The 65,064-nt window shown below is 44.7% G+C and overlaps 4 protein-coding genes across 11 annotated transcripts in view; 3 read left to right on the forward strand and 1 right to left on the reverse strand.

Annotated features, from left to right (window-relative positions):
• Positions 1-6,789, reverse strand: part of LOC134075238 (uncharacterized) — an 11,208-nt gene extending 4,419 nt beyond the window's left edge. The window contains exons 1-9 of one of the 8 annotated variants that reach the window (XM_062530801.1): positions 6,657-6,789; positions 6,397-6,563; positions 2,111-2,416; positions 1,041-1,295; positions 845-952; positions 743-765; positions 502-531; positions 269-343; positions 147-194 (exon numbers count right to left, since the gene is read on the reverse strand). In XM_062530801.1, the coding sequence (XP_062386785.1) occupies positions 192-194; positions 269-343; positions 502-531; positions 743-765; positions 845-952; positions 1,041-1,295; positions 2,111-2,416; positions 6,397-6,563; positions 6,657-6,667 (978 nt within the window). In that variant the 5' untranslated portion in view covers positions 6,668-6,789 and the 3' untranslated portion in view covers positions 147-191. Of the gene's footprint in view, positions 1-125; positions 344-501; positions 532-742; positions 766-844; positions 953-1,040; positions 1,296-2,110; positions 2,417-6,396; positions 6,564-6,656 lie in introns of all 8 variants that reach the window. The other 7 variants (XR_009938032.1, XR_009938034.1, XR_009938033.1 and 4 more) reach the window with 7 other exon arrangements.
• A 22,721-nt stretch (positions 6,790-29,510) lies between these two features.
• Positions 29,511-37,810, forward strand: LOC134099902 (NACHT, LRR and PYD domains-containing protein 1 homolog). The gene is made up of 5 exons (XM_062552935.1): positions 29,511-31,225; positions 31,962-32,045; positions 36,533-36,682; positions 37,437-37,590; positions 37,736-37,810. Exons 1-5 carry the CDS (start codon positions 29,511-29,513, stop codon positions 37,808-37,810), a joined length of 2,178 nt encoding a protein of 725 aa, XP_062408919.1.
• A 14,662-nt stretch (positions 37,811-52,472) lies between these two features.
• Positions 52,473-53,294, forward strand: LOC134099911 (GTPase IMAP family member 7-like). The gene has a single exon (XM_062552948.1). It carries the CDS (start codon positions 52,473-52,475, stop codon positions 53,292-53,294), a length of 822 nt encoding a protein of 273 aa, XP_062408932.1.
• An 11,129-nt stretch (positions 53,295-64,423) lies between these two features.
• LOC134099921 (ATP-dependent 6-phosphofructokinase, platelet type-like) overlaps positions 64,424-65,064 on the forward strand; it is a 41,520-nt gene continuing 40,879 nt past the window's right edge. The window contains exon 1 of the mRNA XM_062552958.1: positions 64,424-64,598. Within this exon, the coding sequence (XP_062408942.1) occupies positions 64,514-64,598 (85 nt within the window). The 5' untranslated portion in view covers positions 64,424-64,513. The remainder of the gene's footprint in view (positions 64,599-65,064) is intronic.

Genomic DNA, 65,064 nt, shown 5'->3' on the forward strand with positions numbered 1-65,064 from the left:
ATACTCTGACTTTATTTAACATAAATAGAGTGAGAGAGTATAGTGGGAGATTATGATGTTACATGTGAATTACCTCAGGATGTAATAAGTTAGCATAATATCATAATACTAAAATAGGGTCTTACAGGAAACATATGTGTTATCACCTTACGCATTATTCATGCTGTTCACTGGAGACTCTTGTTCAAATATCACTGTAGGATTAGACATAAGTAATTACCCACTGAAAGAAATGAATGGCTTTAAGTAATCTAAATCTATATTAGACCTTAGTTTGGCTCAGTGGCTCAGCATATGTGTTTTCTCCTGGACTTTCAACTTCCCCTGACTGCTGATGACAAACCTACACAGAGAAAGAGAGAGATGTACAGTAATCAATAGTTATACAGACTCACAAGTACTGTAGATATTGATCAAGCAGACAAAGTTAAGTTACGTGTAGAAAACTAATGTTTGGGTAAAAAGGTGGAAAAGCTGACAGGTTAGAAATGATGTCTTTACCATTGGCTGACCGCTCCCCAGGTCATTACGCTACATGGTGTGGACAGAAGCAGCCCAGCGAGGGTCATCAGCAGCACAGAGACAGGAGCACCCAGACATAATAATAATAATTATAATACATTTTATTTGGGGCGACTTTCATGGCACTCAAGGACATGACATACCGTTTAATACAACACTGCACTGAAGCTTATGATGGCCTACTTTACTGTGATGTTTATTTTCATTTAACAGCTCTTACCTGGCTGTTCTCTTGTGCTCCATCTGAAATGTACAAAAATATGTCAAGTCATCTGTGAATGTTATTGTTGAATACATTACACAAAAAATGCACTTCCCTTACCTCTTTTTATCTTTAATGTAGCACCCGCCACTACCACTGCTAGTACTAATACTGCAGATACACTAATAGGCACTGCAATGTGGAGGCTACCAGCAGGCTGCGGTTTTTCTGTAGAAACACATGAATGGTTATCTGAGAGTGTAACACTTGAACACCTAAACTGACATTTTTGGAAGTGTGCTCATATTTCTTTTACCTGGGTTATTACGACACAATGACTCAAAGTCTTTGGTGCTCTGACTCCAGCTAACTTTGTTGCCATGGTTACAGAGGACATGGGTGGTGTTGAAAGAGATGAAGAGAAATGTGTCTCCTCCCTCCTGAGAGCAGAAGGTGCCGTTACAGCTGGAGATCAGAGACACGTTGAGTCCTGTGCAGTTCAGAGTCACATTACAGGAGTCACTGCTGGACCAGTTAGACACCACAGTCAGAGTGGGGGCTGCTGCAGGCTCTGGAACACAGAGAGAGAGAGAGAGAACTTGTTTGAACACTATAGACCCATGCTTAGACTTAAGTAACACAACTTGAAGTTTTGTTGCCATAATCTCAAACACATGTACCTATACCTTAAACAAAAGTGCTGCTTTGCACTCTAGTTGCAATTCGGCAACACACTTACTCCTTTATGCAACACACTTGGTCCGCATATGGTGCATACCATACATACTACTCTCTAGTCTATGTCATACATAACACACTTCCTTCAAAAATGAAATCTCAGAGTACCATTTGTTTAACACATATATCCAAAATACAAAACACATCAGGTAATTGCAACCTCTCAAATACACACCTGAACACACTTACTTGCAAAACTGAACACCAATCAGCCATCTACAAAAAGCCCTCAGTTTTGCCATTGGAAATGGTGATGTGAATGGTATATTTCCCAGTGTTGTGTCATGTTTACGTGTGTTTAGAGTTTGAGCGAAGTTTTGTAAAAGGTATTCAAGCAAATATGTTTTATATAAAGTAGACTAGTGTGTTCCTCCTGATCTGAAAGTGTATACATATGATGCAAGTGTGTTTCATTTTGTCACCAGAGTTAAATTTTGACAAGGGATTGTTAGGTTTTGATAGAGTTTCAGTTTGACATACTGTACAGTAGATGTGAAAGGTATATGTCCTAGTGTTGTGTTATGTTTACTTGTGTGTAGAGTTTTGGCACAGTGAGCAAAGTTTTGCAAAATGTGTTCAAGCAACGGGCAAAAACTGTAATAAAAAAACAGTGTTGACTGCATGTTTTTTTTTTTTTGATGCACTCACCCAGGACAGAAAGTTCATAGTCTGCAACATCCTCTATTTCCCCAGTATCCCTCTGTGCTGTGTAGAGCCCAGAGTCACTCCTCTGCAAGTTCTTCAGCAGCAGAGAGAAGGTGCTCACATCAAACTCTGCTCGGCCTTTGAAGGGATCTCTAACATCTGCATCATTGAATTTATGGGTGTACACAGCAACAGGTCTCTTGTGAAACTTCCATGTTATGAAATTTAAGCCGGTCTTGTCTTCATGTCCTGTCACATTCAGAGTGACTGATCCTCCCTCCAGCACAAACACTGGCACAGCTGCAGACACTGCAGAGACACAGAGACAACGAATGACACATCATGTGTGAGACAGTGAGGTTTTGATTGGTTTGACATTAAAGCAGTGATGTAGAAAGTCATTTTAGTTTTTGTTTTGTTGTATTCTGACTGAATCTCCTTCCAGCATATACTGTAAACCGTATTAGCAGACATTGTATACGTAAGCCAGTATATTCAGGATGTCCATGTTTTATCACTCCAAGCCTGCAGTCATGTGAGCAGTGACAGTCAACCTCTAGCAGGCACTGAGTGATATCACATGAACATCCCAATGGCAGCAATGGACAGGCCCTTCTCCCCATTACAGCTCAAACATCAGATGCAGCAGATGTTTTTACGTAGTCCTTCATATTACAGTAATGTAGAACTACTGCAATGCTCATTCATCCTTTCTTGGAAATAAATGTAATGTTTTGGTCTCCGTGTAAATGGGAGAAGACTTGAGTTTAACTTTGGAATGGACTTTAGGCCACAGGAAGCCACTGAGGGAAACAGAAGTAGGCCTGCTTGCACAAACATTACATTTATACTGTTATGTCAGGTCAATTTATATCAGTGGTGCTGTGTAAACATTACATTACATACAAAGTATTATATATTACCATTGATATGTTTATTAATTAGTAATTAGTAATTATTAATACTAACCATCATGACTCACAGTAATGTTAACCCACTCTATATCTCTCTTTCTTCCCCCATACCTCACCTGTGAGGTAAACCTTTACCATCAGCCATCCTTGTGCCTGGCCCTCATCACACCTGAAGTCCCATCCCTATGACTGCCCAACCATCGCCTGTTGTGGTCCCCTTGCCCGGATTCCTGGCCCCGAATCCTAGCGACCCATACTTTCCCTAAGAAAATTGCTAATCCCTATGGACAATTTATTCCCTACACTGGACTATTTGAACTTTCTGACACTAAAATGACCTTACTTTACTGTGACCCTAGGCAGATGGGTTGGGCCCTTGAGTCGTGGATCAACAGTGTTCCAGCCAATAGAGCTCTGAAGTTCACCTACACAAATGGTTCAAAGCTGCCATCCTTGCCCATTTAAGGAGATCCGGGTGTAACTGAAACTAACTAGCCTACTACTGTAAGTTAGTAACGACAAAGTTGCATTGCAAGCTGCAAGTTAGCTCTATGTAAGCCATGTTAACATATCGAAGATCACAGGGGCCACTTGAAGGCACACCTTAAAATATGTCCCTGTTAATTTACAGTAACTACTGGCAGCTACAGTTCCCAGCGTGATACTGTCAACAGTTCATAGCTGTAAAAATGTGACAGTATCATACTGCTACATTTACATTCTGTACTGTACACTACCGTAATATTTATTACAGTTATAAACTGTACGGTACACTCAGAAAAAAAATGCTCCCAGAATGCAACAGCCCAGTCAACATATTCTCAAAGGTATCACATATAAAGCCTTCGGAATTTTAATCTTCAAATAAAATATAACAAATAAATGACAATGGCACTAAAGGCTAAACAGTTGTTGTCATGTAATTGTTCATTGGTGCCACAAACCATCAAGTAGATGACCATCCATAACACACTAAGTCTGTGCTCTAGTATGGCGTCTAATTGCCTTAAAGGAAAGTAATGTTTTTGCTCTAGTGCAGTGAGGTCAGTGTGAATATAATGTAATCTTCCTTTTTTACATCTATCAGTCCAATTTTTATAACATCACCATGGGGGGTTTAATTCTATGGGCCCAGCACTGACAGTGGGCCTTAGAGAGCCCCCTCCCCAATAATACTATTAATAGGTGACCCAGAAATACTGTCAGTCATAGGGGGTAACACTTTATTTTAAGACACACATATTCACCATTAATTAGCCGCTTACTAACATGTCTATTGGTAGCATACTAATCATTAAAAGTCACTAATTAATACCTTATTCTGCAAGACCTTATTCTACCCTTACTAGACTCTTAATTAAGAATTTCCCTTATGTAAGCTCCTAATTACCCTTTATTCATAGTTATTAAATAAGTTGTTGCATATGAATTATGACTTAAATATACATGGCTCAGTATGGGACTTGTAAGGTGGTAGTACCACAAGAACAGTTATTCACCCCTAATAATACTTATCAAATATGGTCTATTCAAATTCAACTAGACACTAAACCACAAGTGCTAATAGTGTGCAAATAACTAATAATTAAGTCTTTGTGATGCCAAATATGTTCCCTATTCTAAAGTTTGATATCTTACAATGACTCACAAATGGCTAGTATGCTACTAATATACATGTTAGTAAGCAGCTAATTAATGGTGAATATGTGTGTCTTAAAATAAAGTGTTACCCAACATTTTTACACTTTCAGCTAGCACCCAGGCTAATGATTTGCAGTGTAATTACAGTAGGTGTTTTCTTTGGCCAGAGCATGAAGTTCACAAAAGTAGCAAATACAGTGCCTATAGAAAGTCATCATACCCCTTTGAAATAGTTACTTTTTTGGTCTTATGGCCTGAAATCAAAACCCTTTTTTAAAAAAATATTTTTCCAGTTAAATTTACAAACATCAAAATAACGAAAAAAATAACGAACAAAAAGACAACAGTTCTGAAAATTAATAACAAAACATTTTTTCATCCCCCTGATTTAATACTTCTGCATTCATTAGAACCATCAATCTGGCAGTGAAGGCTCTGCTTTTTCCTTCATTTACTTGACGGTGAGTGAATTGCACTGCTTATGGGGTGTGTCAGGGGTGGCCCTTCCTAAATTTGTGTATATGAAGAACGTATATGGAACGCCCCATGGCTATGTTCGCCTTGGGCCCCAAAATAGCTAAATCCGCCCCTGATTACTGTAAGCAAAAAACTTACAGTGCAGTAAGTCACCATGCACTCCAAATGAAAACAAATAAATAAATAAATAACTTCAGTGTCAGTTTTTCATTGTTTTAGTACCCTTTGGGTTTTGTAAACATAACAAAATACTTTTCCAACAAGTCATTAGACTGCAATTAAAGTGTAACTGCACCCCATAACTCCACCCACTTCACATTTCTGAAAAAGGTTTTCAAAATGGGCAGGACGTTCTGACATTTGGAAGAGAGTGCAGCACCGCTGCAGCCAATCAACCATGGTGATTTCGTGTCAATCTGGGAATGAGTGCTGCAGACATGGCTTATCACAGGTAGGCTAATCAGGGCAGCAGGTGTTGTTTCTAATTTGCAACGACCCGGTGACATAGATTCGCCAGAGAAGTGCAGGACTACGTCAGCATTCCAATAGCATTTTGGACCAAAATGCCATGGCATGTTTCAACCTGTAGAGGGCGCGGAGAGCTATATCTCTGATACAAAATCATACGAAATGTTACTTTTCTCGGGATACACGATTTTTGTCAATATCAACCCTGGTAATAGTGTAGTTCACCACTTATGACTAATTTCAATCAATCAACAGCTGAAATATATTATACTATACTACTATTATATATTATACTATCTGATCATGTAAGAATATACATGTATGTTTGAGAAACGATCATTCTGTTTTCATGTGTATCTATGTATCTTTATTCATCATTGTTTTATATAATATTCATCTGAGGCCAATTCTTATCAACTGCTGTGACAAGGCAATAAAGTGTATAGTCTACACTAATAAACAAGGAAGATTGCGGAAACATTATTTCTAAAAAAAAATAAACCTGCCCTTAGAGTGTAGCACTGTAGCCTGCTGGCTGCACTAATGATTTATTTTGGGGGTTTTAGTACTTATTTTAGTAGATTTTGAGAAACAAAGATCTCCTTTAACCAACTGTTCTGTTTCTATTTTGAATCAGAGTTAGTTTGAATGAAACAATAGAATCTTGTTTACAAAGAGTTATTTTACATTGTCAATGCACTGGTGACACAGAAATCATTTTAACTTAGCAAAGCATTTAAGTTGCTTTGTATTTTGTCTTTTAGTGAAAGATTCCAGTTGAGTCATTACCTGTGTGAAGCTGTAAAAGATGTAAATGAAGTATGAATAGTCCCAGCAGTGTAGAGAGATGTGTTTCCATGCTGTATGCACACTGAAAGTGGCCGACTTCCGCATAGCAGAAATATTTCACCATCACCCACCCACATTCAGTCACGACACACGAAACAAAAAAAAATCTATAGAAATTAATGGATGAATAAACATATAAATAAATGTGTCATAAATTGAAGTCATAATCTAAAATGATCCAAGATAACAGTAACACACACCTTTGTAACATGAGTGAAGCCCACAAGTTCTATGCCACTCTTACTAACAAACAGTAGAGGACTGAATGCATCTAAGGCATGAAACTAGCTCCTGAGGACCCATGGGACTGGATGTCTCCTCCATCAGTGAATGTGTGAGACTCTCCTGATTCGCCGGTGGCCAGAGAGCACAACAGTTGGATGAGGGGCTGTATGCTATTGTCTGCCTGTCATTTATTCCCCTGTCCACAGAGAACAGGTCATGTGTTCCCCTGTCCACAGACGTCATGTCCATTCTCTTGCCCCATTGCTGTTGGTTCTCTTCATCAGCTTCCCTTTTACTGCTGATCAGTTACAGTTCTAGGGTTGTACACCGCACTCTCCAAAGCCAAGGTGCCAGAAAAACGTCTGTAAGATATAGGAAAAAAGTCTCTGCACACTTGGATCCATGCAAAAAAGTGTATTTTACTTATACCAAGCTTTCGGTCCTAAGACCTTCATCAGGGCATTGCACACCACATACAGAGCAGTACATTTAATAGCCTAACAAGGGTTCAACTGCTGATCAGTTACAGACAGTAAAGAGGGATTTCCTGAACGTACTAACTGAACTCTCTTAACCACTTCCTCCCCAAACCTCAAAGGGCAGAAGGGCCCCCAATGCTCTAGTCCTGTATTCACTCACTCACCATCACACACACTCACACAGACACACCAACTTACTCAATCATCATCACACACACACTCACACAGACACACCAACCCACTCACTCACCATCACACACACTCACACAGACACACTCACTCACTCACCAAGTCACACACTCACTAACCCAACCACTCACTCACTAACTCACACACTCACTCACTCACCCACACACTAACTAATTCACTCACTCACTCTCTCTCGGAAACACACACACACACATACATGCACACACGGACACACACACACGCACACACACACACACATACACATGCATGTGTGCACACTAATCACGTATGGAAGACTATTAGTCACGTCTCACACATCCTCTCATCTCACTTCTCTCTCTCTGGTAACCCACACATCTATAACTGTCTCATGTTCCGTTTGAGAGGCCCAAGGGTGGGTGCACTCAGCTCCTCCACCGCTTCTCTCTCCACATCAGCACAGGCCAGGGGCCTTCCTGTCTTCATGCCTGTGTTCATACTTTTCATTCCACATCTGCATGATGATAATGAACATTTACACAAGTCTGAATCTTTGAATTACTGCATTGAAGCCACAAAGAAACTGGTGGTATTGAGTTGGACCTGAAGTCCTGCCTCCGCCATTGGCTATTTCATGAACCAGAACATGGTCAATGATTATTGCTCGAATTTCATCATTTACAGTATTGCAACTTTTGGGACTTTTTGTCTTTCTCTTCATCCTCTTCCTCCTACCTGCACCCTCCTCTTCCTTGTATCCCACCTCCACTGTAACACACACTTGTCCCCTGCGTCTCTGGATTCTGTCCATTGTTGATATGAAACTCCAACCAAAGATCCTTAAGGCGGAGCAAGATAATTTGTCGTAGTCCATGTCTATGGGCGCAAAATGGGGATCACTTCCTCTGCATAAGGAGGCGTGTCATTGCATACAATTAAGCACTCGATTATCAATACAATTGCTATCAGTTGCTTGATGATGCTCCAAAATAATCTTGCTGCTCTTTCAAGCCTTCTACATTTATTAACTAGAAAATGTAATTCCATGGAAGGAATTACCATTGCATGTAAATGCAAAAAGGTTGCTGACCGTGTAAAACATTGTATTAGGCCTATAGTTAAAAAGACAACTAGGCTACACAGAGGAATAGATAAATAACAATAACCAAATTACAATTCCACTGAAATTCCTTGGAAAGTCACATTTAAAAAGTGATTTATGAAAATGCATCAAAATTAGGCTATTATGGAAAATATCTCTTCATTTATTAGAATTTAAAAGACTGAAATGAAGTTGCCAACTTCACACGAGTTTCAAGAGCTGACACTTTAGTAGCCTACAGTGAAACGACTGGTAGGATAGCTTATAGCCTTCATATCTATATTACATCGCTGGCATCGACTAAAAATAAGGACACCGGTGTTCGAAAAGTTCGTGTTTATTCCACTGCATCACACGTCTGAACATACAATGTGCTTTCCTCACACTTCCTCTTGTTCTACTAGCACTCCCATTTACATACTGCTGAACGCTCTACTGCCACCAACTGGACAAACATTATCGCTGTAACAGACTGACATACTGCATACTAGTATACAGGTCTTACAATCCTCCCCCACAAAATTAATGTTGTCCCCAACATATGCATATTTTTGTTTGTACACATTCAAGCTAACATTCTAACATGTAACAATAACAAAGGTTTTCCTGTTCACTGGAACAACATTTACCCTTGGTCATAAACCATTCTCTTCCAGATGAAAACATGCATTTTCCACAGGCAACTGATTTCACATTGGTTCTACAACCAGGTTGATCATTACTTTAATCATCACCTGAACACATCAGTCTTGAACTACTGCATAACATGTCCCATGTATTTCATTAACGCATTCACCCATATTTCCAAAGGACATCACCACAGATACATTTCCTTGAATAATTGCTCCTGTCGTGGCTTATAATTTGCTTTCTATGTCTTAGTGTGGCGATGCATGGCTTGTCTCTCAACTCACCCAGTGCACGCGGGTCTGATGGCAAGGTTTGTTGATCAGCATGGTGGTGGGACTTAACTGCAGAAGAGGCCATGACCCGTCCCTCAGTCACAACCTCCGGCTGTTTTCCGACCTCCTCCGGCTGTTGTCCAGTCTGCATCCCCTGGACCAGTGAGAGTCACTGCCACACTTGAAACAATGGTTACAGTCTGGTGCTTCCTCCTGCTGACACTTGTTGCACTGTCTTTTGGGTCTACCACTCACTGATGTGGCTGGTCTGGTAGAAGGCCTATCACCAGTCCCTCTCTCACGTTGGACAGTCTGGACTAATGATGCTACTTGACAGGTAAGCTCCCTGATAGCAGAATTGCTCTCCTCCAACTTAGAAAACAAGGGGTTCTCTCTGGCCTGTTTAGCAGCTCGGACTGGGGCCACATTAGACACATCTGCATTGTCAGTCATTTCTACTGAGTTTACACTAACCTTGAGAGATGCTCTGGCGGCTGTTTTCGTTTTCTGAACACGCTCACTTTCGTTGTACTGTGCAATCTGCATTTTCTCTAGCAACAGTTCGTCACTGATATTTACATCTTGCAGGTGACTTCTCATTTCTGCTCTTATGTTATCATTTGACAAGCCTGTCACCATGGATTGAAAACACTGGCATTGCACTAACTCACAGTTGTATTTCAGGCCTGATGGAGCTCGCTCTGATGCGTTCAATACTCTCTGATGCAGGTCCAGTACTCGAACAATAAAATCCAGGGCTGTTTCACATGGACCCTGCACAGCTGTAGTTAATTGCTGGTACAAATCAGTGGCATCTTTTTCAGCATAGTGAGCACGTAATATATGTCTGAGAGTCTGCAAAGTTAAGTCTGTTTTGCCTTCTAAATAGCTCCTCAGTTTCACTCCAGGACTCACTGCACGGATTACTGCCTCCACTATTTCCACATCAGGATACCCTTTTCTTACATCATTTTCAATTTGATGTTCAAGGCTGGAAAAGGTCAATTTATCTTTCTGGTTTGCCTCACCAATTTGTCCGCTGATTTTGAAGTCCTTTCTGTAGCCATTCCATGACACACTGTGGCTCCCGATCGACTCTCTGCCCATCTCAGGTACATTGTTCCTCCCTCTTGGCATGGTCTCAGCCTCCCGCGCTTGGACTGACTGCACGGCTTTTCCCTTGGATTCCGCGGTAGGATCTGTGTGCCCCTCAGGCTCCGTAACAGGTTTTGGTACACCTCCCTGACGTATGTTGCTCACATAGTCCATCAATTCCAAAAGCACGGACATGCCTGTATCCTCTGACTCCACTAAATCCTCATGGTCACAGAACTGCATCACATGTTTAACCATTGCACATCGACTTTTCCTATTACTGTAATTCAACAAATGTATTTTGGCATTTGAGAATTTGATTCAGAGAATGGGGCTTAGCGTTTTGAGCAGCTGTGAAAAACTGTAAGAGTCAAATAAAATTAACATATTCTATGTATCACAAATACAACACGTGTGTGTATGTGTGTGTGTGTGTGTGTGTGTGTGAGAGAGAGAGAGAATGATACTTTTCAGGCATTGCACATTTATTGTGTGGGATTCAGGCAGCATCGTTTCAGCGGGATTTTGTTGATCATTTTACAACCTTAGTTTTAATCTTATATTTAGAGTGTTTTTTTTGCCATATTACACTGTACATGAACTCATATAACCTCCTTTGACTTCATACTGGGAATACCAACTTGTTTTCATTCTAACAGAAACCAATAGAATCTTTGGGCTAAGCAAAGAGGAAGAAATAGCCATGAAAACAAATATATTCTGATCTGTATGATAATACAACAAGTGTGTGTGTGTGTGTGTGTGTGTGTGTGTGTGTGTGTGTGTGTGAGAGAGAGAGAGAGAGAGGATTAACTGTAAAACACTTGCAAAGTCCAAAGTCAAGTTTTCTTTTGGCCAAACTTGGCCAACATTCAGTGGTGTGTGAACATGACTTCTGTTTTAAGACCACATCCTCTCCGTGTCTCATGTGTTTGGGCGTTAACCCTCTCTGTGTCTTGTGTCGGTGTTAGGAGCTAAGGGACCAAGCCCAGCTCAGTGTTCGGCCGTTAACCTTTTTGATGTGGTGAGCTGAGGCTGACAGGTGACAGGAGGGGGCTGTGGGTGGAGGCTTGATTCAAATCAGCACCTTCACAAGTGAACAACCCAAAGAAACACAAGTCCTACATAACCATCATGAGTCCTACACACATAATCATGAGTCCCACATACATTATCATGAGTCCTACAGTACAGTACATACATAGTCATGAGTCCTACATACATTATCATGAGTCCTACATAATCATCATGAGTCCTACATAATCATAATGAGTCATACATACGAACTGTAATTATGATGATTCAAATCAGTACCTTCATACAGTATGTGCTCGGAGGAGTGGAAAAGCGGATTATCAATGTGCTATTTACCATTTACTAAGGCATTGTCATCAGATATCTTGTCATAATGTGAAATAATGTGTGCTGTCCTTATTAGTATATAAATGAAAATACTGCAGAATATCCCCCAAGCTAAGGCAAGGGCTAAGAATGTGTATCTGAAAAGGGGTGTGCTTTCTGAAAGTGTACTGGTAACAGCCATAAGCAAGAGAGAGTTAGAGAGTGTGTGAGAGAGAGAGAGAGAGAGAGGGAGAGAGAGGGAGAGAGAGAGAGAGAGTTTAAAATGGAGGCACCCCAGATGAACTCTCTACCACTGGTCTTCAGCACAGTGCCCCGCTGCAGCAGAAATAAGTTCATCAAAATGCAATAGGGATGCATCAGGGTACAACAATATATCCTGCAATAGGGATGCATGAGGTACAACAATATATCCTGCATCAGGGTACAACATTACATTCTGCAATAGGGATGCATCAGGGTACAACAATACAGTATATTCTGCAATAGGGATGCATCAGGGTACAACAATATATCCTGCAATAGAGGGATGCATCAGGGTACAACAATACAGTATATTCTGCAATAGGGATGCATCAGGGTACAACAATATATCCTGCAATAGAGGGATGCATCAGGGTACAACAATACAGTATATTCTGCAATAGGGATGCATCAGGGTACAACAATATATCCTGCAATAGAGGGATGCATCAGGGTACAACAATATATCCTGCAATAGGGATGCATCAGGGTACAACAATACATTCTGCAATAGAGATGCATCAGGTACAACAATACATTCTGCAATAGAGGGATGCATCAGGGTACAACAATACATTCTGCAATAGGGATGCATCAGGGTACAACAATACATTCTGCAATAGAGATGCATCAGGTACAACAATACATTCTGCAATAGAGATGCATCAGGTACAACAATACATTCTGCAATAGAGATGCATCAGGTACAACAATACATTCTGCAATAGGGATGCATCAGGGTTGGCACTGTGTGATCTGAGCGCAGAAGATCTATATATATCTGAGTGTCTCTATCACTGATTCTGTGAAATGAGGAACTGCTGAAAATGAAGAGAAGCTGCTGGTTATCTTCCTCTTTTAGGGGAAACGAGACAAAACAGGAAGAATTTATGATGACACTGAATTCATCTGAAATAAAACAGGGTGTTGACGTCCCTGCTTGTCGAGGGATCCTCTGGCTTCTCACCGTGTGCCCGAAGAGAAGCCATGGAAACCCCTCTTTTCAGGCGTCACTGAGTATCAGTGAGAGAAAAAGTCCCAGGACACTCCGATGACCACATCACCATCCACTTCATCAACATCACGTGTTGTAACAGCGTCTGCTGCAATGCTCGAGTTCTTCTCCCAGAACTGACTGCTTCACAAGAGTCACCAACCAGCTCACTGTGGTCACTGAATCAAGCATTACAGGAAGAGAATAAAACATCCTGTTAGTTTAGACAGGCCTCTACAGATGCCCCTCTAAACATCTGCTACGGGGCAAATCATCTGCTACGGGGCAAATCATCTGCTACGGGACAAATCATCTGCTACGGGGCAAATCATCTGCTACGGGGCAACTCAAGCAACTCCCACTAACTGTGATGAAAACATCTGCTACGGGGCAAATCACAAAGCAGCTCGCACTAACTGTGATGAAAACATCTGCTACGGGGCAAATCACAAAGCAACTCGCACTAACTGTGTGATGAAAACATCTGCTACGGGGCAAATCACAAAGCAGCTCACACTGTGTGATGAAAACATCTGCGACGGGGCAAATCACCAAGCAGCTCGCACTAACTGTGTGATGAAAACATCTGCTACGGGGCAAATCACAAAGCAGCTCACACTGTGTGATGAAAACATCTGCTACGGGGCAAATCACCAAGCAGCTCGCACTAACTGTGATGAAAACATCTGCTACGGGGCAAATCACCAAGCAGCTCGCACTAACTGTGATGAAAACATCTGCTACGGGGCAAATCACCAAGCAGCTCGCACTAACTGTGATGAAAACATCTGCTACGGGGCAAATCACCAAGCAGCTCGCACTAACTGTGATGAAAACATCTGCTACGGGGCAAATCACCAAGCAGCTCGCACTAACTGTGATGAAAACATCTGCTACGGGGCAAATCACCAAGCAGCTCGCACTAACTGTGTGATGAAAACATCTGCGACGGGGCAAATCACCAAGCAGCTCGCATTAACTGTGATGAAAACATCTGCGACGGGGCAAATCACCAAGCAGCTCGCACTAACTGTGATGAAAACATCTGCTACGGGGCAAATCACCAAGCAGCTCGCACTAACTGTGATGAAAACATCTGCTACGGGGCAAATCACCAAGCAGCTCGCACTAACTGTGATGAAAACATCTGCTACGGGGCAAATCACCAAGCAGCTCGCACTAACTGTGATGAAAACATCTGCTACGGGGCAAATCACCAAGCAGCTCGCACTAACTGTGATGAAAACATCTGCTACGGGGCAAATCACAAAGCAGCTCGCACTAACTGTGATGAAAACATCTGCTACGGGGCAAATCACAAAGCAACTCCCACTAACTGTGATGAAAACATCTGCTACGGGGCAAATCACAAAGCAGCTCGCACTAACTGTGATGAAAACATCTGCTACGGGGCAAATCACAAAGCAGCTCGCACTAACTGTGATGAAAACATCGGCTACGGGGCAAATCACCAAGCAGCTCACACTAACTGTGATGTAAACATCTGCTACGGGGCAAATCACCAAGCAACTCACACTAACTGTGTGATGAAAACATCTGCTACGGGGCAAATCACAAAGCAACTCACACTAACTGTGATGAAAACATCTGTTACGGGGCAAATCACAAAGCAACTCACACTAACTGTGATGAAAACATCGGCTACGGGGCAAATCACCAAGCAGCTCACACTAACTGTGATGAAAACATCTGCTACGGGGCAAATCACCAAGCAGCTCACACTAACTGTGATGAAAACATCTGCTACGGGGCAAATCACCAAGCAACTCACACTAACTGTGATGAAAACATCTGCTACGGGGCAAATCACCAAGCAACTCACACTAACTGTGTGATGAAAACATCTGCTACGGGGCAAATCACCAAGCAACTCACACTAACTGTGTGATGAAAACATCTGCTACGGGGCAAATCACCAAGCAACTCACACTAACTGTGATGAAAACATCTGCTACGGGGCAAATCACCAAGCAACTCACACTAACTGTGATGAGAACTTGGAGCGCCACATGGAGAGCCCCTATCACTTGATGACTATTGGTCACAGAATTGGGTTTGTGTTCACTTGATGACTAATTAGTCACAGAACTTATATGTGTATACTTGATGACTATTGGTCACAGAATTGGGTTTGTGTTCACTTGATGACTAATTAGTCACAGAACTTATATGTGTATAATTGGTGACTATTAGTCACAGGGTTTGTGGTGTTCTTTCTCAGCTAACCCACAGAAGCTCCCAAATATATAACAGTCTGTCAATTTTCCACTCGCATGACAAGGGCGTTGTGTGGCTAAAGATGAAAGCCACTTCCGCACCCCCTCCCCCACCACCACACACACACACACACACACACACACACACACACACACACACACACACACACACCAGCAGATGAAGTTCTCTTTTTGTACCCAAGTGCATGAGAAAGCTGTTCACACTGGTGGTTAGTGCTGTAGTCAACACACTCAATACCTACTGTACATAACGTGTTGCATGGACTTTTATTCATTGTTATCATTCCTCTGCTTCAGCTTTTATTGACTGTTATCATTCGCTTATCTGTTTCAGCTTTTATTTATCATTATCATTTGCTTATTATTTCTCTGTTTCAGCTTTATGTACTTCTGAAATGGTAAAGCTAATTTCTCAGCAAAGCTTCACTGTGACACACATTCACCTCCACCTCCAGAGAGACAGGAAGAGCTAACCGCATGCAGCTCAGATCAGACGAGAACCACACACAGCTCCTCACACACTCTTTAGAGGAAGCTGCCAGTAACTGTCTGCTGATGGTGTCTAAAGTTGAAGCTATAAACACACAGCACTTTTAGCTCAACTCACTTGTTGTGTGTGTATGTGTGTATGTGTTTGTGTACGCGTACCTGCACAGACGTGTGTGTGTGTGTGTGTGTGTGTGTGTGTGTGTGGCAAAAGTCCAAATTAATACTGAGGTTGTGAAATTACCAACAAAATCCCGAAACTGTGTTGCCTCAATCGCAGCATGTGGAAATGCACCTGAATTGAGGTGTGTAAGCACACAAGCACACACGCAAGCACATACACACACACACACAAGCACACACGCAAGCACGCACACACACACACACACAAGCACGTATACACACACGCAAGCACACACACACACACACAAGCACGTATACACACACGCAAGCACACACACACACACACACAAGCACGTATACACACACGCAAGCACACACACACACAAGCACGTATACACACACGCAAGCACGCACACACACACACACACACACAAGCACATATACACACACGCAAGCACATACACACACACACACACAAGCACGTATACACACACGCAAGCACACACACACACAAGCACGTACACACACACGCAAGCACGCGCACACACACACACAAGCACGTATACACACACGCAAGCACACACACACACAAGCACGCACACACACGCAAGCACGCACGCAGAATAGAAAATGGAGGGAACAAGCAGAGACAGGAAGCAAAGACCAAATAAGGAGAAGGGCACAGACTACACATGACAGATTATGGAGCACATGCACAAAACAGAAACAAGGAGCAATACACAACATGGCCAGCAGGGGGGGCAGAGGCTTCAAGTCCAAACTGTGAGACCCACATACACTATATTGCCAAAAGTATTGGAAAGCCTTCCCAGAAGATATCTCCAAAGAGTGGACCAACGTCATAACAAACCCTATGGATTAAGAATGGGATGTCACTTAAAGGGATATTCCACCATTTTTGGAATTAAGCTAATTTTCCACCTACCCTCGAGCAAAACAATTGATATATATCTTTTTCCCATTCACCCAGCCGTTCTGTGAGTCTGGCTCACAGAACGGCTGGATGACTTTGAATTCTCCCATTTGTCTCTTCTGAAGTTAGAAAGTGCAGTAAGACAAACTGAAAATGAAACCTGGCGATTTTCTAGGCTGATTTGACATGGAACGGCACTCTCATTTTGGAGTAATAATCAAGGAACGTTAAAGTTTCTCCACCACTACACGTCTCCATTTTTGCTAGTTAAGATACAAAAGTGCCGTAGCGACGCAGCACTACTCTGGCACTCAGTCTGTGGAAAAGCGAGCTGGTTCTTGGATAATCGGCAGGTAGCACCAGCACTGAACTGGCACTAGCACCAGCCCAGAACCAGCACCTGGTTCATGGCGGTGGAAAAGGGGTATGAGACTTCCAGAAGATACACAGATCTGCAACATCAAAGACGGCACATGGCAACAGATTGTTAGGGTTAGGCCAAAGACGGTTGGGAAGGTCAACGAAAAAGGTATGTTTTGAATCTGGCCTTAAAATCAAAAAAGGAGGGAACCTTTTTACTGTAATGACCAGGGGCAGTTGGTTCCACAGCTGTGGTTCCACAACAGCAAAGGCTCGATCACCTTTTTGTTTGAACGTGTAGAAGGGCTCTGTGTGCAGATCTGAGTGACCTGGAGGCTTGGTGTGGATGGATGAGGTCAGCAACATGACTAGGGGCCAGCCCATATAGAGACTGGGGGCCAGCCCATATAGAGACTAGGGGCCAGCCCATATAGAGACTAGGGGCCAGCCCATATAGAGACTAGGGGCCAGCCCATATAGAGACTGGGGGCCAGCCCATATAGAGACTAGGGGCCAGCCCATATAGAGACTAGGGGCCAGCCCATATAGAGACTAGGGGCCAGCCCATATAGAGACTAGGGGCCAGCCCATATAGAGACTAGGGGCCAGCCCATATAGAGACTAGGGGCCAGCCCATATAGAGACTAGGGGCCAGCCCATATAGAGACTGGGGGCCAGCCCATATAGAGACTGGGGGCCAGCCCATATAGAGACTAGGGGCCAGCCCAAATAGAGACTAGGGGCCAGCCCATATAGAGCCTTACAAACAAGCAATAGCACCTTGATCTATGAGACACACATGAACTGTACTCTAAACTGAACTGGGAGCCAATGCAGAGAAGCAGGACTGGAGAAGTGTGTGCACCCTGCTGAAAAAACCAGCCTGACCAGCTAAAGGTGGTTTGCTGGTTGACCAGCTTGTTAACCAGCTTATTTGACCACCCTTTGATGGTTAACCAGCTAGACCAGCAAAACTCTCGCGAAAACACACCTTCAGCTGGTTTACCCAGTTTATGATGGTAATTCAGCTGGTTTTGATTGTCGTACCACCTTAAGCTGGTCATTTTAGTTGGTGTTGCTGGTCTACATTGCTGGTTTTTACTGGCCACGCCAGCTTATGTTGGTTATTCTAGAAAACCAGCTTGACCATCTTTGTCAAGCTGGACAGGCTGGTCACCAGCATGACCATCTTAAACCAGCTGTATCCCAAACGACAGGCTGGTCACACCAGCACGACCAGCTTCCTCAGATGGTCACGCCAGCATGTCTAGCTGGTGGCCTAACCAGCTACACCAGCAAAGACCAGCAATAAAGCTGTGTTTTGGGCAAAGACCAGCTAAAACCAGCTAAAACCAGCTACCAGCCTAAGCTGGTTTCTTGCTGGTTTTTTCAGCAGTCTTACGGCTGCATTCTGAACATGGTGCAGGTGATTTAGTAGAGACTGGGGGAGCCCTAGGTAGAGGGATGGGGTCGCCCCAGATGGAGGGAGTTTCGGAAATCTAGTCATGATGTGATAAGAGACGTAAATTACTTTCTCCAGATCACTTCAAGACATGAAGCAATTTGAGTTTGAGTTTGGCAATTATTCTTAAAAAAAAAGAATAGAATAGAATATAGGCTATACTTTTTTGATCCCGTGAGGGAAATTCGTTTCTCTGCATTTAACCCAATTTAACCGAATTAGTGAACACACACAGTGAGGTGAATCACACACTAACCCAGAGCAGTGAGCTGCCTGCCCAACCAGCGGCGCTCGGGGAGCAGTGAGGGGTTGGGTGCCTGTGACGGGTCGCATGCATACCGTCACGGTAGCGATACGCTACCTTGTTCAAACCCTCTGTGTATTTGTGATCTGTGTTTGTCTAACGTGCTATGTTTTCAGTTGATCTCCATATTGTTTTAAAATCACCTGTTCACATACTCATTCATCATACACCTCTGCCGTAATCCCGTAGCTGTTTTAAATAGTCGACTTAACCATCTAACACCACGGTGATTTATTGCTAGCAACCACTATCATTCTACATCGCTTACTGTTTACACTCATTTACTTGCCACTTCACATATTCTGTTCCAATAACCACACAACACAAATGTCTTTATCTGTACGTTTATTTAGCTTATTTGTTTCAAATGTTATCATAGCGTTATGTTTGTCTTACCAGTGTTTCGGCTTACGTCCGTGTAACTTGTTTAGAGAATGTGTGCCGCGGTTGGCGTGTTTAAATTGCCGTCTAAACTTCCGGGTCAATAGGAAGTGACCCGAAGTTTAGAAATGTAGTAATTTTGCTGTATTTATAGATTTTGGCTATGCCAAAGTGAGCAATGTTGAGATTATTCAGACTGGAGATTCTAGCTTGTTGGAATTGTATATTATGGCTGTATTAGCCTGTTACTTTTGTAATTGCCTAGAACACCCCTGCATGTTATTCAAAGTTGGTATGTACCAATTTCAGGGGTAAATAGCCGTGTTCAAGTTCAACTCCAAATGACCTTTTGCAGCAACGAGAGCTGCCGGTGGCAGCAGGGGCGGGGATGCAAACGCTGCTATGAAGTTGTACACTCTCTACTTCCCGTAGTGTAGACTTGGCTAGACTTGACCATGTGATGAATCACGAGGCACGGACCCGCACGGACTCTTGTGGATATGGGGAGGCATCTAAACACCTGCACACACGTCAGGGATGTAAAAGCCAATTAGGGCAAAGACCTGACGTCATGAAGGCAGGGTCTAGGCTCCGCTGCTCTCCGCAGTATCTCCAGACCGGCTGCTCTTTTGCGGAGCAGCCGCCTGGCCACGCCTTGCTCCCGCGATAAGTTGAGGCCATGTGATACCGACTGCCGAGTCGAAAACACACCCATCTAGACCATCGTGGACAGATTTTTAACCACGTGCATCTTGTGCTGCGCAGTTTTTGTGCTGCGCAGCCAACTTGAACGCGCCTATTGTTAGGCCTATTTATGTGTCTGTTTGACAGACAATTGGGAGAGCAGCATTTGATAGGACATGGGTCCTTTTTGCTCCCCATTGTGACCTGCTACAAGGTTATTGTTGGTATTGCCGGCTTCAATTATTGTTATGATTTTGACTATTATGTCAACGTTTTATTTCCTTTATTGAAAGTATTTTTTTTTATTTATTTTTTTTTCTATTATCTTTATTGCCTATAATGGGCCTTATTTGTGAATCTAAAATAAAAATCCCATCTTAAAACGTATTCCTTGGATCCTCCTGAGTGTATACCACCTTGCTCAAAGCGCGCATCTACATCTACCTTTAACAGTGCCTTAAGGGCACTTCAGCCGTAGTGGACTGGTCGGGGATTGAACCGGCAACCCTCCGGTTACAAGCCTGAAGCCCTAACCAGTACACCGCGGCTGCTCCCTAACTGATAAAATAAACTATTTTTGACGACAGAACATTCTTTTAACAAGACAGAGCTCTAAGTCAAGAATAACACAGAGATTTCTAGCATGGGACTTGACATAAGGGCTGAGATAGATAGATACATACCTTATTAATCCCCAAGGAGGTGGTCAAGCTGTTGTCTGAGGTGGTACGATGCTCATTGTGAAAAGTTGAGAATAACGGCTCTGTTCAATGTGAGTACTTATTGCTGCACTGTGCTGCCCCCTGCAGGCTATATCCAGAACTGTAGGAAGCTGGCGGAGCCCCCTCTCAGTTCTCTTCCGCCTGGGATATTATGGGCTGTTTATCATTGGATATTATGGGCTGTTTATCACTGGCCTCAGCGCTGAACACACAGGATATTATGGGCTGTTTATCATTGGCCTCACCGCTGGATATTATGGGCTGTTTATCATTGGCCTCAGCGCTGAACACACAGGATATTATGGGCTGTTTATCATTGGCCTCACCGCTGAACACACAGGATATTATGGGCTGTTTATCATTGGCCTCACCGCTGAACACACAGGATATTATGGGCTGTTTATCATTGGATATTATGGGCTGTTTATCATTGGCCTCACCGCTGGATATTATGGGCTGTTTATCATTGGCCTCACCGCTGAACACACGGGATATTAAGGCCTGTTTATCATTGGCCTCACCGCTGAACACACCGCTGAACACACAGGATATTATGGGCTGTTTATCATTGGCCTCACCGCTGAACACACGGGATATTATGGGCTGTTTATCATTGGCCTCACCGCTGAACACACGGGATATTATGGGCTGTTTATCATTGGCCTCACCGCTGGATATTATGGGCTGTTTATCATTGGCCTCACCGCTGAACACACAGGTGAACACACAGGATATTATGGGCTGTTTATCATTGGCCTCACCGCTGAACACACAGGATATTATGGGCTGTTTATCATTGGCCTCACCGCTGGATATTATGGGCTGTTTATCATTGGCCTCATCGCTGTGCTGAACACACGGGATATTATGGGCTGTTTATCATTGGCCTCAGCGCTGAACACACAGGATATTATGGGCTGTTTATCATTGGCCTCACCGCTGGATATTATGGGCTGTTTATCATTGGCCTCACCGCTGAACACACCGCTGAACACACGGGATATTATGGGCTGTTTATCATTGGCCTCACCGCTGAACACACCGCTGAACACACAGGATATTATGGGCTGTTTATCATTGGCCTCACCGCTGAACACACGGGATATTATGGGCTGTTTATCATTGGCCTCACCGCTGAACACACAGCTGAACACACGGGATATTATGGGCTGTTTGTTTGGACGTTTCTTTTTCACTAGCGTAGGCAGGTTCACTAGCGTAGCATAGTTTCACAGTAGGCAGGTTCTGTCCTGCGTTGGGATAGAGGAGCAGGTACAGCTGAGAAGGGAGCTGGAGGTCCAGGCTACTGAGCCATGTAGACAGTTGAAGCTGTAGCTGTACCGCACTGTAACAACAGAAACACACACACACTCACACACACACACACACACACACCATACAGCCAAGTATTTGACATGCAGAACTATAATTTACAACATGCAGAACTACAACATACAACACGCAGGCCTGAAATGGCATAAAAATATGATTTCAAAAAAAGTTTGGTGCTTCAAATTCTGAGATTGCGATTGTGAATGTGCAAAGAATTTAGAGACTACAATTATTCCCTGTGTCTGTTGGGGGAGGGGTCTGAGTGCTCAGTTTGTGTGTGTGTGTGTGTGTGTGTGTGTGTGTGTGTGTGTGTGTGTGTGTGTGTGTGTGTGTGTGTGTGTGAGTGTGTGTGTGTGTGTGTGTGTGTGTGTGTTTCTGAGGGTGAGGGCAAAGTACAACATCATAAAGCCATTGATAGCCTCACCACACCTTCCACAGGTACACTTTGCCAGACAACACCTGACTGAAGGGGAGAGCAGATCGAGCTTCTAGAGAAGGTATTACAGTATGTTTCACATTACAAGATCAAGAATACAGGAGCATATTGAGTTACTAGAGAAGGTATTACAGTATGTTTCACATCACAAGATCAAGAGTACAGGAGAGAGCAGAGGATCAAGCTACTAGAGAAGGTACTATGTTTCTCGTTATGGTACAAGAACAAGAGCACATATGAATAGCAGGGCATAATGTGGAGGAGTGATACCCACGGGGCATAAAGTAGAGTACAGTCATTTCCTGTGTATTAGCCACATTGTGTATAGGCTGCAGCCGCAGTGTGTATAAGCCACAGTGTTGCATGCAAGTCACAAATAAACAAAATTATTTCAATAACATATTACTGTAACTGCCCCCGTGTATTACTGTAACCTCATAGCTGTAGAAATCAATCAAAATCAAATTTGCTAAATCAATGTATAGGCTGCGGCTAATAGTTGATAATAGAATGACGGTAGTGACAACTCCAGGCGTAGCTCTCTCAGGCCCTGTGCTAGGGCTAGGAAGCTGAAGGACAGTCCAAAAGCGTAGTACAGTCCAAAAGCATACAGAGTCATCTCAACTACGCCCACTGATCACGCCTCTTGTTTTTTTTTTTTTTTTTAAGATTCTTTTTTTGGCTTTTTATGCCTTTACTTGGACAGGACAGCAGAGAGAATGACAGGAAGTGAGTGGGAGAGAGTCGGGGTGGGATCTGGAAAGGACCACGGGGCGGGAATCGAACCCGGGTCGCCAGCGTACGGTGCAGGTGTACCAGCCAGTTGCGCCACTGCCGGGGCTGATCACGCCTCTTGTGCAGTAGAAACAAAGCGCAGACTCCCCAGACTAATCCCTGCTGAAAAAAAAACAGCAAGAAACCAGCTTATGCTGGTAGCTGGTTTTAGCTGGTTTTAGCTGGCCTTTGCTGGTTTTCTTTCAGCTATTGCTGGTCTTTGCTGGTGTAGCTGGTTAGGCCACCAGCTAGACATGCTGCCGTGACCATCTGAGGAAGCTGAGGAAGGGTGCAGTGAGCTAGACGAGGGTGCAGTGAGCTAAGCCAGAGAGAAATGTGCACTGAAGCTCCAGGTGTCCATATCTGGTACTAGCCATTCTACACTGCATCAGGGTGTTAAGGCATAACAGTGCTCCATTCTAAACTCCATCAGGGTGTTAAGGCATAACAGTGCTCCATTCTAAACTCCATCAGGGTGTTAAGGCATAACAGTGCTCCATTCTACACTGCATCAGGGTGTTAATGCATAACAGTGCTCCATTCTACACTGCATCAGGGTGTTAAGGCATAACAGTGCTCCATTCTACACTGCATCAGGGTGTAAATGCATAACAGTGCTCCATTCTAAACTACATCAGGGTGTTAATGCATAACAGTGCTCCATTCTACACTGCATCAGGGTGTTAAGGCATAACAGTGCTCCATTCTAAACTCCATCAGGGTGTTAATGCATAACAGTGCTCCATTCTACACTGCATCAGGGTGTTAAGGCATAACAGTGCTCCATTCTAAACTCCATCAGGGTGTTAAGGCATAACAGTGCTCCATTCTACACTGCATCAGGGTGTTAAGGCATAACAGTGCTCCATTCTAAACTACATCAGGGTGTTAAGGCATAACAGTGCTCCATTCTACACTGCATCAGGCTGTTAATGCACAACAGTGCTCCAATAATGTGTGGTGTGTATCAGGGTTACTATTTACCTCGCAGGCCCATTACCCCTGACACAGTGCCTAAAGTTCCACCATCCCCTGAGGAACCCAACGATGGAGTAGGCGTTCTACCATCCTCTGTGGAACCCAACGATGGAGTAGGCGTTCTACCATCCCCTGAAGAACGCAACAATGGAGTAGACGTTCTACCATCTGCTGTTGTGGTGACAGTGTGCAGGATATGACCACACAGGAAGAAGCAGGTGAGATCCAGACAAAGCCTCTGTGGCATCATTAGGCAGAAATGCCCAGGCACACTTGTATGTTAACTGCCCTGCTAAAAACCAGCAATGTAGACCAGCAACACCAACTAAAATGACCAGCTTAAGGTGGTACAACAATCAAAACCAGCTGAATTACCATCATAAGCTGGGTAAACCAGCTGAAGGTGTGTTTTCGCGAGAGTTTTGCTGGTCTAGCTGGTTAACCATCAAAGGGTGGTCAAATAAGCTGGTTAACAAGCTGGTCAACCAGCAAACCACCTTTAGCTGGTCAGGCTGTTTTTTTCAGCAGGGTGTGTAAACCTGTGCGATGATGGATCCTTAATGTAGACATTGAGGAAGAGGGAAAGGTATAAAAATGTGGGGCGGTGGTAGCCTGGTAGTAAACCAGACCCTGGAATCTTTCAGATTATGGGTCTGGCCACAAATAATGAAAATGGCTCAACTCGAGGGGCGGCACCAAGCATGCATTTGAAAATCTCACTGCACGCAATTGGATAACACAACCAGTGACACAACCAGTGTTTACTCTGACTGATTCTAGACTTCGATACGACCAAAAGCGAAAGTTGTAGCGTTGTCGTCATCAGTTTAGCTCTCCTCTGGCCCGCCTATATCAGATACACCGATTTAATGGTTACCACAGATGGTTGGGGTAAATGTAACGTGCATCATTGCTTGGGCCAAAGTATCTTGCAGACATAAGCTGGACGAGCATGCAGTAGCCTGACAAGTTGTGGGTTTAATTTCTGGCTGCCTCTGCTGTACCCTTGAGCAGGACACTTAGCCTTTGGGACTGATCTTCGCCGTTAGAATTGAGAGTGGGTCTGGAATTGACTTATGACTTCCAGCTGTAAATAGCAGTGCAATTAAAATTAAATTGGTGCATTAAACTCTTACAAAATTGTTTCAGAAGTGCTCTAGTAAACAAAGATTTTAAATGTAGTTGTTTACTCAGTTTCAAGGAAATACACATTCATGCCGGAGTAGCGATTGCATTTACATGCCCGGATTTTTAGGAAATGGAGTATTGGAAATGGGCTTCAGTAGTCTCTTGGCTGCAGAGCAAATCCCAGATTTGCCAAAAGGTTTGTATGGGTATTCCCAGGCTACGCTTACTGTAAGAGAGATCAGGTTAGTTTCTCAAGGTCACGTCGAACAGCTGGGCAGCTACAGCACTAGCTCTGTGGGCATCCACTGGCTGCTAGCTGTAGCAACTCGAGCTACTGTCGGTAAAACCGGTTGTTTTCCGTTTTTTTTTCCGTATCAACAGCACTCAGTGACCTGAAGAAACAGCGATTTATGTGAAAACTTGCCGGATCACTCCTTTACTGTAATGCTGAGTTGCTCTCCAAAATACAAGTCCTGCCGTGTATGTGTTCTACCTGTGCAGATTTGACTTGTTAGCTAGATTAGACCTGGCTGAGGAGTTCTGCTAATTAGAATCTGTTATACCACTGCTTGGTCAAATTTCCTATTGTGATGCGCTATTTGGAACGTGCATTATTTTTCTATATACCGCACGGCTATGAAGTAGTTCCTTTTTTTGGGCTTATTACACTTGAATATCAATTCGCCAATGTGAATGTAACGGTAAAAACAGCAACGTTGTATCTAAGACAGCGGCAATAAAAACGAAAATGATAGTAGCAGTGGTATAAGCGGGATAATCAACTCCGCGCCCTGTGCGTTTATAGGAAAATAATGCACTTATCGAAGTGTAAAGTCCCCTCCGCCTGCGGCGTCGGGTCCTTATTACCACTTCGAACGTGCATTATTTTCCTATAAACGCACGGCGCGTCGTTGATTATCCCTTACGTGACTTTGCGAATTGGAACAAATATGTGCACCTCTGCTAATGTGTTCATGTGTTAATGGCTTCTCCTGTCTGTCTCTGAGTAGCGCCCCCTGGTGGGGCTTTAGGGGAGGATGTCTCTCCTGAAGCTCTGAAGGTCAGCATCTCAGCTAGGGGAGGAAGTCACGTCTTGGCTCCAGTTGTGTCGCACAGTACTGTCCAGGGAGGCATCCACATCCATCATCACGGTAAGCAATCAGAGATTCTGCTGAATTTACCGCCGAAGCTTCCTCAGATAGTCACGCCAGCATGTCCACCTCGTGGCTTAACCAGCTACACCAGCAAAAACCAGCAATAACTGAAAGAATACCAGCAAAGAGCAGCTAAAACCAGCTACCAGCATACGCTGGTTTCTTGCCGTTTTTTTCAGTAGGGATGCCTTAACTCTGTAGAGTTTGTGTTTTGTGTGTTTCTAGAGAATGTATAGTGCATTTCAATAACCGCAAAATGTGTGTTTTATTGTAACCCAAAATGTGTGTGTTACTATGGAGACAGAATGTGTGTGTTACTATTGAGACAGAATGTGTGTGTTACTGTGGAGATCTGAATGTGTGTGTTACTGTGGAGACAAAATGTGTATGTTACCGTGGAGACCTGAATATGTGTGTTACTGTGGAGACAGAATGTGTGTTACTGAGGAGACCTGAATGTGTGTGTTACTGTGGAGACAGAATGTCCAAACTGAAGCAGCTTCTCTAACCTTCTGCAGGCACTGGGGGTTCAGCTGCAGCTTCAACACAGGAAGCAGGTCAGTGGCACGAAAAGTGACCTCTCTGATGTCATTGCAGTGTTGAGAGGACAGGGCCTATTCTCAGTTCACTACTGGCCCGCCACCTCCACCAAAAATCCAGGATAAGTGAAAGAATAATGTTGATTGTTGATTTCCTAGCCCGGTAAAGTGAAGAGAGTCTGCTCACTCACTATTGGAATTCCCTTGAACAATTGCATTGCGACAGGTGTAGAATTTGCGCTAACTTTGAAATCATCGGTCCATCTTAACCAATCACTTTCGTCAGGGACGCATAACGTTACTTCCTACTTGACCAACATTACAAACTGACGATAAACAGCAATCAGGACACCATACATGTGGACCTACCTTTGCTGTACATAAATATACACATTCTTCCAACCGCAACCTACCTTTGCTGTACATAAATATACACATTCTTCCAACCGCAACCTACCTTTGCTGTAAATAAATGTACACATTCTTCCAACCACAATTTTGGAATGTTTGCAGCCGTTGCTACAACAGTATCTGCTAAAGCCACTATCAATTTCACAACTATAGGACCATCCTCTTTCACTGCCGATTGGGCAAGTAATCTACCGACTGACGGAAAGGTTAGTGAACTGTGCTGCTCCAGACTAGTGTTAGCCTGGCTAGCGCCTACCACTTCTCAAATGAGACATGGTCTGGAAAACAGACATTCATTTTCTCATATTTAAAAAAATGCCCAGATCTGTTCATTGGGCGCCACGGATGTCTATCACATGTGTCTGTGCATAGCTCATCATGGTCTTGCTTTCTCCCCTGTTCTGTGATTGGTCGCCAACATCAGGCGAAAATGTGGGTGTTAGTTTCCAGACTGCCTTAGCAGCGTGAATGGAATCACTGCGCAAGGCAGGATGGGAACACCCAGGCTAGACTAGTGTCTCCCTGAAAGCAGATCTAGGTGAGCCTGGCCAGGCAAGCGATTCCTTCCATGCCGGCCAAATACAAACACACACATGTCCAACCAGAGTTCCGCAAGCAACCTGACCACAGCTGCGTTCTCAGTCTACAGGCGACCACAAGTAGCCCAGTAGCTCGTGAGTTCTCTCCCCCTGTAGCGGAACCTTCCGCACCTTCACCAGACAAACCCCACACTTGTGCCGCTCTGGCTAGACAAGACGAGCACCTTTCACATATGAAGAGCAATGCTCATTCATTCACTAGAGGGTGATAGTAATCCAAAATGTGAACGCCCATTTCCATTCATTCACTAGAGGGTGACAGTAATCCCAAAATGTATTCAGCAGAGGGTGAACTTTCAGTCCAGTGAATTGGCTGGTACAACATAATTTGTCACCATCAGTCGTGTGACACCTAATTGGGTTGTTAGTGAACCTGTGATGGACGCCTAAACCCACTAGGTACATGCATTGGGTAAGTGTAGCTAGTGTGATATAAGCCATTAGTGTAATAATAAACTAAACCCACTAGGTACAGTACATGTGTGACGTTAGTAAACCTCACTCTTGTCGAACGTTAAACCTCACTCCCCAACGCCTGGCATGAAAGCTAGTAGCCTGGGCTTTTAGCTGGATTGTTAGCGCGCTCGACTCCTGATCCGAGGTGCTGTTTTGGCGGGTTCGAGTCCAGGCGTGTGGTTCAACACAACGCAGGTTACATTGGTGCCATGACCCGGATCGGGAGTGAGGTTTAGGGGGGTGAGTGTAACGGATGGCAGCTAGTTAGCTGTGCTTGTCAAATGTAAGTAAACCTCACTCCTCGACGCCGCAAGAGTGCTGCCGGCATGAAAGCTAGTAGCCTGGGCCAGTAACCTCTAGCCTGGCACGCCCTCCCAGTGACGCAACGCCTTCAGGCTTTTGCTGCTGGTCTGGTCAACTGCTCATTGAGAAGGATTTCTGAGTTCCCGAAATCTGCGGAACTGCCCCCTTTGGTCGAGAACCAATCAACTTTGAGCAGCTCCAACGGCTCTGGGTAGAGGCGTGTTCAAGGCAGCGGAAAGAGTGTTGTTATTGGTTTAAACTCGGCAATCCGCTTTCTGACATCTACCAGTAGCAAACCGAGGCACTTAAAGGAGGCGGGTCAACCAGCGCTGGCAAGAAACCGTGTTAGCACAGGCTGTTGGTCAGACTAAAGTCTCGCAGAGCCTTTGAAAGTCGATGGTAATCAGGCTAAGTAACCTCCCTCTCTCCAGTTGTATATAGTACTTCCATGCAAAGTGTCAAAGATGTCTCTGTGGACAATCAGAACTTTGTACAAAACCCCACTTGGAAGTGTTATAGCTAAGATTGCTTACATGTCCACAGAATGAAAGACAATCCATATAATTACCATTTGCAGTGTACTGTATAGTGTTATGACACTTATCCATTAACAAGATAGATTAATGTGCATGTCACTCTACCTGTCTTCTAGACCTGAGTTCAATGATCCCTAAACTTAGGAGGTGGATCTGCTCTCAGTACAAGACAGTGGAGGAGTACAACTCCCTGCCTGGACAGGATGTGCTGCTGACCGACCGCTATACTGACCTGCTGATAGTCCAGCAACACAGAAAGCAGGAAGAGAAAGAGGAGGAGATACGTTTCCGAGGACCGACTTTTTTCAGTGCCATAGCAACTGAAACATATCAAAGCACCACTGTGGACCAGTTCTTCAGCCCTGATGACCGTGGAGATGTTCCCAGAGCAGTCATTCTTCAGGGCCACTCTGGACATGGCAAATCCTTTACCGTAAAGAAGATCATGTATGACTGGGCATCAGGTAATCTTTACCAGGATCGATTTGAGCTTATTTTACACCTGAGATGTAAAGAACTGAACCAGGTGTCCAGAGAGAGGAGTTTGGTGGATCTTGCGAGCTGCAGTAAGACATTTACCCCACTGATCTCACAGAAACTAAAGGACTCACCGCAGAAGGTGCTCTTCCTCGTAGATGAGTTTGATGAACTGAGATTCACAATGAGTGAACTCAATGACTCCTCTGTAACAGACCCTTTCACACCAGCTCCTGTTGAGGCCATTCTGAGGGCTCTGTTGAAGGGGTCAATCCTGGAGGATTGCTTCCTGCTGGTCACCACCAGGTCTACTGCTGCAGAGAAGCTGAGCAAGCTGCTCAAACACCCTCTGCGGTTCACCGAGATCCTGGGTTTCTCTGAGAAGGGGGTGCAGGAGTACTTCCAGAGGTTCTGTCAAGATGAGCAGGTAGCAGAGAAGGCATTCAGCAGTGTGAAGGCAAATGAAACCCTCTTCACTTCCTGCTCCATTCCAGTCATATGCTGGATTATCTGCACAGTCTTCAGGGAGCAGTTAAAAGAAAATGCTGAAATTACACTGGAAACAACCACCTCCATATTTGTGCACTTTGTGTCCACTCTGCTGGAGCATCACTGCAGCATTGAAGGATCAGAGGACCTGCGGACTCAGTCTGTCCCTGCCCTGCTGAGGAGCCTGAGCCAGCTGGCAGACCGGGAGATGCTGAAGCAGCGGGTCCTGTTTGAGAAGAAAAGTGTGCTGAGTGTGTTTGAGAAAGAGAGTAACATCTCAGATCCAGCTAGAGTCCCATTTTTGTGCAAATTCCTCATGAAGAAGAACACTCGAAAGAAGGAAATGTTCAGCTTCATGCATGTGATCTTTCAAGAGTTCTTCACGGCACTCAACTACAAGAGACCGGACCAGAGTCAGGACAAAGTGAAGGAGCTGCTCAGTTCCATCCAGGAGTACGAAGCCAAGTCCCATCTCTTACCCGTCATTCAGTTTCTCTTCGGCCTCTCCAATACAAAAGTGGTGGAAAGCTTGGAAGAGCTGGAGCTGCCCTGCACTCCTTCCATTCGAGGGCAGCTAGAAGAGTGGATTCTGGAGTTCATTGAAAAAAGCAAAGATTCAAAGAAAAGTGATGAGTTGCGGTTCATTCTCCACTGTCTGTACGAGCTCCATGAGGAGGAGTTTGTAAGGAGAGCCATGGAGGTGTGGGGCAGGATAGCCTTGGACTCCGTCCCCCTGACCAGGCAAGACTGCTGGGTGCTGCTGTACTGCCTGCTGCGCTGCCCAGCCATCACAAGCCTGCAGCTCACAGAGTGCAACGTCACAGCAGACAAGCTGAGGATGCTGCAGCCTGCACTGAGCAGGTGTCCTGAACTGGGGTGAGTGTGTGTGTGTGTGTGTGTGTGTGTGTGTGTGTGCGTGCGTGCGTGTGTGTGTGTGTGGACGTGTGTGTGTGTGTGTGTGTGTGTGTGTGTGTGTGTGTGTGTGGACGTGTGTGTAGTAGAAGACCAGCAAACACCTTCAGTATTTTAACCTTTTTGCTTGAGTTTAATTAAGTAGCCAGTCACTGTTAATAACTGCTAACTGTTGCCGTAATAGTTAGTTGTCTTTTACTTGTGTGTATATGTAAATCTCCCCCTGGGAGTTATCAGTACAAAACTGCTGCCTGTTAGTGGAACATGTGTTCCAAGACATGTCAGGACTGGGTGACTATGGCAAAAATCATAATTATGATTATGTTGGTCAATTCTGAAATCATGATCATTTGACATGATTACTCAATAATTTGGGAAACATTATTATGTATACAAGAGTTTCTACTGTGAAGCAAAGGATTGCTCTGAATTTATATTGAAATACCAAACGAGAAAGCATTGTCGCAAGAATGGAATGAATCCAAATAATCGCTATATCTCAATTATGCTGTTTTCATAATCACTAGATTTCACTATTTCTTTCATTTGATAAATTGCGCAGCCCAAGTACACGCCTGGTGCTTTATCTCAAAGGTGATCCTCTTGTGTCCTTCTGAAGAGGACTGAGGTTAAGTTTGTAACTAGAACCTTTCCAGCAGTACAGTGTTGGTTGATGATTATATGTTTTGTGTGTTTGCAGGTTGCATGTTGAGGAGCTGTCAGATGCTGATGTGAATGATCTGATCTCAGCTGTGGGGGAAGAAAAGATCCTGAAGGTCATAAGGTGAGACGTGTAGCCATTATGAGCCAGATACATCAAATCTCTCCCTATTGGCTTACATTGGGTTAATGTGGTGTCACAGAGTCTCCCTATTGGGTTACATTGGGTTAATGTGGTGTCACAGAGTCTCCCTATTGGGTTACATTGGGTTAATGTGGTGTCACAGAGTCGCAAAGCTGCACTCTTAATTACAATTAAGAATGTTGTCTTCCACACCATGAACCAGACACGGTAATATGGCATGAGTCGGCTAGATGTGTGTGTTGTGCATTACAGTGTAAAGAAGAGCAGTCTGTCAGAGGACAGTGTGCCACAGGTTTTTAGCGCCCTCTCCAGGCAGAAGTCTGTAGGTGAAGTTTGGCTATCATTGAAGACCATCACCATCATCACTGCTGAGAGACTTCTCCAGTTCATCAAGAACACAAAGATTACAAAGCATGTGGGGTAAGAAACACCATATGTTGTCGATCCATTAAAGAAGAATCCAGATATATCTATTTAGTATTCTTAATAAACACTAGACCTCAACGCACTAGCATAACATCAGTACACCAGGGAGCAGCAAGATGTTGGCATAGTTCGGTATTTTACACTTTAAGCCCGTTTTCTGTATTGCCTATGATGCAAATTTTATTGTAGTACAGGACCTGAGAGAGATTTGTATGCGCTTCATTTAGCGGAGAATATCTCAACTGTTCTAGACTAATATGACCCCATTGAACAACGTGGGATGTGTGCCAAAATCTCTATCCGGGACGAAAGTCCTGAAAATGACCACAATAGGTGACACTATTATTACACTAGAGGTGAATGGGACTTTTTTTTCCCTTTATAGATATCCTCATAAACTTCTACCAGATTAATGTTCATATTAAGAGAAATACTTTTTGTATTACACTTTGTCTAACTTGTTTTTTAAAATATGCAAATGAGGCAATATCTGATTAAATGCGCGTACATACTGTACACTCTTGAAGCAACAGCTTTTCTGAGGTGATCGCAGTGTTTATCTGACCATGTAGTGTAAGAATTCTGGTTTGATATTTGGGGGTCTAACAACAAAGCTGAAGAGTTTCGATACGCATAAGCGTTTACTCAATACAGCCAATCAAAATTGACTGCGAAGCCGGCAAACAGGAAGTGAGCTCATATCTCATACCAACGCTTTGATATATGAAGTCCAAAATTGGTAAGGGGACTCGTTAACTGATTGTGATGACGCACTAGGAAATTGGCATCACTTGGACTCTATAGGGGGCGCTGTGATACACGAAGTGAGCTCGTATCTCAGCAACGCTTTGATGTACGAAGTTCAAACTTGGTATGTGGACTTGGTACCTGATAGTGAGGACGTGCTAGGAAATTGGAATTATTTGGCATCCATAGGGCGGGCTGCGATACAGGAAGTGAGCTCATATCTCAGCAACACTTTGATATACGACGGCCAAACTTGGCACAGGAACATGTTATCTGGTTGTGAGGACGCACAATGTATCTCTGTAACGTTTTGTTGTACGAAGGCCAAACTTGACACGGGACATGGGGTGCCTCTCATTTGGTCTTTTATACAGCCTCCCTTCCTTCCTTGATCCTCGTCCTCACAGATCTAGATAAAGAATGATGAGGTGGCAACAATGGGATAGTCTATCCAGTGTTAGTTATAGATCAGTGGGAACGAGCCTGGAGGACTGAGGAGAGAGTTTGAGAGCCACCCATGGTATCTGTTTAAGAGGACGCACTAGGAAATTGGCATCATTTGGCATCCGTAGGAGGCGTTGTGATACAGGAAGTGAGCTCATATCTCAGCAACGCTTTGATGTATGAAGGCCAAACTTGTTACAGGGAATTGGCACCTGATTGTGCGGACATGCAAGGTTTGTGGCATCATTTGACCTCTAGGGGTGCTGTAATAAATGAAGTAAGCTAATATTTCAACCATTCTTTATGCAGTTGCCGTGAAAATTGCTGTGAGTGCTTGCTCATGCCATGGCAATGCCATTTCTGCGATTTTACTGCTAGACCCCCACATTGCAAGTGTGTTGCAAGGTCAAACTTTCAACTTTTTCTCAACAGAGTCCAGATATGGGGGATGATGATAAGAACTCATTCGGTGATAGAATTTTTACATCTATTTCCTATTTTGCATTTGCAGTACTTGCAGCAATGGATACCAGTTACCTGATAGGGACAGCCATTCTTGTGTGCACACTTGCCACACGAGCAGAGATCTGGCAAACCTTCAGGCTTATATATTCCAATCTCAGGGATTAATAAACTGCCCTTTCTCACAAAACCATAACCATTCTGCATTTAAGACCAAGGTGGTGCATTTAAGACCAAGGTGGTGTATTGTTTTAAGTATGAAAATACTTACCTAGTGCTCTCTCATAAGATAATTTTGACTTAATTTAAGATGAGTTAGACTTATTTTTAAGTCTAAGACAAATATACTTACTGTACTGGCAGATAATTGTGCTTGTTTAACGACAAATTTACTTATTGCACTGGGAGATAATTTAGCTTGTTTTCAGGGAGAATTGATTAGTTTGATTTTACTAGACAAGCAGCTTTTTGCAGTGTTGTATTTGTAATTCCACACAGGACATCCTCCTCACACACACATCCACACTGAACATCTACAAACACAATTAAAAATATCAAACCAGAATTCTTACAATACATTGTAAACATTGTGATCACCTCAGAGAAGCTGTTGCTTCAAGAGTGTATCTACGCATATTTAATGAGATATCGCCTCATTTGCACATTTAATTATTGGAAATGTATGAGGATATCTATAAAGAGAAAAAAAGTTCCCACCAAATAATGCCAATTTCCTAGAATGTCCTCACAATCAGGTACCAAGTCCACATACTAAGTTTGAACTTCGTACATCAAAGCGTTACTGAGATATGAACTTACTTCCTGTATCACAGCGCCCCCTATAGAGTCCAAATGATACCAATTTCCTAGTGCATCATCACAATCAGTTAACGAGTCCCCTTACCAATGTTTGGACTTCATACATCAAAGCGTTGGTGAGATATGAGCTCACTTCCTGTTTGGCGGGTTCGCAGTCAATTTTGATTGGCTATATTGAGTGAACGCTTATGCATATTGAAACTCTGCAGCTTTGCTGTTAGACCCCCAAATATCAAACCAGAATTCTTACATTACATGGTCAGATAAACATTGAGATCACCTCAGAAAAGCTGTTGTGTCAAGAGTGTATGTACGCATATTTAATGAGATATTGCCTCATTTGCATATTTAAAAAAACAAGTTAGACAAAGTGTAATACAAAAAGTGTTTCTCTTAATATGAACATTAATCTGGTAGAAGTTTATGAGGATATCTATAAAGGGAAAAAAAAGTCCCATTCACCTCTAGTGTAATAATAGTGTGATATATAGTGTCACCTATTGTGGTCATTTTCAGGACTTTCGTCCCGGATAGAGATTTTGGCACACATCCCATGTTGTTCAGAGGGGTCATATTAGTTAAGAACAGTTGAGATATTCTCCGCTAAATGAAGCGCATACAAATCTCTCTCAGGTCCTAGACTATTGGGGATTTTCTAAATCCTGGAACTACTTTTTCAGATACCTCACAGCCGTGTATAAACTTCCGCTCTGTATTTGAATCTGAAGATTACAAACAAATACAAGCAGGCCCCCTTTCCGTTTTTGGTGGCGGAGTAATATCAACGAGCAATGAGTCTTCCTACAGAAACCAATGGAATTTACAAAATGCCTAATTTAACACAACAAAAGTTGAATTTCGCTGCGAAACTTGCTATAGAAGATCGTTGAAGACCAGTAACCACTCAGTGAGTTGCACATTTTTTTAAAACAAACGTTTAGGGGTGTTTTAAGGACAGAATCGTCCTGGCCCATAGCGAGCAATGCTGAAGCCGTACAGAAAACGGGCTTAAAGTGTAAAATAGCGAACTATGCCTTTACCATGAGTCAAAATAAAAGTACTGTTGATTCACAATACATTTGCACAATGAACTATTGCGCATTTTAGCATAGAGTCAGTAGCATAAGTAAACAACATAACATGATATAAATGATATGGATAATGAGAACATAGAACTCAACAAGATCAGTAGAATTCGTCAGAGATTTTCTGTGTATGGTTCACATGCGTCACCTGAGTGTGCGGCAGGTTAACCCGAGCTGTGCTGCCAGCTGAGGAGTCTCTTCGCTCCTCAGCTCACACCTCAGCTCACAGGACACAGCTGGTTCCTCTGTGCTGTGCTTCACCTGACACACTGTTCTGATTGGCAGGGTGGGGCTACCCAAAGGGGCGGAGCGAGCGCCCAGTCTCTGCTCTGCTCTCCAGATGGGAAGAGACAAGTCTTTCTGGTGTGGCACTTTCACTTGCTGATGAAGCTACATTGTCATTCACTTCTCAAATTTCAGTTAACTTACCCAGTGAAACACATTTAGCATGTCAATGGTAAATCCTTCATGTTATTGCTGCAGGCTGTTTATTGGGCACTTTACAGAGGCATTCCCTGAGGACATGTCAGGACTGGGTGTGATGCTGTACTTCCTCTCGGAGATCTCCAACAGCACTCTGGGGGACATCCTCCTGCAGCTGAGATGTTTCACACAGGAAGACACAGACAGACGGTGAGAATGTTATGCTTTCTTACTTCTGGTTTTGTGGGTTTAATACTTTGAATTGAAAAGCCATCTAACTCCATTATCTCACTCCATTATCTCTCTCTTCTCCTTCTCCATTCTCTCACCCCATTATCTCACTCTCCTCACTTCTCCATTATCTCACCCCATTATCTCACGCCATTATCTCACTCCATTATCTCTCTCCATTATCTCACCCCATTATCTCACTCCATTATCTCTCTCCATTATCTCACTCCATTATCTCTCTCTTCTCACTTCTCCATTATCTCACTCCATCATCTCACTCCATTATCTCACCCCATTATCTCACTCTCCTCACTTCTCCATTATCTCACCCCATTATCTCACTCCATTATCTCACTCTTCTCACTTCTCCATTATCTCGCGCCATTATCTCGCGCCATTATCTCACTCCATTATCTCACTCTTCTCACTTCTCCATTATCTCACTCCATTGTCTCACTCTTCTCACTTCTCCATTATCTCACTCCATTATCTCACTCCATTATCTCTCACTTCTCCATTATCTCTCTCGCTGCTCCTCACGTCTCCTAATCAGCACATTATTCTAAAGTGTTATCACTACTACTGCATTTGCTCATTTGGAGTACTTTAGGGGTGAAACTGGTTGTATGAGTTCTTGAAAAGTTACTGCACGTACACACCAAGAGTGACTTGAGCTGCAAAATTAACATATAAGTGTGTGTGTGTGTGTCTGTGTTTGCGTATGCGTGATTAGGGACTCTGAAAATGATGAACATGTGGATGCTCTGTTCTCCTGTCTGATGTCTCTGCCTGACCTGAAGACGGTTTCTCTGGTTGTGAACCGTCTGACTGAGCTCTGGGCCACCAAGTTCCTCATCCTGTTCCACACCTGCCCCTCTATAGAGCAGGCAAAGTAAGAGGCGCCCTTCACCCTTTACTATCACCTCACACCTTATCACACCTGGGCACACCTGCCCCTCTATAGAGCAGGCAGAGTAAGAGGCGCCCTTCACCCTTTACAATCACTTCACACCTATTCACACCCCATCACAGCTTATCACACCTGGACACACCTGGACACAATCACCTCACACCTTATCACACCTGGGCACACCTGCCCCTCTATAGAGCAGGCAAAGTAAGAGGCGCCCTTCACCCTTTACTATCACTTCACACCTATTCACACCTGGACACAATCACCTCACACCTTATCACACCTGTTCCACACCTGCCCCTCTATAGAGCAGGCAGAGTAAGAGGCGCCCTTCACCCTTTACTATCACTTCACACCTTATCACACCTAATCACACCTTATCACACCTGGACACAATCACCTCACACCTTATCACACCTGTTACACACCTGCCCCTCTATAGAGCAGGCAAAGTAAGAGGCGTCCTTCACCCTTTACTATCACTTCACACCTTATCACACCTTATCACACCTATTCACACCTTATCACACCTGGACACAATCACCTCACACCTTATCACACCTGGACACAATCACCTCACACCTTATCACACCTGGACACAATCACCTCACACCTGGACACACCTGCCCTTTTTATAGAGCAGGCAAAGTAAGAGGCGCCCTTCACCCTTTTCTATCACTTCACACCTTATCACACCTATTCACACCTTATCACACCTGGACACAAACACCTCACACCTTATCACACCTGGACACAAACACATGAAGGTCAATCGGCTGCCCAATCATTTCACCAAAGTGATAATTAGCATGTCCCAATACACACACACCAAAGTGATAACTAGAAAATGTAATTCCATAGAAGGAATTACCATTGCATGTAAATGCAAAAAGGTTGCTAGCTGTGTAAAGCATATTAGGCCTATAGTTAAAAAGACAACTAGGCTAAACTGAAGAATAGATAAATATCAATTACCCAATTACAATTCCAACTTGGAAAGTCACATTTAAAAAGTGATTTATGAAAATGCATCAAAATTGTGGATATAGGCTATTTTGGAAAATAACTCTTCATTTATTAGAATTTAAAAGACTGAAATGAAGTTGCCAACTTCAAACGAGTTGCAAGAGCTGACTTTAGTAGCCTACAGTGAAACGACTGGTAGGATAGCTTATAGCCTTCATATCTAGCCTACACTAATGCAGGTTAAAAGTAGGCTAGACACCATTGGAATACGGAATACAATCTCAAACAACGCCAATCAACGATGATGCAGCAACAGGTAGGATATCTAGCAAATGTAACATTAGCTTACAGTAGGATATTTTATGTAGGCTACACATATTACAGGATGAGCTAGTATGTTCTTCGAAACTGTTTCCAGGTGTGTGAGTGTGATTGTCCTAATAGGAATGTACAATAAGCGACTGTGAGAAGGCTTGAACCTACATGTAAATGGTGCAACTCGTGCCTGTCTATCAGGTTGGACTTCACTTAAAACGCTGCTCTGTCGAGATGGCTAAAAGCCCTTGTGTAAGCCCTGTTCGCCTTGCAGCCTACCCCGACGTTAAACGTTAGCCTGGAGCAAGTTTGATTGTCGTTAGCTAAATACAGTGTTTACGTTGACGTTAGGATTGTCTTTAGCTGTTGATAACGTTACCGAGAGCAAACCGGTTAGGCTACTGTAACGATATAAACAAATCAAGTAACAGGAGACAAGACGATAACGTCCTGGTTTACAGCAGCTGCAGCTGTTACAGCTTAATGAGTAGCCTAGGCGTAACGTAACATTCACGTTTAGCCTGGTTCAGCGCAGCGGCGGTGGCATGGCTTTGGATCAGAGATCCTTGATTACTGACAGCTGCGCACTGACGTAACAATTAATCTTTGCCGCCAAAGGGTCTCAATGTAAACTCTATGGGAATTGTAATTTCTTTTATCGTAAATATCTCAAAAAGTATAAAGTTCACACATTTGAAAAATACATAGAACAAATCTCCGTTACAAGACCTGTGTAGGAGTATTTGAATGACGTCAAACGGTTCAGTGGTTTTAGAGCCTTTGATCGTTGCTTTTGGTCGGAAGATATAATAATAAGAAGAACAGTGATAACAGTACATTGCATTTGCATGCAATGTAATAATGAGAGGGTCCCTATGCACACACGCCAAAGTGATAATTGGCATGTAAAGGCAGGATTAATTATAAACACATGGTGTTTAATAGCCTACTGTATATAAGGCATGATTTTTAACACACAATTATCTGTAGACTGTATTACATTTCAAGTGCTGTATAGTGTCTCTGTGGTCTGCTTTCTCTAACTCGCTGTTCTGTTTGACAGTATGGGCCTTCCCAAGACGGCTGATAGAGCGGAGAGTCTCTGCTCTAGACTCTTTATAGCCAGAAAGCCTGAACAATTCTGGTGTGTTATTTTCACTTTCTCACTAAGATGTAATCTCAAATCACAATTATGCAGGAAACACACATTCCGTTGGTCATGATATACTGTAATAAGGCATGTGTATTTGGTGAGGATTCCAATCGTTAAATCTTATATGACTTCCTTTCTCTGGGTTTCAGTATGTTTACACACGATGAGGATTCCTCCATGGAGTCAGACACCATGCGACTCATGCTGTTTCTGCCCTCAGAGACAGGTCTCCATGGCGACACGCTGAGAGAGCTCCTCCACAGGTTCCATCCACTGCAGTGCGTACTGTACCCCTCAGCAGTCAGAGCTGGGTGTGCTATGTTTGGTATTGCGTCACAAATGTGAACGCTACATTTAAAACATAAGAACTAGGGAGAGTCTCAGTATCTCCCTCAACTTTCAGTTCAACTTCAATCTAATTGCACTTGACACCTGTCTCATCGCGCTTTACAAACATTTTCTTGAATTTCCCCTTGGGGATCAATAAAGTATCTATCTATCTACCTATCTATCTTTACAGAGTGTTAGACATTCAGAGAGAGCCCAGGAGTGACAGGGGCAAGGAAAAACTCCCTAGAATTGGAGATACATATAGCAAGAAATCTCAGCATATGTGTGTACGTGTGTGTGTGTGTGTGTGTGTGTGTGTGTTTGTGTAGGAGACCGGAGTGGGATGTCCATATGGAGGCTTTGCTCTCGTACCTTCCCTCTGTGGCTGAGCTGAAGAAGGTGGACATGATGGTGAGTGGGCTGACAAAGAGCTGGGCCATCAGAATCCTCTCCCTCATCCACACCTGCCCCACGCTGGAGTACATACGGTAAGAGACACGTTATAATAGTAATAATAATGATGATAATAATAATAATAATAATAATAATAATAATAATAATAATAATGATCCACACCTGCCCCACGCTAGAGTATATACGGTAAGAGACACGTTATAATAATAATAATAATAATAATAATAATAATAATAATAATATTGATCCACACCTGCCCCACGCTAGAGTATATACGGTAAGAGACACGTTATAATAATAATAATAATAATAATAATAATCCACACCTGCCCCACGTTAGAGTACATACGGTAAGAGACACGTTATAATAATAATAATAATAATAATAATAATAATAATAATAATATTGATCCACACTTGCCCCACGTTAGAGTATATACGGTAAGAGACACGTTATGATGTAGATGCCCCACGCTAGAGTATATACGGTAAGAGACACGTTATCATAACGTTATCTTCACGTTATGATGTAGATGCCCCACGTTAGAGTATACGGTAAGAGACACGTTATGATGAAGATGCCCCACGCTAGAGTATATACGGTAAGAGACACGTAATGATGAAGATGCCCCACGCTAGAGTATACACAAATCCAGCGAAACATGGAAGTAAAGCAGCGCCGCCATTACTGCGTGCCTGGCTGCTAAGGAAGTAGCGCGCTGGTCTCGTAGGCGGCTGTTGGACGTTAGCTGTAGATGTGAAAAGCAGGCAAGTGTCACACGTCACACTCCGCAGGCACGCAGTAATGCCGGCAGGCAAGATGGCAGCGCCCATAAAGTTTGCGGTGGATGGATGCGGTGGTTTGATGAGTCTCTCCGCTCCTCACTCACACATCTGCTGTGCGCCACCTGACTCTCTGTTCTGATTGGCAGGGTGTGCCCACCTGACTCCACCTGACTCTCTGTTCTGATTGGCAGGGTGTGCCCACCTGACTCCACCTGACTCTCTGTTCTGATTGGCAGGGTGTACCCACCTGACTCTCTGTTCTGATTGGCAGGGTGTACCCAACTGACTCTCTGTTCTGATTGGCAGGGTGTATCCACCGGAGGGCGCTGATAGAGCAGATTCAGTGCTGCGTAAAGAAGGATTACATCTGGTGTGTCACTTTCACTTTCTTATTGGGTTGCATTAAATAACAATAAAAAAACATATTTAGTCTCATGTATAAATAAGTTGTGTATGGTATAGTATTATGTCAATGTATATATACAATGCAACCGGAAAGTTTTCATACCAATTTTCCATCTTAAAATGAATCCAATTCAATCCACGCACAATACTCCAATACACCACAAAAAAACAAGTGTTTTGTACATTTATTTTTTAAAAAGTAAATGACTGAAATATCCTTTTTCGGTAAGTATTCAGTCCTTCTCTTATGATGAGTCTGAAACATAACAAAATATGGAGAACGTTAAAGGGTCTGAAAACGTTCTGGTTGCCCTTTGTATGGTTACTATGGTGATAGTATATGTGTATGGTGTGAGCATGTCAATAGTATATGTGTATGGTTACTATGGTGATAGTATGTGTGTATGGTCTAAGCATGTCAATAGTATGTGTGTATGGTGTAAGCATGTCAATAGTATGTGTGTATGGTGTGAGCATGTCAATAGTATGTGTGTATGGTTACTATGGTGATAGTATGTGTGTATGGTGTGAGCATGTCAATAGTATGTGTGTATGGTGTGAGCATGTCAATAGTATGTGTGTATGGTGTGAGCATGTCAATAGTATGTGTGTATGGTCTAAGCATGTCAATAGTATGTGTGTATGGTGTGAGCATGTCAATAGTATGTGTGTATGGTGTGAGCATGTCAATAGTATGTGTGTATGGTGTGAGCATGTCAATAGTATGTGTGTATGGTGTGAGCATGTCAATAGTATGTGTGTATGGTGTGAGCATGTACTATATGTGTATGGTGTGAGCATGTCAATAGTATGTGTGTATGGTGTGAGCATGTCAATAGTATGTGTGTATGGTGTGAGCATGTCAATAGTATGTATGGTGTGAGCATGTCAATAGTATATGTGTATGGTGTGAGCATGTCAATAGTATGTGTGTATGGTGTGAGCATGTCAATAGTATGTGTGTATGGTGTGAGCATGTCAATAGTATGTGTGTATGGTTACTATGGTGATAGTATGTGTGTATGGTGTGAGCATGTCAATAGTATGTATGTATGGTGTGAGCATGTCAATAGTATGTGTGTATGGTGTGAGCATGTCAATAGTATGTGTGTATGGTGTGAGCATGTCAATAGTATGTGTGTATGGTGTGAGCATGTCAATAGTATGTGTGTATGGTGTGAGCATGTCAATAGTATGTGTGTATGGTGTGAGCATGTCAATAGTATGTGTGTATGGTTACTATGGTGATAGTATGTGTGTATGGTGTGAGCATGTCAATAGTATGTGTGTATGGTGTGAGCATGTCAATAGTATGTGTGTATGGTTACTATGGTGATAGTATGTGTGTATGGTGTGAGCATGTCAATAGTATGTGTGTATGGTGTGAGCATGTCAATAGTATGTGTGTATGGTGTGAGCATGTCAATAGTATGTGTGTATGGTTACTATGGTGATAGTATGTGTGTATGGTGTGAGCATGTCAATAGTTTGTGTGTATGGTTACTATGGTGATAGTATGTGTGTATGGTGTGAGCATGTCAATAGTTTGTGTGTATGGTTACTATGGTGATAGTATGTGTGTATGGTGTGAGCATGTCAATAGTATGTGTGTATGGTGTGAGCATGTCAATAGTATGTGTGTATGGTGTGAGCATGTCAATAGTATGTGTGTATGGTTACTATGGTGATAGTATGTGTGTATGGTGTGAGCATGTCAATAGTATGTGTGTATGGTGTGAGCATGTCAATAGTATGTGTGTATGGTGTGAGCATGTCAATAGTATGTGTGTATGGTTTTAGCATGTCAATAGTAGATGTGTATGGTTACTATGGTGATAGTATGTGTGTATGGTGTGAGCATGTCAATAGTATGTGTGTATGGTGTGAGCATGTCAATAGTATGTGTGTATGGTGTGAGCATGTCAATAGTATGTGTGTATGGTGTGAGCATGTCAATAGTATGTGTGTATGGTGTGAGCATGTCAATAGTATGTGTGTATGGTTACTATGGTGATAGTATGTGTGTATGGTGTGAGCATGTCAATAGTATGTGTGTATGGTTACTATGGTGATAGTATGTGTGTATGGTGTGAGCATGTCAATAGTATGTGTGTATGGTGTGAGCATGTCAATAGTATGTGTGTATGGTTACTATGGTGATAGTATGTGTGTATGGTGTGAGCATGTCAATAGTATGTGTGTATGGTGTGAGCATGTCAATAGTATGTGTGTATGGTGTGAGCATGTCAATAGTATGTGTGTATGGTTACTATGGTGATAGTATGTGTGTATGGTGTGAGCATGTCAATAGTATGTGTGTATGGTGTGAGCATGTCAATAGTATGTGTGTATGGTGTGAGCATGTCAATAGTATGTGTGTATGGTGTGAGCATGTCAATAGTATATATGTATGGTTACTATGGTGATAGTATGTGTGTATGGTCTAAGCATGTCAACAGTAAATCTTATATCTCTTTCCTTCTTTGGGTTTCAGGTTGATTTCTGCTACAGTGGAGATTGTAGGTGAGCTCCAGTTCCTGCAACAGTGAAGATTGTACTGTAGGTGATTTAGGCTGCAGTGGAGATTGTAGGTGATTTAGGCTGCAGTGGAGATTGGAGGTGATTTACTGTAGGCTCCAGTGGAGATTGTAGGTGATTTACTGTAGGCTGCAGTGGAGATTGTAGGTGATTTAGGCTGCAGTAGAGATTGTAGGTGATTTAGCCTCCAGTGGAGATTGTAGGTGATTTAGGCTGCAGTGGAGATTGTAGGTGATTTAGGCTGCAGTGGAGATTGTAGGTGCTTTAGGCTGCAGTGGAAATTGTAGGTGATTTAGGCTGCAGTAGAGATTGTAGGTGCTTTAGGCTGCAGTGGAGATTGTACAGTAGGTGATTAAAATGACGGCCAAATTCTGACATTTTGAAATACAGTAAACAACTATAAATCTTTATCATTTTTACTTTTTTGACTATACACATTCCATATACAGTAGTTCTCACAAGACCACTGTGTGTGTGTGTGCATGCGTGCGTGCGTGCGTGCGTGCGTGTGTGTGTGTGTGTGTGTGTGTGTGTTGCTACAGCACTCAGGACTATGATGAGCATGTGGATGCTCTGGTCTGTGGTCTGGCCTCTCTGCCTGGACTCAACCAGATGGATCTGCGGGTGGGCTGCCTGACCGAGCGCTGGGCTGCCAGGATCCTCTACCTCATCCGCACCTGCCCACGTATACACACACTAATGTAAGACACGCCCTCATCCGCACCTGCCCCCGTCTACACACACTAATGTAAGACACGCCCTCATCCGCACCTGCCCCCGTCTACACACACTAACGTAAGACACGCCCTCATCCGCACCTGCCCACGTCTACACACACTAACGTAAGACACGCCCTCATCCGCACCTGCCCACGTCTACACACACTAACGTAAGAGCTACCTCATCCGCACCTGCCCACGTCTACACACACTAATGTAAGAGCTACCTCATCCGCACCTGCCCCCGTCTACACACACTAATGTAAGAGCTACCTCATCCGCACCTGCCCCAGTCTACACACACTAACGTAAGAGCTACCTCATCCGCACCTGCCCACGTCTACACACACTAACGTAAGAGCTACCTCATCCGCACCTGCCCCCGTCTACACACACTAATGTAAGACACGCCCTCATCCGCACCTGCCCACGTCTACGCAAACTAACGTAAGAGCTACCTCATCCGCACCTGCCCACGTCTACGCACACTAACGTAAGAGCTACCTCATCCGCACCTGCCCACGTCTACGCACACTAACGTAAGAGCTACCTCATCCGCACCTGCCCACGTCTACGCACACTAACGTAAGAGCTACCTCATCCGCACCTGCCCACGTCTACGCACACTAACGTAAGAGCTACCTCATCCGCACCTGCCCACGCCTACACACACTAACGTAAGACACGCCCTCATCCGCACCTGCCCCCGTCTACGCACACTAACGTAAGAGCTACCTCATCCGCACCTGTCCCAGTCTACACACACTAACGTAAGAGCTACCTCATCCGCACCTGCCCACGTCTACGCACACTAACGTAAGAGCTACCTCATCCGCACCTGCCCACGTCTACACACACTAACGTAAGAGCTACCTCATCCGCACCTGTCCCAGTCTACACACACTAACGTAAGAGCTACCTCATCCGCACCTGTCCCAGTCTACACACACTAACGTAAGAGCTACCTCATCCGCACCTGTCCCAGTCTACACACACTAACGTAAGAGCTACCTCATCCGCACCTGCCCCAGTCTACACACACTAACGTAAGAGCTACCTCATCCGCACCTGCCCACGTCTACACACACTAACGTAAGAGCTACCTCATCCGCACCTGCCCCCGTCTACACACACTAACGTAAGACACGCCCTCATCCGCACCTGCCCACGTCTACACACACTAATGTAAGACACGCCCTCATCCGCACCTGCCCACGTCTACACACACTAACGTAAGAGCTACCTCATCCGCACCTGCCCACGTCTACACACACTAATGTAAGAGCTACCTCATCCGCACCTGCCCCAGTCTACACACACTAACGTAAGAGCTACCTCATCCGCACCTGCCCCCGTCTACACACACTAACGTAAGAGCTACCTCATCCGCACCTGCCCCCGTCTACACACACTAATGTAAGACACGCCCTCATCCGCACCTGCCCCCGTCTACGCACACTAATGTAAGAGCTACCTCATCCGCACCTGCCCCCGTCTACACACACTAATGTAAGAGCTACCTCATCAGCACCTGCCCCCGTCTACGCACACTAACGTAAGAGCTACCTCATCCGCACCTGCCCACGTCTACGCACACTTACGTAAGAGCTACCTCATCCGCACCTGCCCACGTCTACGCACACTAACGTAAGAGCTACCTCATCCGCACCTGCCCCAGTCTACACACACTAACGTAAGAGCTACCTCATCCGCACCTGCCCCAGTCTACACACACTAATGTAAGAGCTACCTCATCCGCACCTGCCCCAGTCTACACACACTAACGTAAGAGCTACCTCATCCGCACCTGTCCCAGTCTACACACGTTCATGTAAGGGATGCCCTCATCCACTCCTGCCTCAAGCTACGGGCGTTAATGTAAGGGACGCCCTCACTCGCACCTGCCCCAATGTAACGTAAGAAACGCCCTAAAATGCACTCATAAGTGAATGGAAGTGAATGATCAAGCTGAAGAAAGTGTGATGTTACCTTTCCGTAGCAACTGAATATCTGTTCTAAACAAACCAAATTCACAACGTGAAATGCCTATGCCAGATGATTGTTTTACAGAAAAGGGAACGTTTTTATGCTAATTAATTTACAAGTTGGTCGGTTTATCGGTTGACATTAGCTAACTTTATGTAATCATATATTAACCCAGCTTGCCGTTACATTATAGACTTTGTTTACATATTTTTGTGTGTAGTTCTCCTTTTTCATACACTTGAAGAATACATAAACGCCTCGACATGGTAGTGATTTTCACTGCTTAAAATTAGTTAATTTTCATTTCGAAAGAAACAACACAGTGAGGCAATAGAAAATGCCATTTGCAGTTTGTTTAAAACTGGAAATCGCGTTGCCAGGACAACGTGACATTTTCCCTTACGCACTCTATTGCAAACCCTTTTATCCAAAGAGTCATGCATCCAAAGAGGTTGGATCATGTCAGCAACCAAATAAAACCTGTTTAACGTTGGAATGAATGAAACGCCCAGTTTACTATGTGTGAACGTTTACCTGATACAACACAGGCTGTGTGTGTGAGTCTTTACCTGATACAGCCTGTGCTTTGTGTGTGTATGCGTATGTGTGTATATCAGTCTGAGTGTTTACCTGATCCAGTGTTTTCTCATTTGGCAGCTTTAAAGCGAAAGTTGTTGATGTGGACTTGGTGGAGGAGAAGGGGCTGCTACTGGAGGAGGGAATCCGCTTGCTGATGCAGATTAAGATACGCCCAGACTGCACCATCTTCCTTATAGGGTAACTGAACACAAGCAGCAGCACTAGTGTGTGTGTGTGTGTGTGTGTGTGTGTGTGTGTGTGCATGCGCGTTGAGTTTGTTTGTGTGTGTGTGTGTGTGTGTGTGTGTGTGTGTGAGAGAGAGAGAGAGAGAGTTTGTGTATGTATCAGATTGGATTTCAAGGGGTTGGGGTTCAAAGTTTGATTTAGACCCATGCATCTCGAGTGTGTGTGTGTTCTCTTCCCACAGGAAGCGCTGCTGTAAGGCCACTGAGCCGTGCACTGATCTGAAGGACAGGAGCCTCAGCTGTAATGACCAGAGGAAGATGACCATAAGGGGTAAGATAGATAGATAGATAGATAGATAGATACTGTAGATAGATAGATAGATACTTTATTGATCCCCAAGGGGAAATTCAAGAGGCAGACTGGACACTCTCACACACAGGGTAACGTTGCACACTTTGTTTCAGAAGGCCTAAAACTAAAACTTAAAAATGTTTCTTGGAGTACAGACTACACACACACACACACACACTCTTCTAGAGCAATCTGAGTGTTTAACACAGTGCCATGAGACATGTGAAATGTTTTGGCGCTCTATAAGTGAAATTAAATTGAAAATTGAAATTGAAATACTAGTGTGCGTGAGTGTCATTATTTAGAACAGGTTGTGGGTATATGCCCCTATGTGCTGAATATCACAACAGTTGGTATAAATCCAAAAACGATGCACTGAGACTGTCTGTGAGTAGTTGTGGCTAAGTGTAAATGAATATTGAAACATTGGCCCCGATGAACCCCAATGAAAACATAACCTCCTTGGCGGAGGTCATAAACGATGTGTGTGTTGTCTTGACAACAGGGAGAGTCTCCCAGCTCTCTGACTTGAGGATGGTGCTGCTGGGCAACAGAGACGCTGGGAAGAGTTCCGCAGGAAACACCATCCTGGGCAGAGCGGCGTTTGACCCCGGCCTGAGGGCGTTGCCGTGCGTGACGAGGCGAGGAGAGGTAGCGGGGAGACAGGTCACCGTGGTGGACACTCCAGGATGGACAGACTACGACCTGAAGATGTGTAAGGACTCTCCTGCCCTCCTGAAACAGGAGATCGTGCGCAGCGTGGCCCTGTGCTCTCCAGGACCCCACGCCGCCCTGCTGGTCATCCATGAGAACACCACCTTCACAGAGGCGGAGAGGAACGCCGTGTCCAACCACCTGGCTCTGCTGGGCCGTGCGGCCTGGCGGCACGCGCTCGTCCTCTTCCTTCAGCGCACGCCTGCCGAGGAGCCCGCAGAGGCCAGGAGGAGGATGCTGCAGTGGCTGGCACAGGCCTCTAGGGGCAGGTTCTCCACGCTGCCCAGTCTGCTTGGCCGCGGCGCCAAGGAAGCCTCGCTAGTCCCATTCAGCCAGCAGAGGGCAGCAGACAGGCCCTTTGAGCTGAGAGGCAAGATGCTCAAGTGGCTTGTGGAGGCGTGTGGGAACAGATATCACGTTCTCGACCTTAACAGCGACGATGACGCTCAAGTCACCCAACTGCTGGAGAAGATTGAAGAGATGGTGGCGGTGAACGCTGGACTGCACTACGAGATGAACGCCAAGAGATTTCTGGCTGTGACAGAGGAGTCGAGAGCAGACCCAGAGAAATCAGTACAGAGGAGGAGGACAGCGCCTCCTAGAGGCGAAACAGAGCTCAGGGTTGTGCTGCTGGGATTCAAAGATGCAGGGAAGAGTTCATCAGGAAACACCATCCTGGGCAGAGAGGGGTTTCAGCCGGGGCAGAGATCTGCTGTGTGTGTGAAGAGACAGGGAGCGGTAGCTGGGAGGCAGGTAACGGTGGTGGAGGCTCCTGGATGGCTCGGCCACATCCCTCCTGCCTGCAGCCCTGAGATGGTCAAGAGAGAGATGGTGCTCAGTCAGCGTGTGTGTGGTCAGGGGCCTCATGTTTTCTGTTTCGTCCTACGTGTGGACGCTGGCTTCACTGAACCACACAAGATATCGGCTGAGCAGCACGTAGCTCTGCTCGGGGAGGGTGTGTGGAGCCACACCATGGTGCTGTTCACCTACGGAGACTGGCTGGGGGACACACCCGTTGAGCAGCACATTGAGAGCGAGGGAGAGAGTCTCTGCTGGCTCATTGAGAAATGTGGGAACAGATATCACGTCCTCAACAATACCAACAGGACTGATCGCGCACAGGTAACAGAGCTGCTGGAGAAGATTGAAGAGATGTTGGCAGGAAATGACAGCTGTACCTTTACAGGAAATGAAGGTGCGCTGCAAAACCTAGCGGAGAGGAAGAAGGCGGTAATGGAACGCTCAGAGAGGAGGAGGAGGAGGGTGAAGGAGCAGAGAGAGCAGCTCAGGTCCTCACTGGGTGAGTAGCTCTGCACGCACACACACACACACACACACACACACACACACACACACACACAGAGAGAGCAGCTCAGGTCCTCACTGGGTGAGTAGCAGGCTCTGGAGAGGCTTTCAATACTAAATGAAAATTAAAGAAGACCGTAGTCTAGCATGACACTGTTGATCCTAGCATGGCACTGTTGACTCTAGCATGGCACTAGCATCGCACTATTGACCCTAGCATGGCACTGTTGACCCTAGCATGGCACTAGCATGGCACTATTGACCCTAGCATGGCATGTTGTTGACCCTAGCATGGCACTGTTAACCCTAGCATGGCACTGTTTTTTTTTTTTTTTAAAGGTTATTTTTTTGGGCTTTTAATGCCTTTAATTGGACAGGACAGTAGAGAGAATGACAGGAAGCGAGTGGGAGAGAGAGAGTCGGGGTGGGATCCGGAAAGGACCACGGGGCGGGAATCGAACCCGGGTCGCCGGCGTGTGGTGCAGGTGCCCCAGCCAGTCGCGCCACGGCTGGGGCCCCTAGCATGGCACTGTTGACCCTAGCATGGCACTATTGACACTAGCATGGCACTAGCATGGCACTATTGATCCTAGCATGGCACTGTTGATCCTAGCATGGCACTATTGATCCTAGCATGGCACTAGCATGGCACTGTTGACCCTAGCATGGCACTAGCATGGCACTGTTGATCCTAGCATGGCACTGTTGATCCTAGCATGGCACTAGCATGGCACTATTGACCCTAGCATGGCACTAGCATGGCACTATTGACCCTAGCATGGCACTGTTGATCCTAGCATGGCACTATTGATCCTAGCATGGCACTTTTGATTAGAAGGCCAAGCTGGTGTATTGTTTTTGTGTGTTCGTTTGTGAGGCCACAGTTGGAATGCACCCTGTGATCCAGTACATCAGTTAGAGTATGTAACTATAACTACGGAAAGTGCTGTAAACCATTCAGACCATTGTAACGACGTTATAGCATGATGACTACTAAACGATGTATAGGTCCTTTGTCATGACATCATAACATGATAACATGATGGCTACTTAAAGATGTGTAGGTCTTTTGTAATGAGATCGTAACATGTTGGCTACTTAAAGATGTATAGATCTTTTGTAATGAGATCGTAACATGTTGGCTACTTAGAGATGTATAGATCTTTTGTCATGACATCATAGCATGTTGACTACTAAAACATGTATTTATGTTGTTTATCTTAAAGATCATCTACGTCAGTCATCACTGAGGATTGTTCTGGTGGGATTCAAGAACTCTGGGAAGTCTGCGACAGGAAACAGAATCCTGGGCAAAGATGTGTTTGAGTCGTGCTCTACATCCAAATGTGAGAGCGGACAGGGAGAGGTAGCTGGGAGGCAGGTCACCGTGGTTACCGCTCCCAGCTGGTTATACGGATGTGCGTTCCTCAAACAGGAAATGGTACAGAGTGTGTCCATGTGTGATCCTGGGCCGCATGCACTTCTGCTGCTTGTGTGTGTAGATGACACGTTCACAAGTCCACTCCGGCAGGAAATAGAAGACACTTTTCAGAGGCTTTTCTGTGGGTCTGTCTGGAGCCACACCATGGTGCTGTTCACCTACGGAGACTGGCTGGGAGACACACCCGTTGAGCAGCACATTGAGAGTGAGGGAGAGCACCTCTGCTGGCTCATTGAGAAATGTGGGAACAGATATCACGTCCTCAACAATAAGAACAGGACTGATCGCGCACAGGTAACAGAGCTGCTGGAGAAGATTGAAGAGATGGTGGCGGCTAACAGTGGTGGCCATTATGAGATGAACAGACAGGTGCTGCAGGAGCTGCAGCAACAGATGGAGGAAGAGGAAGAGAGAGCAACAGAGAGGCGGAAGAAGGTGGAGCGGCGAAGACGACACCTCCAGGCCCTGAAGCGTGAGTTTGGGTTGATACTTAGCCACAAAGCAAATAAACCCCATCTGGTGAAGACATTTTTAACAATAATAAGCCATACGTATGTATAGTGCTAATGTACTGTTTATCCATATGCTGTATTTAACATACCTTACAGTGTTACATACCTTACAGTGTTACATACCTTACAGGAACATCCCCTGCCAGGTCAGAGGTCATGGCTGTGCTGCTGGGATGCCGAGCTGCAGGGAAGAGCTCAAGTGCCAACACCATCCTGGGCAGACAGGAGTGTGACCTGCGGAGCAGCACAGCTCAGTGTGTGAAGAGACAGGGGGAGGTAGCCGGCAGACAGCTCACTGTGGTGGAGGCTCCAGGATGGTGGAGCAACGTCAGCCTCAAGAGCACTCCTGAGCCCACCAAGCAGAGGATCCTACACAGCGTGGGTGTGTGTAGTCCAGGACCTCACGTCCTCTTGATACACATACCTGTGCAGGTCACCTTCACCGAGGACATCATGAGGAACCTGCAGGAACACCTGGAGCTCCTCGGGGAGGGTGTGTGGAGACACACCGTGGTGCTGTTCACCTACGGGGGCTGGCTAGGGGGCGCTCCCATTGAGCAGCACATCGAGATTGAAGGGTGCCTCAAACATCTGGTAGAGAAATGTGGGAACAGATATCACGTCATTGACAACGAAAACAAAGGCGACCAAAGACAGATCTCCGAGCTGATGGAGAGGTTGGAGGAAACCATCACGGAAAATGAGGGCGGTCATTACACAATCGCCATGGAGACTTTGATGGCGGCGGAGATCCGAGCCGCATCTGTCCTGTCCCAGCTGCAGGAGATCAGTGAGAAGATTAGGAACATGCTGTCGCAGGTGATGGAGACCATTCCAGCAGGAAGTGACTCTCCAGCTGACCAACACGTGTTGCAGGAGCTGGACAGAGTGAGGGGTCTACTCCACACAGAGGCTCAAGAGACGGACACGGAACTAAGTAGAGAGACGGGTATGTTCCGCAATAGAATACAGTTCTAATCCCATATGGGTATGTTCCTCAATATCATACAGCTGTAATCCCATATGGGTATGTTCCGCAATAGAATGCAGTTGTAATCCCATGCGGGTATGTTCCTCAATAGAATACAGTTCTAATCCCATACGGGTATGTTCCGCAATAGAATACAGTTGTAATCCCATGCGGGTATGTTCCTCAATAGAATACAGTTCTAATCCCATACGGGTATGTTCCGCAATAGAATACAGTTCTAATCCCATATGGGTATGTTCCTCAATAGAATACTTGAATTTCCCCTTGGGGATCAATAAAGTATCTATCTACAGTATCTATCTATCTATCTAAAATAGAATACAGTTCTAATCCCATACAGGTATGTTCCGCAATAGAATACAGTTCTAATCCCATATGGGTATGTTCCTCAATAGAATACTGTTCTAATCCCATATGGCTATGTTCCTCAATATAATACTGTTCTAATCCCATATGGGTATGTTCCTCAATAGCATACAGTTCTAATCCCTTATGGGTATGTTCCTCAATAGAATACTGTTCTAATCCCATATGGGTATGTTCCACAATAGAATACTGTTCTAATCCCATATGGGTATGTTCCGCAATAGAATACAGTCCTGCATGCCACCATCAACATATAAACACTTGTATATACAGTAGGTCAATGAGGAGTTACAATGGTGAATGAATATCAATAAACCTGTATAAAGATCATTGAGGAGTTCTGATGGTGATAAACACATGTATAATAGTATAAGGAGTCAATATGGAGTTACATAAATGGTTGGTCTTCCAGGTTATCAGCGTCCCTCAGAGACGAGGGTCGTGTTCCTAAATTATGCTGACCCACCTCCATCAGAACCCACGGGTGGAGCTGAGGCATCAGGAAACACGGGTGGTGCTGAGGATGCTGAACCATCTCCATCGTCAGGGGAGACGCACGGTCTCCAGGATGCTGAACCATCTCCATCGTCAGGGGAGACACACGGTCCCCAGGATGCTGAACCATCTCCATCGTCAGGGGAGACACACGGTCCCCAGGATGCTGAACCATCTCCATCGTCAGGGGAGACGCACGGTCTCCAGGATGCTGAACCATCTCCATCGTCAGGGGAGACGCACGGTCTCCAGGATGCTGAACCATCTCCATCGTCAGGGGAGACGCACGGTCTCCAGGATGCTGAACCATCTCCATCGTCAGGGGAGACACACGGTCCCCAGGATGCTGAACCATCTCCATCGTCAGGGGAGACGCACGGTCCCCAGGATGCTGAACCATCTCCATCGTCAGGGGAGACGCACGGTCTCCAGGATGCTGAACCATCTCCGTCGTCAGGGGAGACGCACGGTCTCCAGGATGCTGAACCATCTCCGTCGTCAGGGGAGACGCACGGTCCCCAGGATGCTGAGCCATCACACAGAGAGGAGTGTTCAGGAGTGACGGTCCAGTGTAAGAGGGAGCAGTGGATTGTGGGAGATGCGGAGATGATCACTGGAGTGATGGTTCAGATGTTGCCGAGCGACAGCGGTGTGGAGGAGACGGAGGCTGAGTTGCGGCGTAGCCTCCTGCTGTGTGCGCCGGGCCCCCACGTGCTCGTGCTGCAGATCCCCACACACCTGCGCTTCACGGAGCGCCGGCGCGCTCAGGTCCAGACCCACCTGGAGCTCCTCGGGGCCGCGGTGTGGCAGCGCGCGCTGGTGATGTTCCACTCCGCAGGGAACCCACTGGCGGCCGGGAGCATCGAGGAGCACGTCCGGAGCGCTGGGCACGCCCTGCAGTGGCTCGTCCGGAGGTGTGGGAGCAGGTGCCTCTTCTGGGAAGACCAGCACAGCCTAGCGGAGCTCAGGAGGAAGATCGGGGAAGTAGTGGAGCTGAACGGAGGCGCCTGCCTGCCCTGTGAGGCCGAGGGAGACGCGTGGAACACAGCAGCCATGCAGCAGGTGCTGGTGCTTATGCAAGACCAAGGGGTGGGGCCTCTGGACATGCAGCAGATGCTGGTGCTTATGCAAGACCAAGGGATGGGGCCTCTGGACATGCAGCAGATGCTGGTGCTTATGCAAGACCAAGGGGTGGGGCCTCTGGACATGCAGCAGATGCTGGTGCTTATGCAAGACCAAGGGATGGGGCCTCTGGACATGCAGCAGATGCTGGTGCTTATGCAAGACCAAGGGATGGGGCCTCTGGACATGCAGCAGATGCTGGTGCTTATGCAAGACCAAGGGATGGGGCCTCTGGACATGCAGCAGATGCTGGTGCTTATGCAAGACCAAGGGATGGGGCCTCTGGACATGCAGCAGATGCTGGTGCTTATGCAAGACCAAGGGATGGGGCCTCTGGACATGCAGCAGATGCTGGTGCTTATGCAAGACCAAGGGATGGGGCCTCTGGACATGCAGCAGATGCTGGTGCTTATGCAAGACCAAGGGATGGGGCCTCTGGACATGCAGCAGATGCTGGTGCTTATGCAAGACCAAGGGATGGGGCCTCTGGACATGCAGCAGATGCTGGTGCTTATGCAAGACCAAGGGATGGGGCCTCTGGACATGCAGCAGATGCTGGTGCTTATGCAAGACCAAGGGATGGGGCCTCTGGACATGCAGCAGATGCTGGTGCTTATGCAAGACCAAGGGATGGGGCCTCTGGACATGCAGCAGATGCTGGTGCTTATGCAAGACCAAGGGATGGGGCCTCTGGACATGCAGCAGATGCTGGTGCTTATGCAAGACCAAGGGATGGGGCCTCTGGACATGCAGCAGATGCTGGTGCTTATGCAAGACCAAGGGGTGGGGCCTCTGGACATGCAGCAGATGGCTTTGCTCAAGAGCGTGTTTACTTCCCCAGAGAGTGAGTATTGAACTGTTGCTTGGAGATACCGACAAATAATCCCAAATCACTATTCTGTTATGTACTTTACATGGTGTAATTCAATGCAAGACCAAGGGGTGGGGCCTCTGGACATGCAGCACATGGCTTTGCTCAAGAGCGTGTTTACTTCCCCAGAGAGTGAGTATGCCACAGGGCATGTTTACTATCCCAGAGTGAGTATGCCACAGAGCATGTTTACTATCCCAGAGAGTGAGTATGCCACAGAGCATGTTTACTATCCCAGAGTGAGTATGGTAGATCCGTGGAGAGAATGGCATACAGTATTTTAAGGTATAGGACATTTATATTGTGCATAATCTATTATCTGCTTTAACTATACTACTCCTGCATTTGTTAGCAATGTTAGAGGAGAGAAAAGAAAATTCAGCTCCTGGGTCTTGAACTGTTGCTTGGAGATACCGACAAATAATCCCAAATCACTATTCTGTTATGTACTGTACTTTACATGGTGTAATTCAATAATCCCAAATCACTATTCTGTCATGTACTTTACATGGTGTAATTCAATAATCCCAAATCACTATTCTGTTATGTACTTTACATGGTGTAATTCAATAATCCCAAATCACTATTCCGTTATGAACTTTACATGGTGTAATTCGATAATCCCAAATCACTATTCTGTCATGTACTTTACATGGTGTAATTCAATAATCCCAAATCACTATTCTGTTATGTACTTTACATGGTGTAATTCAATTCAAGACCAAGGGATGGGGCCTCTGGACATGCAGCAGATGGCTTTGCTCAAGAGCGTGTTTATTTCCCCACAGAGTGAGTATGGCAGAGGGCATGTTTACTATCCCAGAGTGAGTATGCCACAGGGCATGTTTACTATCCCAGAGTGAGTATGCCACAGGGCATGTTTACTATCCCAGAGTGAGTATGGCACAGGGCATGTTTACTATCCCAGAGTGAGTATGGCACAGAGCATGTTTACTATCCCAGAGTGAGTATGCCACAGAGCATGTTTACTATCCCAGAGAGTGAGTATGCCACAGAGCATGTATACTATCCCAGAGTGAGTATGGTAGATCCGTGGAGAGAATGGCATACAGTATTTTAAGGTATAGGACATTTATATTGTGCATAATCTATTATCTGCTTTAACTATACTACTCCTGCATTTGTTAGCAATGTTAGAGGAGAGAAAAGAAAATTCAGCTCCTGGGTCTTGAACTGTTGCTTGGAGATACCGACAAATAATCCCAAATCACTATTCTGTTATGTACTTTACATGGTGTAATTCAATAATCCCAAATCACTATTCTGTTATGTACTTTACATGGTGTAATTCAATAATCCCAAATCACTATTCTGTCATGTACTTTACATGGTGTAATTCAATAATCCCAAATCACTATTCTGTTATGTACTTTACATGGTGTAATTCAATAATCCCAAATCACTATTCTGTTATGTACTTTACATGGTGTAATTCAATTCAAGACCAAGGGATGGGGCCTCTGGACATGCAGCAGATGGCTTTGCTCAAGAGCGTGTTTACTTCCCCAGAGAGTGAGTATGGCACAGGGCATGTTTACTATCCCAGAGTGAGTATGGCACAGGGCATGTTTACTATCCCAGAGTGAGAATGGCACAGGGAATGTTTAATTCCCCAGAGAGTGAGTATGGCAGAGGGCATGTTTACTATCCCAGAGTGAGTATGGCACAGGGCATGTTTACTATCCCAGAGTGAGTATGGCACAGGGCATGTTTACTATCCCAGAGTGAGTATGGTAGATCCGTGGAGAGAATGGCATACAGTATTTTAATGTATAGAATATTTATATTGTGCATAATCTATTATCTGCTTTAACTATACTACTCCTGCATTTGTTAGCAATGTTAAAGGAGAGAAAAGAAAATTCAGCTCCTGGGTCTTGAACTTTTGCTTGGAGATACCGACAAATAATCCCAAATCACTATTCTGTTATGTACTTTACATGGTGTAATTCAATAATCCCAAATCACTATTTTGTTATGTACTTTACATGGTGTAATTCAATAATCCCAAATCACTATTCTGTCATGTACGTGGTGTAATTCAAGTTGTGTTTTGTTTTCAGCGGGAGCCGGTGAGAGGTTAGAAGCAGAGTCAGGCACGGCTCACACACCTGACACAGCATCTGAACTCTGACGCGGGATTGGCTCGTTAGCAGCTAGCAGCTCCGGGATTGGCTCGTTAGCAGCTAGCAGCTCCGGGATTGGCTTGTTAGCATGTACAACACATCACATTTGGCTGATTCTTTTTAACCAAAGTGACTAACAACATGGTAAACATTTTAAGCTTTTTTAAAGCAATTCTCACAGCAGTTTTCTGAAAAAAATTAAAAAGGTAGAGTGCCGTAAGAATAAGTGCATCGATGAGTACAATTGTCCAGAGGGGGAATGCGGCTGGGAATGTCCGCCTCCGTGTTTTTCCTGTCAAGGTTGCCAAGGTTACCACAACACTCGAAAGACACCAGGAAGGAGAGCAATCACAGGAGACGACAGCTGGCTGCTCAGATCAGGAGACTCCAGATCAGGTCCTCTCAGAGGTCCTCTTCCACCACTGAGGGGGAATGGACACTCCGCTGCTTCTCTCTCCAACCATCAGAAAGGGTCATGATGCATTGGACTGGTGTGAGGTAGAGGAGGTTCACGAGCACCTAAAGTGTTTGGCTGGCGTGTGGTAGAGAAAGTCTTTGAGTCATACAGTACAGTACATTACATAGCCTTAGGTTGCTTTCACACTAGGTCCATTTAAGTGGACCTATGAGGACAACACTTGGCAACACAGCAGAAGGCAGTGCAATGAAGAAGACAAAGGTAAAGATTCTTTAGATTCTTCAGAACGTTTGCTTAGCAACCTGCTCCAGGGTTCTAGCGAACCGGACCCGAGACCACCTTTTCAGGCGGACGTCCACACCCGAGTTCGGTACGGTTGCGTTCACACTATCAAAAACAGTCGAACCATCGGACCAAACGAACCCGGGCCCGGTCCAGAGGACCTAGTGTGAAAGCACCCTTATTCTACTGCCCTTCATCCTATTCGTACTGTTCTGTATTCAATAAAGCTGATTTATTCTGATTATTTATATTCTCTTTATGCTGAGTGTTGTACTTTGAGAGCAAAGAATAACCGGAGTCAAATTCCTTGTTTGTTTGCACAAACCTGGCCAATCAAGCTGATTCTGATTCTACAGTATGTCTATTTGACTTTCATAGTTTCTGTTTCTCAGAAGAAACAGACCCTCAACATTGCAATGCTAAAAAAAGTTTTTTAAAAAGATTGAGATAGTTACCCGCCATCCTTTGGATCAGAATCAGCTTAATTGAGATAGTTACCCGCCATCCTATCACCATAGTTACCCGCCATCCTTTGGATCAGAATCAGCTTTATTGAGATAGTTACCCGCCATCCTTTGGTGAAGTTCTTTGAAGTAAACTGGATGAGTACGATTTGAGTTATGTGAGGAGACACACACACACACACAAACAAACAATCTCTGTGTGGATATTTCCTGGATAGTCCTTCAACCGGTGTGTCTTTTGGATAAGCTAGTGTCTGATTGGAGCCAAAGGTTCTGGCAGGGAACAGAGGAGATTGATATGAAGCATTCAGAGTTTCTTTCAAAGAAACAAAGGCATTATCATATGATGGCTGTGTGTGTGTGTGTGTGTGTGTGTGTGTGTAGGAGCAAAGGCATTATCATATGATGGCTGTGTGTGTGTGTGTGTGTGTGTGTGTGTGTGTGTGTGTGTAGGAGCAAAGGCATTATCATATGATGGCTGTGTGTGTGTGTGTGTGTGTGTGTGTGTGTAGGAGCAAAGGCATTATCATATGATGGCTGTGTGTGTGTGTGTAGGAGCAAAGGCATTATCATATGATGGTCACTTTAGAGACCAGTGTCATCATAATGTGATACCAGTGTCATCATAATGTAATGTTTTGAAATGTGTAGGATTGCAGCCAAAACCGCACACAGCTTACAGTTAGTCTGAGACACGAGACACCAAAACCACACAGCTTACAGTTCGCCTGAGACACTCTCCTAATCCTCTGAGTGCAGCCTTCACAGCACAGTCATGTAGCAGTTATCAGCCCTCACGTTGTCAGTAAACTAATAGAAGACTAAAAGAGGCGCTGTCAGGAGTTCTGGATCAAGATCCTTTCCCTCATCTACACCTGCCCCAGTCTAGAGGAGGTTATTGAGCTGTGATCTGACCTGATAAGATGTGTCTCATTGCACAGGTTTAGGGCCACTGTCTATGATGTGAGTTTTAAGGAGGAGAAAGGTTTGTTGCTGGAGGAGGGGATCCACTTCCTGCAGGAGGCTCAGAGGCGCCCAGACTGCATCATCACACTTGCAGGGTAACTAACTACACAGAGGTATCTCAGCTGCATCATCACACTTGCAGGGTAACTACACAGAGGTATCTCAGCTGCATCATCACACTTGCAGGGTAACTAACTACACAGAGGTATCTCAGCTGCATCATCACACTTGCAGGGTAACTACACAAAGGTGTCTCAGCTGCATCATCACACTTGCAGGGTAACTAACTACACAGAGGTGTCTCAGCTGCATCATCACACTTGCAGGGTAACTAACTACACAGAGGTGTCTCAGCTGCATCATCACACTTGCAGGGTAATTCTACACAGAGGTATCTCAGCTGCATCATCACACTTGCAGGGTAACTACACAAAGGTGTCTCAGCTGCATCATCACACTTGCAGGGTAAATAACTACACAGAGGTGTCTCAGCTGCATCATCACACTTGCAGGGTAATTCTACACAGAGGTATCTCAGCTGCATCATCACACTTGCAGGGTAACTCTACGCAGTGCAGCTGCTGGTTGATCATCACACTTGCAGGGTAACTCTACGCAGTGCAGCTGCTGGTTGATCATCACACTTGCAGGGTAACTCTACACAGTGCAGCTGCTGGTTGATCATCACACTTGCAGGGTAATTCTACACAGTGCAGCTGCTGGTTGATCATCACACTTGCAGGGTAATTCTACACAGTGCAGCTGCTGGTTGATTAACACATTTGCAGGGTAACTCTACACAGTGCAGCTGCTGGTTGATTATGAATGGACTCACACACCACTGGATGAAAATAGAAATCACTCATTTTAAGGAGCCTCTCTGATCATGAAGTGGGATTCTATTGTTATTTGAGGAAATCACATTTCTTTCATATCATTTTCACAAGAGCGTATTACACTGAAAATCACTACATCACTGAAATTACAATATTAAGTAGAATGTAACAAGACAAACGAATGTATTAATGAACCACAGGCATGGGATGATAATCATATATTGGGATATATATATATATTATATAGCCTATCTGTAAAGAGGCCAACTATTAGCATTTTTTTTTTAAATTCAATGTGAAACACAACTTTTCAAATCACAGCTATATTCCATCCATTGTCAATAATTCACAATGATAATACCCTCTGTGCACGTCAGAGCGTGATGTCATTTCCGCTAAAAGGTCACGATATTTGTATACATCCGGGCGCCGCTGAAAACAGTTATGAGGAGTGCTAGGAGTCACCTCACAGGTTCTATTATCTTTTAGTTATTTACTTCTCCTACTTATTTTCTCATTCTACTCACCTCATGTCCGTTTACATACAAAATAAAAGTTAATCGAAATACAAATTTTTGTTGTATTGTTTTTACTTAGCAAGAGTGAAAAGCAAGAGCAAGTGCAAATAGGGCAGAACGTGACGGGTTGGACTAATTTAGGGCAGAACGTGACGGGTTGAACTAATTTAGGGCAGAACGTGACTGGTTGGACTAATTTAGGGCAGGACGTGACTGTTGGACTAATTTAGGGCAGAACGTGACGGGTTGAACTAACTTAGGGCAGAACGTGACGGGTTGAACTAATTTAGGGCAGAACGTGACGGGTTGAACTAACTTAGGGCAGAACGTGACGGGTTGAACTAACCTTTGAACATGTTCAACCAAACTTTGACCGTGTCTTTTTAACTACTGTCAGCTGGTGTGGCGTTTCTGATTTCTTCATAGATCTGTAGCAGCGGGCCCTCACTGTTGTCTCGCCATCCCAATTTTTGCCTGATACCTCCACACCAGAAATACAAACACGTTAACAGATAGCCATTTTAGTTCCATGGTTGAACTGAACCAGGACAGTTCAGTTGGTTGGTTCGTGGCAAACATAAACAGAAGTAACATCACTAACGTTACACTTACAAGGTAAGGTAGGATGCCTCAGCGACTATCCTTCAAAGCCGCAGAGGTAGGAAGACACATAGAATTTGAAACCTTTTTCAAGTTTACTCTGTGACGTTGTAGTTGTTGCTCTGACGATACGACGCACATCATTGACAGTACACTTTGGTAACTCCAAAAGGCATCCTGCCTTGCGCGGTGATTTCATTCACGCTGCTAAGCATGCTGATTGGTAGATGACAACTCATGCACGAGTTTTGGTGTTGGGCACAAGCATCCTCGCGCGCCCATGTTTGATCAAGCATTCTAGAAGACAATAAATAAAATGACTGACGACTTGGATGAAGATACCGATACTTGATTTAGGCTAATGCCTATGGGTTAGACTGCATTGTACCAGGCTTTGTGGTAAATAAAAGAAAAATGCAAATGTTGTCATAACAGGTTACTATTATTTGCATTAGCCTATGTGTGGGTTGGCAAGGTATGAAGACATTTTAGGAAACGCGAAGCAATGATCTAAACCCAATTATAACCTAGGCTACTCACTGTGTCTTGTAGGCTATAGGCTACTCACTGTGTCTTGTAGGCTATAGGCTACTCACTTTGTCTTGTAGGCTGTGAAAAGTATTTTAAAACGCTAAGGCTGCAGTTCAAAACATTAGCATTTTAAACAGCATTTTAAATAGCATTTCAGCTGAGTGGGAAATGGTTTCATAATTCCAGAGGACATGGGGGCATTTGCTCAAAAAAGGAATAAAGTATTTTTCTACATCTCGCCATGATTCTGTCTCTCTCCCTCCCTCTGTCTCTCTCTCTTTTTTTCTGTCTCTGTTCCCGTCTGTTTTTGGCCTGTCTGCTCATGAGGACACGCTCGCCTCTAGCACTGACCACACACACACACACACACACACACACACACACTCAAATACACACACAGTCACACACACACTCAAATACACACACACACACACACACACACACATAGTCACACACACACACACACACACACACACACAAATACACACACACACACACTCAAATACACACACACACACACAAATACACATACACACACAAACAGACACATAAACACACACACACACACACACTCAAATACACACACACTGTAGTCCCACACACACACACAAATACACATACAGACACAAACAGACACATAAACACACACACATACACACACACAAACACGATCTCTCACTCACACAAATACATGCACATATATCTCTCACTCACATACACTCTCTCTCACACAAACTCTCTTACTCACACAAACACACACACACACACACACACACACACACAGCAATACACTCTCTCTCTGGCCACTTAACAAGCAGCTCTCTCCCCTCATCCTGTAACACTGACAAAGATGACAGAGTGGAACAAACTGACTCACACACATTCATGCATTCACACAGATACACACAATCACACACATGTATCTACACATATTAGCCTATTACTGTAGTATGCACACACAGACACACACACACACACATACCGACAAAAACAACACACGGGCAACACACACAGACATACTGACAAAATAACACACACAGAGAGAGAGAGAGAGAGAGAGAGAGAGAGAGAGAGAGAGAGAGAGAGAGAGAGCAGTAGCCTAGGCATACACTGGTGTCCCTGTCTGTGAATATTTCCCATATTGCGGAGCATCAAGAGACATAGTAGCATTTGATATTTCATACTTTATCATCAATCAAATCACGCGCACAGTGCAGTTCATAGCGTCAAACACTATATTGCACTGCGCGCGTGTGTAATTGGCATATTTTGCTTGCTTTAACCTGTAGCAGTCTGAAGGACTATCGGCGACATAACCCCGTGGCCACAACTGGCCTAATTTAGCTCAATGAGAGACGTGATCCTCGACGCCATTGGACCGACGCCCTGTCCATCTTATTAAACGGTGCGAATTCTCCGCCTACAACCGTGTCCCCGCAACCGGTGTGCGAAGCAACGGAGCGGCACGCAGTCCAGGACACGGGAGGCGATTACCGGACGGCGGGACTCAGCGCTAGGGCGGGCGGAGGGGGAACGCAAACTAACGGACCACTGACTGGAGTAGACTACAGGGAGCACGCGAGCCAAAACATGTCGAACACCAGGAAACTGTTCGAGAACCTGTCGGGGGCCGGCAAGTCCATCGCCGTGCTGACCAGCGGAGGAGACGCACAAGGTAGGCGCGCCCTCGCTCCACTCACGCGCTAACAGGTGCCGCTCGCGCTTCAGCAAGTGAGGTTGGCGTCCGAGAATCTGACAGGTTGAACCAAAGTACGAGAAGAGTTAAAAGGGTCAGTCCGTGGATGACAAATGATCATTCCCACTCTTGTGCAGGACGCAACATAGGCTAAAACGTTTTTCTATAGACTCTAAGCCACAGGTTTACCGACAACTGTAAATTTGGCTCACCAGCACACGGGTCATTTATAGCCTAATAATTAGGACTATAACTTTACTTAGAATTAACCATGAGCAGTTTAAACTACTCCTATTTGTATTCTTGAAAACAAATGTGTGGTTTATTGCTGCCTAAATGCCTTGTATTCAAAACACAGCGTTCAGTGGGTTAAACCATGAGATGGCTAATCTATATTACAGATTGGCCGGCACGTAGGTATGTTTTAGCTGACTCTGTATCATAG

This window comes from Sardina pilchardus, chromosome 2 (genome assembly GCF_963854185.1).
Source record: "Sardina pilchardus chromosome 2, fSarPil1.1, whole genome shotgun sequence".
Taxonomy (NCBI): Eukaryota; Metazoa; Chordata; class Actinopteri; order Clupeiformes; family Clupeidae; genus Sardina; species Sardina pilchardus.

Coding starts and splice junctions, on each gene's coding strand:
- LOC134099902 (XM_062552935.1), top strand. CDS start 29,511: ATGATCCCTAAACTTAGGAGGTGGATCTGCTCTCAGTACAAGACAGTG. Junction 36,683..37,436: donor CAGGAAGACACAGACAGACG/GTGAGAATGTTA, acceptor ATGCGTGATTAG/GGACTCTGAAAATGATGAAC. Junction 37,591..37,735: donor CCTGCCCCTCTATAGAGCAG/GCAAAGTAAGAG, acceptor ACCCCATCACAG/CTTATCACACCTGGACACAC.
- LOC134099911 (XM_062552948.1), top strand. CDS start 52,473: ATGGCTGTGCTGCTGGGATGCCGAGCTGCAGGGAAGAGCTCAAGTGCC.